Below are 72,089 nucleotides of genomic sequence, written 5' to 3' on the forward strand. Positions count from 1 at the left end.
GACAGTTTTAATATATGTCATATTTTTATAGTATGTATCTTATTTATTGATTTCTTTATATAAAATATTGCTGGAAAGTAAAGGGAATGAAAGGCTTTGTGCTGAGAGTAATCAAGTAGATGTGAAAATATTGGGGTCGTCAAGAGGAGTATAAAATGCTGCATTGATCAATTTCTGAGCATGTCAGGACAGACCAAAGTGAAGAACAGTCTACTCCCAGGATGACTGTACGACGATGCCTCGGCCAGGAGCCAGACAGGTGGAAACAATTACAGTAGGTGATATAACTAGGAAACAAAATTACAGCTTTAAAATTAACCTCAATAGAAAATTTTAAAGTTTTTTGCTTTTTAATAAAACAACACATGCAAAAGATTGAGATCTTTGAGAGGGATTCACATGTTTCCCTCACTTTTTAATTTTTTGATGCCTGATAAATTGTTTATCTCCTGTCAGATGCTGACTAAATATTTATGATATAATGGATTGATATTTCATCAGAAACGACATGAGTCCGTTATGAAATATTTTACAACCAAGGCAGAAATCAACCAAATTGACTTTAAATATTCAGCTGAAAGTTACATCTGAAATATTATTTTGGAAAATTGCATACTTAGACAAATATATGCATGGTGACTAATTCTCATTATTCTGTACTAACTGCCCTCTCTCTAAATATCAAATGTTGGATGATTTAAAATTTTAATTCACATCAAAAAAATAGAAGTTCAGCCAAAATAACATTGTCTCTTCATTTAAAATCCTGTTTTATCTTTAAGTTTCTGACATGATTTCTCTTTCTACCAATATGAATTTGAAAAGAAGGGGCAGTTAATAGAATGAAAAACTATAATACAGGACTTCATGACTGTAGTTTACGAAAAAAAGAAAGACTGTCACTGAAAGTGATCGTGCCTTTCTTTTCTGATTTTTTGGTAAATGATGCAATGCATTATCTTTTGGAGTCCTGCTTGAGAAGACTGCTTTCTACATAATGATGAAAAATTGTTGGGTGAAATGGTGAACTTTGTTTCTCAATGAAAAAAATGTTTTGTTGCAATCACTACACAATGCATTTTTTAAAGTGTTCATTTTATGTTCTTACGGGGAATTTACATTGATCAACACGAAGTAATTATTTGAAATGAGAGCACTGTTCCCTGAGACTCCGTCTCACAGAAAATAGGAAGACATTTTTTAACATAACTTCTATTATTTTTAATAGAATTGTCACAGTCAGATCACATAAATAATTATAGCATATTGTGCCTTATAGAAAACTAAGGTCTCTCCAAGTATTGGAAGAGGCTTTCTAATACATCTTAGGTTGTTTCCAACCATATCCATTTTCATAGGAAAGGTCTAGAACTCTGTGGAGAGCCACATTTGTTATCAAGTGAGTGTTTACAAGTGACTGGTCAAGGATGATAAAACCTAAAATCATGGATTCTCTGAAAGAAGATTTAAAATGAAACACAGATGCAAAACATTTCTTCATGATAATAATGAGCATGTATTGAGCATAATGCGTGAGAGAAAGTTTCACACCATCTCTTTTAAACTCCATGTGCTAGATACTTCTATCACCTACATTTTACAGATGAAAGGATCACGGCGTTGGCAAGGTAAGTAACTGCCTGTGGTCTTACAGATACTAACTGGTGGAGTTGGAATTAGATTCATGGACTTTGGTTGCAGAGTTCACATGCTTAATGATTGTACTCTATTACCTCATCCAACTCATTGTTTGAAACACAAAAAGTTTTAAATATTTTACAGTCCCCCTTCTCCCCAGGGATTGTTAAGCTTTGTTACTGTGGAAACACAGAGGACTCTTTGAGAGCAAGAAAAGGAAACTTGAATTTATAGTGAAGTCTTTAAAAATTACAAATACCAGCCTGAAGTCAAAGCACCTCTTTAAAGGTTAAAAGTAGTTAAAGGTTAAGAAAAATAGGAGCCGAAATGTATCTGCAGCATTTGAAAATAGAATATAAAGCAAAAGACACTGCAAGAACTGGGACTCTGCTAATTAAGGACGTTTCTTCTGGTCACTTTATGTACCACCATAAATTAAGGATTGCTATGATTAAAAAATGCAACTATTCACTTTCTGCTGTGGTTCCTTCTACAGCAGAGTGCATACATTAAAAATAGAAATGGTTGGAATCTGGTTTTAAACACATTTAAATTAAAGGATTACATCTCAATAGTATTGAAGGCTTGTATTTTCTGTCCTTGTTATAGTTTTCATTTTAAGCAGAGTTAAGTGAGGAGAAGGGGCTGTTTCTCATAGGCAGAAATCAACACGTACATTCTATTGTTTTGAAAAGAAGCCTATATTCTGAGTGCCAGAATTCCAATACCAGGAGGTGAACTACATGTAGAGAATTGAAAGTCAATTTCATAAAGAATTTTACACCCTGATATGCAGTGAAGTTAGAACTTATTCTAATTTTAAAAGGTAGGGCTTAATGTTTGTTGGCTTTAAACTGTAGAAGCAGAAATTTTCATTCAAAATGTTTTAACATGAATTATTACTGACTGGATGGTCAGAGGTTGGGAAAATACATAATTCTTATTTTTTGGAATGAGAGACTTGTCCTGGTTTTTGGTGAATTTCCCTGCTCTTGAGTATCATGAAATATAAACTCTCATAATAAAGTGGTATAAACCTGCCATGAAGACGAGGCCCTGAGATAGAATCAGACACTGAATTAAAAGCAGAAAGTTTCATATGAACACTCAATCAGAAATGTGCTTTCCTGTTTTGCTCTGGGGCTTTCTGCTTTATCCACTTATCACCCTCAAGTTTTACAGAGTTCTGTGTTACGTGAAAAAAGAAAAGAAAATCAACGCTTCTTTAAATTGTACACCAAAAAAAGAGATTTTTATTTGTGAGGAATTTATAGATTACTGCCACTCAAGACGAAGGTTTTGGATATTTATTAACTTGTTTGCTATTCTTACCAAATTAAGAATTCTTGGATTAAAATAATATGACTTCCATTTTTCCATCTGATATAGTAAGAAACAAAAGGAGGGAATATTTTGGGAAGTTAGTTTATCTTGAAAATTTTTAAAAATCCATGAATTAGTGGAAATTGCTTACTAGACTATGATTTAAATAGTATAGTATAGTTCCATACCCGGTTGATGATATATAATATGTAGATTTTACATTTACCTTTTTGCAAAAATAAGGAGAGAAAATAGATTTATACAGAGCTGAGGGTTGGAACTCAACCAATATTTTTTAAAAAGCAAATGTGGTTGTTTGTGGGTCCCTCCCTGCACTCCAGCACTCACCTATTCACTGACTTCGTGGAATCTAAGGCATCACAATTTTTCTGTGACTATTCCCAGGCAGAGGAACACTAAAACGGGCTATAAAAGCACTGCTATCTACAGCCAGCCCTGGTGGCCTAGCGATTCAAGTTTGGTGTACTCCGTTTTGCCGGCCCAGGGTTCGGCTCCTGGACGCATAACCACACTGCTTGTCTGGCAGTAACCATGCTGTAGGGACGGCTCACATAGAAGAACCAGAGGAACTTACAACTATACACAACTATGTACTGGGGCTTTGGGGGGAAAAAAGAAGAAAAGAAAGAGGAAGAAGATTGGCAACAGATAATAGCTTAGGGCAAATCTTCCCCTGCAAAAAACACACAAACAAACAAACATACAAAGAGCATTGCTATCTATGGGCCTGGCTGTGGATTAAATTAATAGCAAAGCAAGTGCTCTGTTAGGCATTTTAATATCAGATTTGTTCTATTAAACTTGAGTTGAGGAGTTTTTACTTAAATCTCTATAGGACAACCTCAATTTTATATTCTCCCAAATACCATATGTACCAAGAAAATATTGAAGACTACTTACTTGATCTTAAAGTAGGAAAATGCAAACTAACTCAACTTGACAAACATTTACCTTGATACACAGTGGATATATATTTTATGAGGCGACTGTCCAGTACTGAATTATTTACCAAATGCAGAGAGAATTCAAGTCTTAATTTTGGTTATTATGTAACTACAGGAAAAATTTAATACACACACACAAAAGCAGTCCCTTTTTGCACAGTTCCAAGATGCATGAATTTTAGCTACTGTGATTAAGTAATACCACTCCCCAGTAACACAGTTCAAAATTTAATTAAAATATTATTAACTGTGAGTAATTGCATAAAGTACAAACTTTACTAGTTCTTTGGCCCAAAGATCACTGCATAAATAATAGAAATGCATCATGATCAATGACCATTCATGTCATTCCTTTCAAAGTCTGTCCATGAATGGTCATTGCTCACCTGTTCCTTAGTTCACGGACTGACAGCATGTCTAAGAGTAAGTGATGCCTGTTCCACATTAAAGGAACTCTCGAAGATATTTCACAACATCGTAAACACAAAGGCTAAAACGTTGAAAGCTAATCTTAACTGAGAAAAAAGTATGACAGTTCGCTAAGGCATAAAAACAGTTCTTGCTTCATATTATAAGTTATACACTGAGAAGAACAAGGCAAGCACTGTTCAAACTACCCTTTATAAGTTTTTTACCAAGAAATAAAATACTTGAATTCTCAATGGTACTAACATTATAAGTTACTGTGTACTAAATAAATTTTAATTTTACTGTTTTTTTCATTCTCTCACACATTTATAACTGACAGGAAGAACTTTGACTGTTTTGACAAAAATGTTAAAGACCATGGCACAATCACAATTTTTCTTACTGATTATTAAGATTATTTTGTACCTTTTCAGGTTTCAAAGTCACTTATTTAGTACTGTACTACCATCCAAAGTAAGGACTACATATATAAAATGAGATTGGGGTTCAAACCTCCAGGTTGAAATGAAGACGTGTGTGTCTTCATCTGAGAGTAATCTCACTACTGGAGACCTTAACTGATCAATAATAAAGAGAAAAATATTTCTGGTCAAAGTTTATTTTTTCTTCCTTAACTAAAAAGAAAACTGTTCAGCATACTGATCCTAATTTGAATTCTGAGTAAGAAAGACATCTACAGTAACAAAAAAAAGTGATTTCTCAAAGACAGAATTGATATAGGAAAAATCTCTCATGCCATTTGATGACTTAACAAGATTAAAGTGAAACATTTCTGTGGACCTCTCTCTGGAAACACAGCAGTTAATGGTCCTTTGTAACAGCCTCAGAACCATGTATCTCCAGGTCATCTGCCAGTGAACCATTCATCAAGAGTAGAGATTCTCAAAGAATTTCAAATATAGAGATTCTCAAGCTCTAGTGTTATAGAGCAGAGATCAAATCACACAGATTCAAACTACGCAGCAAAAAGAAAGAAAAAAACTTACAATACACGACAACATAAATGAAACTCAAAATCATTATTCTTAGTGAAAGAAGTCAGACACAAAATAGTACATATTGAATGATTCCATTTGTATAAAACTCTAGAAAATGCAAACTGACCTATAGTGATAGAAAGCAGATCAGAAGTTGTCTAGAACATGAGGTGAAGGGAGGGATAAATTGCAAAGGGGCATGAGGTTGACAGAAAAGTTTTATATCTTGATTGTGGTTGTGGTTTCTCAGGCATATATATCTGTCAAAACTCAGTGAATTGTAATCTTAAACGGGTGCAGTTTGTTGGATGTGAATTATATGAAAGTTAAGTGATTTAAAAATCATAGAGATACAAGATTTCAACAAGATCAGAATAGATTATGTCAAACCAAGTTATGTTGCGTCAAACCAAGAGGAGCCAAGATTCTTTAGATTTTGCAAGTTTTCTACAGTAATTTTTCAATTCTGTGTTCTCAATCACGATGAAAGCTTAAAAAGACTAATTTAAACATTTTGTGCAGATGACAGCTTCCTTACTATGTACTGATGGGTGCTGTTCAGACATGTGTCCATTTGTGTGTATAATCCTTTGGTGCTACATAGCAGTGCTGTGGTATTTTAATCATTGTGCCATGATCAGAAGTGAAGTAGTGTAGATTTTGCACCTAAATTATGCATTCCCATTAAGTGAATATTGTCAACGAACCAAAGATTTGCAGAAGCTGAGAAAAGGGAAAAGTAAATCATTAAATCCCCACAAAGCAGGTACGCTATTAACATCTCTACTCACAAGTACTTGCCATGTTCATATGGTGAGAGAAACAAAATCACTTTTAAAGTTTTAATTTAATTTTATTTTTTGGCATTGTAATTGTTTTTATAGATGTATAAGATATTTAAGAGCTATATGTCATATACATATAGTTTATATGGATACGTGTTAAATATTATTATAATGAGAATAGCTAAAATTCATTTTTCTTTAAAAGGAATTTTTAAATTACTCATTTGAGAAACACCTATCAAAATCACTTTGAAAATGTTGGTAATTGTGTTATAACTCTATATCTGGTAATGATATATCTTTCAAAAATAGTATGTCATTAAAATTCAATTTAGAAGCATTACTCTTTTGAAGTCATATTATTCCCTCTGGTTGTTCATTGTAAATATCCAATATCTTAGTGATATTATAAACTAAGGAAGGCTTATTGGCTTGCCTTGATAACTTTGACTTCAGATGCTAAGAAAACTCATTTTTGTTTGTAAATCACAATTTATCAAATGTATCAGAACATAAGCAATTCATAGATGAGGATTTCTGACATGTATTGCATGATTTTTTGAGGAGCTGGCAGCATCAATATACTTTTTTTGAAAACTGGATTTTTAAAAGATATTGTTGATAATTTCCCTGTTGGTTATGTTAGAAACAAGTATGTTTTCCTTAGCAACTGGGGTACACAATGAGAAAACTGAAGATTGAGAAAATTCCATTGGTCTATTTGTCATAGTTAATGCTAAACAAGCATAAAGGCATTTCCTGATGACTTTTTCATGCATCTACATTTCAACAAACCTAAAAGACATAGCTCATAGCTCAATGGAAGCAAGCAAGCTGGCTGGGAACTCATCCAACCTTGAAAAACAGGAAGCAACAACAACAAAACAAGAATACTTATTAAAGAAAGTCAAATTTTTTAGTGGAGAAAAATGACACTGACTAGAAGCTCTACCCTCTCTTACTTCTCTTTCGTCTCTACCAAACAACCAACTGTACAGCAGGCCTTGAAATCTTGGAATATTCCTGTTCTATAGGCAACACAAAGATGGCATTCTTTTGTTTTTAGAAGAGGTTTTCCAAAGTAAATCATTATAATGATGGGTTTAGTGAAGAGCAGATTATTTTTATGGGAAAGCTAACCAAAGCTATGTAAGACTTAAAGTGGTGTTGGACCCCAGGGCAGGCTATCCCAAAATATCCCACAATGGCATATTGATTATTATTTTTTTCTTTTAAAAACATTTTATTTTTTATTCTGTCTTTTTTCTACTGAGGTAACATTGGTTTATAACATTATATAAATTTCAGGTGTACATCATTATATTTCAATTTCTGTGTAGACTACATCATGTTCACCACCCAAAGACTAATTACCATCCATCAACACACACATGTGCCCAGTCACCTCTTTTGCCCTCCTCCCTCCCCCTTCCCCTCTGGTAACCACCAATCTAATCTCTGTATCTATGTGTTTGTTGTTGTGGTTATTTTTATCTTCTATTTATGAGTGAGATCACACAGTATTTGACTTTCTTCCTCTGACTTATCTTGCTTAGCATAATACCCTCAAGGTCCATCCATGTTGGTGCAAATGGCAGGATTTCATCTTTTTTTTATAGCTGAGTAGTATTCCATTGCATGTATATACCACATCTTCTTTATCCATTTGTCCCTTGATGGGCACCCAGGTTGTTTCCAAGTCTTGGCTATTATGAAAAATGCTGCAATGAACATAGGGGTGCATATATCTTTATGCATTGGTGTTTTCATGTTCTTTGGATAAATACCCAGTTGTGGAATAACTGGATCATATGGCAGTTCTATTCTTAATTTTTTGAGAAATTTCCATATTGTTTTCACGGTGGCTGCACCAGTATGCACTCCCACCAGCCATGTGTGAGAGTTCCCTTTTCTCCACATTCTCTCCAACACTTGTTGGTTCCTGTCTTGTTAATTATAGCCATTCTGACACGCATGAGGTGATATCTCATTGTAGTTTTGATTTGCATTTCCTAATAATTAGTGATGTTGATCTTTTCATGTGCCTGTTGGCCATCTGTATATCATCTTTGGAAAAATGTCTGTTCAGATATTTGCCTATTTTTTAATTGGGTTGTTTGTTTTTTGTTGATCTGTATGACTTCTTTATATATTTTGGATATTAACCCCTTATCAGATATACAGTTTGCAAATATCTTCTCCCAAATGTTAGGTTGTTTTCTCGTTTTGTTGATGGTTTCCTTTGCTGTGCAGAAGCTGTTTAGTTTGATGTAGTCACATTTGTTTATTTTTTTATTTTGTTTCCATTGTCTGGTCAGACATGGAATTTGAAAATATGCTGCTGAGGCTGATGGCAAAGAGCTTATTGCCTATATTTTCTTCTAGAAGTTTCATGGTTTCAGGTCTTACTCTCAAGTATTTAATCTATTTTGAGTTAATTTTTGTGTATGGTGTAAGATAATGGTCTACTTTCATTATTTTGCATGTGGCTGTCCAGTTTTCCCAACACCATTTATTGAAGAGACTTTCATTTCTCCATTGTTTGCTCTTGGCTCCCTTGTCGAGAATTAGCTGTCCATAGATGTGTGGGTTTATTTCTTGGCTCTCAATTCTGTTCCATTGATCTGTGTGTCTTTTTTGGTGCCAGTATCATGCTGTTTTGATTACGATAGCTTTGTAGTATATTTTGATATCAGGGAGTGTGATACCTCCAGCTTTGTTCTTTTTCTCAGGATTGCTTTGGCTCTTTGCGGTCTTTTGTTGTTTCATATAAATTTTAGGATTCTTTGTTCTATTTCCGTGGAGAATGTCCTTGGGATTCTCATTGGGATTGCATTGAATCTGCAATTCAATCTGCATTGAATGTAATTGCTTTAGGTAATATAGACATTTTAACTATGTTAATTCTTCCAATCCAAGAGCACAGAATATCTTTCCATTTCTTTGTGTCTTCAATTTCTTTCAACAATGTTTTATAGTTTTCAATGTACAGGTCTTTCACCTCTTTAGTTGAATTTATTCCTAGGTATGTTATTCTTTTTGTTGCAATTGTAAATGGGATTGTTGTCTTAATTTCTCCTTCTGCTACTTCATTGTTAGTTATAGAAACACAACTGATTTTTGTATGTTAATTTTGTATCCTGCAAATTTACTGTATTCGTTTGTTATTTCTAAAAGTTTTTTGGTGGATTCTTTAAGGTTTTCTATATATAAAATCATGTCATCTGCAAATAGTGACAGTTTCACTTCTTCCTTTACAACTTGGATCCCTTTTATTTCTTTTTCTTGCCTGATTGCTCTGGCTAGGACTTCCAATACTATGTTAACTGAGAGTGGTTAAAGTGGACATCCTTGTCTGGTTCCTGTTCTTAAAGAGAAACCTTTCAATTTTTCTCCACTAAGTATATTAGCTGTGAGTTTTTCATATACAGCCTTTAATATGTTGAGGTACTTTTCTTCTGTGCTCATTTTATTCAGAATTTTTATCATAAATGGATGCTATATCTTATCAAATGCTGTCTCTCCATCTATTAAGATGATTGTGTGATTTTTATTCTTCATTCTGTTAATGTGGTGCATCACGTTGATTGATTTGCAGATGTGGACCATCCCTGCATCCCTGGAATAAATCCCACCTGATCATGGTGTAAAATCTTTTTAATGTATTGTCGTATGCGATTTGGTAGTATTTTGTTGAAGATTTTTGCATTGATGTTCATCAGTGATATTGGCCTATAATCTTCTTTATTTGTGTTGTCCTTGTCTGGTTTTGGTATCAGGGTAATGTTGGCCTCATAGAATGAGTTAGACAGCTTCCCCTCCTCTTCAGTTTTCTGGAAGAGTTTGAGAAGTATAGGTATTAAGTCTTCTTTGAGTGTTTTGTAGAATTCACTGGGGAAGCTGTCTGGTCCTGGACTTTTATTTTTTGGGAGGTTTTTGATTACTGTTTTGATCTCCTTACTGATGACTGGTCTATTCAAATTCTCTATTTCTTCTTGATTCCATTTTGGAAGGTTGTACGATTCTAAGAATATATCCATTTCTTCTAGATTATCCAATTTGTTGGCATTAGATTTTCATAGTATTCTCTTATATAATCTTTTGTGTTTCTGAAGCGTCCATTATAATTTCTCCTCTTTCATTTCTGATTTTATTTATTTGAGCCTCTCTCTTTTTTTCTTGGTGAGTCTAACTAAAGGTTTGTCAATTTTGTTTATCTTTTCAAAGCACCAGCTCTTAGTTTCATTGATTTTTTCATCTCTATTTTATTTATTCCACTCTGGTTTTTATTATTTCCTTCCTTCTACTGGTTTTGGCCTTTGTTTGTTCTTCTTTTTCCAGATCCTTTAGGTGCACTGTTAGATTGCTTATATGAGATTTTTCTTGTTTGTTGAGATAGGCCTGTATTGCTATAGACTTCTCTCTTAGAACTGCTTTTGCCGTATCCCATAAATTTTGGCATATTGTATTTTCATTTTCATTTGTCTCCAGGTATTTTTTGATTTCTCCTTTGATTTCCTCATTGACCCAATAGTTGTTCAGTAGCATTTTGTTTAATCTCCACATGTTTGTGGCTTTTCCAGTTTTCTTCCTGTTGTTGATTTCTAATGTCACACCATTGTGGTCAGAAAAGATGCTTGGTATTATTTTAGTCTTCTTAAATTTATTGAGATATGCTTTGTGGCCTATGATGTGATATTTCCTGGAGAATGCTCCATGTGCATTTGAAAAGAATGTGTATCCTGCAGTTTTTGGATGGAATGTTCTGTTTATATCTACTAAGTCCATCTGGTCTAGTGTGTCATTTAAGGCCAATGTTTCCTTATTGATCTGTTTGGATGAACTATCCATTGATATAAGCGGAGTGTTAAAGTCTCCTTCTATTAGGGTGCCATTGTCTATTTCTTCTTTTATATTGGGTAATAATTGCTTCATATATTTAGGTGCTCCTATGTTGGGTGCATAGATATTTCCAAGTGTTATAACCTCTTGTTGGATTGTTCCCTTTATCATAATATAGTGCCTTTCTTTATGTAGTGCCTAACTGTCTCTTGTTACAGTTTTTGTTTTAAAGTCTATTTGGTCTGATATGAGTATTGCTACCCCAGATTTCTTTTCATTGCCATTTGCATGGAGTATGTTTTTCCATCCCTTCACTTTCAGTCTGTGAGTGTCTTTTGGTCTGAAGTGTGCCTCTTGTATGTAGCGTATATGTGGATCTTGTTTATTTATCCAATCAGCCACCCTATGCCTTTTTATTGGAGTATTTAGTCCATTGACATATATTTTTTTTTAATAATTTTATTTATTTATTTTTTCCCCCAAAGCCCCAGTAGATAGTTGTATGTCATAGTTGCACATCCTTCTAGTTGCTGTATGTGAGACGTGGCCTCAGCATGGCCGGAGAAGCGGTGCGTCGTTGTGCGCCCGCGATCCGAACCCGGGCCGCCAGCAGCGGAGTGTGTTCACTTAACCGCTAAGCCACAGGGCTGGCCCAGTACATTGACATTTAAAGAAGCTATTGGTAAGTTTGTACTCTTTCCCATTTTGTTACTTTTTTTCCGGGTATTTTAGTAGTTCTTCTCTGTTCCTTTCTTCTTCTCTTGTTCTCTTCTCTTGTGATTCGATGGCTTTCTTTAGCATTATGTTTGGGTTCCTGTCTCTTAACTTTTTATGTATTTATTATAGGTTTCTGGTTTGTGATTACCATGAGGCTCACGTATAATGACCTACATAAATAGCAATCTATATTAAATAGATGGTCTCTTAAGCTTGACCTCTTGCTAAAAGCTCTCCTCTTTTACTCCCCTCTTCCCACATTTTATGTTTTTGAAATCATATTTAACCTTTGTTTATTTTTGTATGTATCCATTAACCTCTTATCTTGGAAATAAATAATTTTAGTACTTTTGTCTTTTGACTTTCATATTAGCTTCATAGGTAATTGATCTGCTACCATTGCTGTATATTTGCCTTTACCAGATTTTATTATTTTATTTTTTGATAATTTTTTTATTCCTATTTGTGGTCTTTGCTTTTCCAGTTAAATAAGTTCCTTTAGCATTTCTTGTAAGGCTCATTTATTGGTGATGAACTCCTTTTGTTTTGGTTGTCTGAAAAGCTCTTTATCTCTCCGTCCATTCTGAATGATAACCTTGCTAGGGATTGTATTCTTGGCTGTAGGTTTTTTTTCCTTTTAGAACTTTAAATATATCATGCCACTCCCTTCTAGCCTGTAAAGTTTCTGCTGAGAAGTCAGCTGATAGCTTTATGGCTTTCCTTTGTATGTAATTTGTTGCCTTTCTCTTGCAGCTTTTAGGATTCTCTCTTTGTCTTTAGTTCTTGACATTTTAATTAAAACGTGTCTTGGTGTGGGCCTCTTTGGGTTCATCTTGTTTGGTGCTCTCTGTGCTTCCTCTACCTGGATGTCCATTTCCTTCCTCAAGTTAGGAAAGTTTTCAGCTATTATTTCTTCAAATAGATTCTTGGCCCCTTGTCTCCCTCTTCTCCTTCTGGAATGCCTATAATATGGATGTTACTGTGCTTGATGTTGTCCCAGAGGTCTTTTAGATTGTCCTCCTTCTTTTTTCCTTTTTCTGTTCAGCTTGAGTGATTTCCTCTAGTCTTTCATCCAAATCACTGGTCCATTTTTCTGTATCATCTACTCTGCTATTGATTCCCTCTAGTGAATTTTTCATTTCCATTATTATATTCTTCTGTTCTGATTGGTTCTTTTTTATATTTTCCAATTCTTTGTTGAAGTTCTTACTGTGTTCATCTATTCTTCTCCCGAGATCAGTGAGCATCGTTATGACTATTAGCTTGTACTCTTTATCAGGTAGATTGTTTATCTGTTTCATTTAGTTCTTTTTCTGAGGATTTGTTCTGTTCTCTTATTTGAAACATATTCCTTTGTCTCCTCAGTTTGCCTATTTCTCTGTGCTTATATCTATGTTTTAGGTAGATCAGTTACATATCCCAATCTTGGAGAAGTGGCTTATGTAAGGGATGCCTGATGAGACTCAGCAATGTGTTTCCCTCTGCCACCAGTTCCAAATGTTCCAGGAGTGCCCCCTGTGTGGGCTATGTGTGTCCTTCTGTTGTGGCAGAGTTGCTCTTGCTGCAAGTACATGGAGAGGCTAGGCTGGCCCCCTGGCCAGCTGGTTGTAATGCTCAGCTGTGTGCAGCTGCTACGGTCCCTTTAGCCAGTTTATTTTGGTGGGGGGAGCCCCAGCACAGTTGGCTCCAAGGTCTAATAGCACTTTCCTGCTGCCGTTTTCCTGTTAAGTGAGTAGGCCCCCAGTGTGGCTGCTTGCTAGGCTCAGGGGCTTATGTTTGCTGTAAGCCTCTGGCCTACAAGACTGTTGTCAGCTTTCTCAGTAGTGCAGCTGTGTGGGGTCAGCCCCAAGTGTGGCAACACACAATTGTTTCAGTTGTTGGAAGGTGGGGCTGATCCCCTATGTGGCTGTTTGAGAAGCACAAGTCTGCAGCAATTGACAAACCTCACCACCCATAGGCCCACACACCCCTTCCATGCAGTCCTGTCTCATGCACATGCCACATCATGCTGAATCAGACCTGCTCGCCCTGCTGCAGAGGCCCCACATACTCCACCAGTTCAGGCCCGCCCCTCATGCATGTCCTGCTCCACAAAGGCAGCCCGCTTACCCCACTGCAGAGGTCTTACGCATCCCACCTATGCAGGCCCACAAGTTGCCCAAGGGCTTGCTGGAGGGTAGGGCTTATCCCTAGAGTGGGCTTCCTGCCCTGGCTGAGCTGGATTAAATCTGTGCTCTAGTGGGCGGGGCAAACCCCTGCACTAATTAGCCAGGGGAAGAACTCCAATGGCATCTGCTAGCCTCTGTCAGCACACCTGTACTAGGACACAGTTATGGCTGCCACCAATGTCTTAGTCCCTGGGAAGGTAGTCCCAGCCACCTCCTGCCTTCCTGAGATGCACTTAGAGCCTATCAAGTGAGTCTCTTTTCACCAAAGGACTGTGCACCTTTGTTTCTGGTGATTTTGTGTTGTTTTCCAAAATGGGTGAGTTTGTGTGTAAATCCTTTAAGAGCAGGCTTTTCTTTCCCTTATGTCTGATAGCTTTTCTGGGAGCATTCCCCCTTGCTGTTAATAGCCAGCAAAGCCAGATATTATGATACTCGTCTCAGTTGTGCTGAGTTAAAAAGCTGCTTATTGTGGCATAACTCTCCCGTTCAGATCCCCCACTCCTCCAGGGAAAGCTTCATACCTTATTGAGTGTTCCCAGCTGTGAAGCACCGTGAGTAGAATGTGGCTTTTTTCCTCTCCAGAAAGTTATCTCTGCCTCTTCTACCTCAGTCACCACTGTCCCTTGTTGTGGTGGTTCTTTTTTTCCAGTTTCCAGTTCTCTCTCAGGGGTAATTGTTCCAAGGTGAGTTGTAAATTTGCTGTGTCCATGGCAGGAGGTGAGTTCAGAGTCCTCCTACGCCACCATCTTCCCAGCAATCCCTGATTATTTTGAATTAAAGTTACTTGAGAAGTGAAAAGGGCACTCTAACCCTCCTTCATCTGTTCCTCCCAAAAGCAGGAAATAAATCTCTGATGTGAAGAGTGCTCTCCCTGCATCCTTATCACCAGAGCTAGGGAATTCCAATCTGAGAAGCCTGCATAAACAAACCTTATTAATTTACTATCTCAAACTTAAACTCTGTTTAAATTCCTCACTATTTACGTATTCCAAACATAAGTTTCTTTGTCCTGTCAGTTCCTCACAAATTTATTGTTTCTTCCTGTAAAAGATGCACATATTGCCTGCTTTGTTTATTCTCCAAGCATCATTTTCATGATTCTCCTGTGCACACGTAATTAAATTGGGTTTTTCTCCTACTACTCTTGTCTTCTGTCAATTTTATTATTAGTCCAGCCATAAGAAAGCAAGAAGAGTGGGGGGGGGATTCCCCCCTCCCTGACATTGAAAATATTCAATGATACCTTTAGTGTGGTTAGTTATTTTTACACATTGCAATCTGCCTAATGTCAATTTTTACCAATTTTGCAGAAAGAGAACAAGGAAAGGGCTCACATATTAGATATAAATAAGCTACACTTGAGCTCCATTTTATGACTTAACTGCTTAAGTAGTGTACAAGCCAACACTGTCCAAGGAAAGATAGCTTAATGATTCAGGAGATTAGACTCGCATCTTTATTTCCACTGACCCATGTGCTGACTTTTACAAGTTATTTTCCCTTTCTGAATCTGTTTTATATCTTTAAATGAAGTGGATAGACTGGATCTGACATTTTCAATCAAAGCTTCTACGTATATACACCTCAGAGGCCCCCAGGGATCCGAATGGAGAGTCATTGAGCAGATGTCTATCTACCCGTCTCTCACCTCTAACCTCACCCACATTCCTCTGCTATTACGTATTTATATACTGGATTTGGTGGATTTTTTTTAAGAACAAAATGGACCTAGAAATATGTTTTTAAGTGCCCGTAACTATTAGAATGGATTCTCTATGGTGCCTTCTCAGATATGTAATTAAACGTACTGGCAATGGAAAGTGACATTCAGAACTTGTTATTACTGTTAGTAATGATACCAGTATGTCACTAAGAGACAGACATTTTTAATATAATAAGTTCTCCACTTAAAACCAGGTTGTAAGGCACATATTTGTTCATAAGTTGGCTATTTGGGAGATGGAAAGCATTTTTCCACAGAAAAAGTTTTTAAAGTGAAGTGGTTAGGCTAGCTGAAAAAAAAAAAAAAAAGAAAGAAAACCAATTTAACTGCCAAGGTAAAAACAGTCCATTTTCAATAAAGAAGAGTGGGAGAAATATTCTCACAGAAGCTACAATTAAAATTCAGGAAGAAAAACAGTACCATCAGTGGACTTTTTAAATCTTTTTTTAATATTTAAAGACAAATGACTCTAGAGATATTTAATCTGTTTCGCTATATTTGGTTTTAAAAGTTATCCAGAGACATGATTTGAGAGATAGCTCTTTAGTAGTGTTGGCATGGTAACCATGAAATTAAAAAAAAAAAAAAAAAGCCAAAGGTTATTTTGCTTTATTCAGAATGAGAGATAAGCTCAACCTCATTTAAATCCTGATATCCCTCTCTAAGCTAAAGCAAACTTTAAAAATGTGTGTTAAAAGTGGGAAAAAAGAGCCATAACAATAGATTTCACTATCTAACCCTCCCTACCTTTGTTCAAATATACAGATTTCTGATCAGAAGATGCTGATAACTCAGGGAGTAGCTCTATTAGGACTGTTGGAATGCTTATATGTTTTTAAAATCTTCCCTGAGGTAAAAAGTTTGTTAAAAAGATTAGTAAATGGAAATCCAGAAAGAGAAAACTTAAGAGAATCTAAGTATTTAGATAATTTAGTCAATAGAAATACAAATATCTAGTTATTTTGAATGCCATTAATTCTACCTAACTAAAAATATCATATTTGAAAATATCATATTTGAAAATTTCCAATACCCTGTGGAAGAGTCCATTTCACTTATGCTGGAATATTTTCAGGCTAAATATTGTAATGGGAGAAGACAGTTCAGAATCCGTGGCTTATTAATATATTGTTCAACATTCTGAATAAATGGAACAAACTTCAAAAGTGATCATAATAATTTCTATAAAATTCTATCTTCATTAACCTCAGTTCTTGGATGTTTATATATTTTGGAAGCATCAATGTTCTTCTTGACCTTCTAACAGTAGAATAATTGGGCATCCCACAAAGATTTTAGTTTCCATGAGCCTGACTGTGGGAAATGGATATTATTGTATCCCAAAATTATACTTATCATGGAGGGAGTTACAGGATTATTCTGACCTAAAGGTTAATGTACATTGGGTACTTTTCAGGCATTCTGAAACTTTGCAATTATGACAGAAAATTGTTAGTAGTTAATCCGTAGCTACTGTAAATAATCTGTATTGTTTCATCCTTAAAATAAGAATTCTTCTATATCTACTACAGGACACCTTTCTTCAGCCAATTGCAAATACACAAAATTCCCTTTCCCCACTTTTATGATCAGAATGCCTTAGTGTGTTCTCACATGAAACAACAAATTATCTTTCCAATTTCCCTCTTCCCCTATTACAGCACGAATTTCACTGAACAAGAAATTTGAAGGTTGAGTGTATTCCCATAAGATTTTATAATTTTTTTTTTTTTATAATTTTATTTATTTATTTTTTCCCCCAAAGCCCCAGCAGATAGTTGCATGTCATAGCTGCACATCCTTCTAGTTGCCGTATGTGGGACGCGGCCTCAGTGTGGCCGGAGAAGCGGTGCCGCGGTGCGTGCCCGGGATCCGAACCCGGGCCGCCAGTAGCGGAGCGTGGGCACGTAACCGCTAAGCCGAGGGGCCAGCCCTAAGATTTTAAACATTAGAAGGAATGTGCCTCTTAGGCTATTATTTTTAGGAAGGCAGTAGGTACTTTTCCAGGCAGAGGTTTCATTTTGATGTGAGCAGGATTGATACATCACATATAGTAATTCTGTTTCATTTAGGGGAGGTAGGCATCACCAAAAACACACACATGCATCATGTTATATATGAAAATGATGGCTTGATGAGATTTTTTTTAACTCCAGGAAACACTACAGTTTTTCGGAAACAAATTTCAGAAGGTAAAAAAAATGATTCCCCTCTCTGGGAAAGCAAAACCAAGGGACCAAGTATGGCTTGACTTTACAAAATGTCTACATGGTCTTCCCACAATGTTAGCATATCGTTGGATGTTGTCTTCCTTCTCTATTTTCTTTCTCCTTCTGTGGAAGCTAAAACTACTAGATGGGAGAGAGATGTGTACTATAGATTATAGGGTTTTTCAGCAGCAACGTGGATCTCCCTTGCTGTCTTAGCTCATTACCTGCATCTCACAAGTATGAAGAATTACATACCTCACTAAAAAACTTATTTACTATAAAATAAAAATTTAACTACATTATTATAAAAATTATACTTATATAACAAATACATTTCTATTAATTTCTTTCCAAATGTTATTATATACGGTATACTATACAATGTTTCTCAATTCTAAATCATGATTTTTCCCAAGCATGAAAAAAGACAATGGCTTCTAGAAAGTAACAGTGTTTTGTATTCTATCAAAATTAATATAGTTTGTAAATAAAGAGCTTTGTAAGATTCTGTTTCTTGACTCTGTTTCAGAGGTCTTAGCCTAGAATCTTCATAAAATTTACTACAAATGCACTAATATAGAATTCTAGTTAAATGCAAATTAAGACATACCCATTTCAGAAAAGATATTTAAATTGGGTTATAAAATATTAAAAAGTGGCTTAAATTAATTAATTAAATTAATTAAAAATTAAAACTATAAAATATTAAAAAGTGAAAAATAAGATACAATAGTTGGGATATAAGAGAGGAACCAGATATAAAATTTTAAAATGTCTTAGGTGGCAAAACTGCCAAAGTAGCTAAAAAACAAAACCAAACAAAAAACTTAAAGTTATATATACCTACATGCAATATATGCAGATTTATATCTAACTGCTCTCATTTTAATAATATTTTTTTTTTTTAAGTTTCCTTAAAGTATTATTCAGTAAAGTGCAGCTCAAGGAGCTTCTACATGTATATACACACCCAGGTACTCACCAGCCAGATTAAAATGTAGGACATTTGAGAAGTTTCCCTCATGCCCCATCTCAGTGCATACCCTGCACACTCAAGGTAACCACGATTCTCTCCAATCTATCACAATAGGTTAGTTTTTCCAGGTCTTGGACTTTATACAGAAAGAATCATACAGTATACATTTTGTGTGACCATCTTCTTTTTCTCATCTTTATATCTATGATATATACTGTTGTGTGTAACAGTAGTTCATTCTTTACTTGTAACTAGTATGCCACTGAATAGTACACCACAAATTAATTATACAAGAATGCTACTGGTAACAGGCAGTCCAAGCCTCTTGTTCCCACAACACAGGTTATTCAAGCATGCCCACCATAGTTTATTTTGCTACCTCTCATCTCCAAAGGAAAAGGAATGGTGGTGAAACCAAAAGTGGAAGATCCCTGTCTTTTATGCAGGAGGATATGTTATTTTTGTTTTTTACATTTCAATTATCAAGAATAAATAAACCACTGAGCTCAGAATTCAAAACCACAGAGAGCCCCTCCCTTCCACCCTTAATAGAATGGTAGGACTCAGTGACGGATAAACATGAATCACCTCTACCGCTGCGGGCAAAAGAACAGGAAGAGGAAGGGGATTTGGTGTTAATAGAGATATTTTAGCCATTCTTCAGGTGGAAAGAACACATGTACTTGGGAACATGCAAGCAAGCGGTCGCATATTGATGGACATGATTTCAGAAGGATGTTACTAAGAGTGTTATCTGAGGAATGCATAACAATTTCAGGTTCAAAAGTTCCTTTTGCTTAATAGATATTTACATACCATTTGATCTAAAAACACGTCCTTAGCTTTTCCAAACAGTTCAAATAATTTCCCAAACTATAAATATATGAAACATATTTTATGCAATTAACTTATTATGATTTGTTTCCTGTTATCTTAGTACCTCCAGCTCTTTGTGAGAGACCTGGATGACAGCCCTTTCACTCTGATGTATGGTTTGCATCTCAGCAAATAAAATTGTATATCACGCAAGACCAAGGTCATTCTAAAGGCAGTTAATGTTTTCTTTTCTGCAGCAATTAAATGTGCTTTGATTATATACATGTTTTACAAATCTTAAAAACTTTGATAGAAAACATATTGAAAAATCATTTTATTTTATTCTTTACAGGTTTGTTTTGGTGTGCTTTTATATTTCTAAAATGGGAAGAAATTTTCTCAGTGCAACACATTGCTTTTTTAAACAAATAACAGGTATTTTCCAATTATGTGTTCCATTTTGCTTCAATTTTCTCTTATTTACTGAATTATTTATTCACTCTTTTTTCACTTGCACCACACCCTGAAATTCAAACTACTCTCTCTTATCTTTTTGGTTCTAGCAAGTTATTGACATGTATAGATAAGGCAGTTGGTCACACAGTAAATCAACACATCATAAATTATATATTATTAAAATTAATAAAGCATCTATAATTTATATATGTGATTATTCTTGAAGTTTTAGAAATATTATTTTAATCAGCTATGATATTAAAATAAATTAATATTTGATTTGGCCAATAGTCAATAAGTACTTCTTCCTGCAACAACTTTTTTTATTCTAGTCATGTATCATTAAATAAGGAAAAATGTTTATTTTTGAGAAAATATCATAAAATCACAGTGTTTAATTTTTTATAAATAATTCAATATTCTCATATTTATATAAGGATTATATGTTGCAGTGTTTCAATATAAAGAATCTTCACTCTGCCATTGAAAGAATGACAGAAAGCTCTTCTTGTACCAACGTGGATCAATTTTTCTCATTCTTCTTAAAATGCTTGTTTTTATATTGTAAAGAAAATTTATTGCTTTAAAAGCCAATTTCTTAAGATAATCCATTTTAAAAGATAGACATTCCTAAACTTTGGTCTATTTAAAAATGCTCACTTTTAAGCATGCAGTTGTTATGGATCAATGTATTGATGACCTCCTTTTAATGATTATTTCCAACTGGTGATGTTCTAGAATTGCCAACCAAAATTTAGAAAAGGGAAAGTCAGTAACCTAACTCCAACTGATTATATTATGGTAAGTAGTTTTGTCCAAAATAACGTTGTTTTTTGTGGGGACAGGATTAGCAAATTTCACATTGTTGATAGAGTAAACCCTTAATTTAATTTAGGCATTATCAAAATTTTTCATGATATGTCTTCTAAAACAGTGAAGAGATATGCATTGTATGACACAGCAGTGTATTCAACTGATAAATGCTCAAAGAGTGTGGATTAAAGAATGCATAGTGATGATATAGACTGATATAGAGATATCAACAGTTTTATCAACAACTTGGAAGATGAGAGAGAAGGCATGGTTATCAAATTTATAAATGACTAGAAACCAGAAAGGTTAATTAATGTAAGAAATAAGATGCAAGAAAATGTCTATGACTATGATGGGCCAAGTCAACATGATGAAGTTTGACAAGTGTAAATGTAGAATATAAATTCCACACTAAAAGATATATAAAAGTAGCAGTGGAAACCAGCTTGATATGAGTATGTATAGTTTTGTGTGTGTGTGTGTGTGTGTGTGTGTGTTCATGTGTATGACAGTAAAAGATCAGCTCATCTGTGCTCTCTTTGGTTGTACCATAGCATTATGTACACGTTTGGGAACCATATTTTAAGATCAACAATGACAAACTGAATAACTATTCCATCAGTGATTCTTAATCTTTGGGAGATCACAGATAATCTCCCATTGGGAATCTAAAAGAAGCTACAGATAGCTCCCCCAGAAAAATATATTTAATATATACAACAAAATTTTGTGTACAATTTCAGGTTTACAGCATTCCTTGAAACCCATCTATGAATTCCCTAGAGATTTATAGACTTCAGCTTAAGAATCTCTGATCCAAGACCAAGCAGAGGGGTGGTTAGGAATGTTGATTCCTTAACGTAGGAAAACAATTAAAGGAGTTATAGACTTTTAGTCTGGAATAAAGAACATCAAGGGGACAGGGACAAAATAGTTGCCATCAAATATTTGAAGAATTTTCATGTTCAAGAGTTATTACATTCACTTTATGGATCTCCAATGAGAAGAATAGAAATACTAGAGAGTCATATTTTCTGTAAGTAGAAATAGGATGAATAGGAGGAATTTAATTCAACTTAACATTCAATCAGTGCTTTCCACATGGTATGCTAGACTGGGAGGGGGAATGTAAATATCAAATGAATAAAACATAGTCTCTTTCCTTGGTGTGTTTAGAGAGGAAAGTTTCAGCTCAAAAAGCAAATTTCCTTTAAGGAAGAATTAAAAAATACAAATGCTAGTCCTTTTATGACTATATGGTATAGATATAAACCTAGAATAGATGTTCATTATTAGGAAAATAATGATTTGAATGGCCCCAATTAGTAATGCAAATGGATAGTGTTTTAGTAAGACTCACTGTCCTGTAAAAAAGATGTGACAGTAACTTTTGAGGCTACCCATAGCTCTTATTCTGAAATTTCCTTGGTATGCAGTGGTGATAGCTGGAGTGTGAGTGAAAAAGTGTGCATAGGGCCAAGGAGCATCTTGAGAAAAAGGAATCCAGATTTCTTCCTCTTTGAGGATCCACCTTATTAGAGTCTCTGTCACAGATTGAAATGTTTCAGAAGGATGTTTCCTTTCAGGAAAAGAGCCTCAGACTAAAGTTCATCCTGAAAGGTGACAGCAGGCCCTACATGTTCTGGGGTGAGAGCTGGCTCTAGCAGAGCACCCTGTTTAGACTGAAAGCCCTGCCTGACCTAGCCACATTGACAGATGTCTTGACATGAGTGCAGCCTTGTTTGGCCATTCCATTAACCTACAGCCACCAGCACACAAAGGAACATAAAGCTGCTTTCTGTGTGGTGGGAACTGGCCTTTTTCCCAGGAACTGGCCTTTCTCCCATGGAGATAGTTGCAATTTGTAAGAATTTCAAGGTCCTTTGGGCATCACAGCCTGGGGCAGACTGGCCATCTGTGCCAGGCTGGGACGATAACCAGGGAAAACCATGCACGTACACAACTGCTGGGTTGGGACAATAGCCAGGACGCTCAGTGCATGTATGCCACTGATAACCATTTGTGCATGGGAACACTGAATGCTTGCTCTGTAAACTCTGTAATGGCTTATATAAACTGCTGGAAACCGAGGCCTGGTGAGAGTCTCACCTGTGGAGGGGACGCCTGGCCCAGGACCTCTGATGATCGGATTCCTGCCCAGCCATGTCAATCGAAGGGACTCTCCCTGGCAGTGGGGAATGGATGTTGTGAGTAACCCATCTGAGGTGTTCTTTTTTCAGTCAACCTGGTGTTTCTCCTTCCAGTTGATGTGTGTCATTTCCCTTCAGTCAATGTGGATGTTTTCCCTTTCCAGTCGATCTGGTGTTTTTCCCTCTCATTATATGACCTATTTGAATCTGCTGCTATCTCAGCCAATGTGGATGTTTTCCCTTTCCAGTCGATCTGATGTTTTTCCCTCTTAATATTTGACCTCTTCCAATGTATTTGTGGACTATTGCCTTTACTATCCTCTATATAAAAAAAATGTACCTTCAGTCCATTTGTTTGGAGTGGAAAGTTTCTTTTACATCTCTGATCGAATCCCCTGAACCTCTCATAACAACAGAGCAGTTCCATTTTAAGTAGAATATTTGAGTATGTCAGTGTAATTCAGAACTGTAATCTTGAGAGCACAGAGCACCATGAAATCCTTCTGTAGTTTCTATGGCAAAGTCATCAGTGAGCCACTGCATGCAAATGTGTTAGACCAGGCTACATCAGTTTTTAACAGTGACAATCTTTGGATTGCAACGGAAACCCAAACATGTAGAAAGTGGTCACAGTAAGCTTTCCATCCCTTGCCCTTCCTGGTGAGTGGATGAAGGACTACTCCTTTAAAGTGAATAAATTTTGAGGAATTTTGAAAACTGTGGGCTGAGGAGTGTAGAAAATGAAAATGGAGATGCTGGTCTTCCTGGTGTGTGTTGGAATTATTAAGAAAAAAATAAAGAAAGAGGGCTGGCCCGGTGGCATAGTGGTTAAGTTCACCCCCTCCAGTTCGGCAGCCCAGGATTCGCAGGTTCGGATCTGGGCGTGGACCGAGGCATCGCTTGTCAAGCCATGCTGTGGTGGCATCCCATAGAAAGTAGAGGAAGATGGGCACAGATGTTAGCCCAGGGCCAATCTTCCTCCGCAAAAAAGAGGAGGATTGGCATCAGATGTTAGCTCCGGGCTAATCTTCCTCACAAAGAAAGAAAGAAAGAAAGAAAGAAAGAAAGAAAGAAAGAAAGAAAGAAAGAAAGAACTTTTGCTCAAAAGGTCAACGAATCCCAAAGGGAGTATACCTGAATTTGTAGGTTTGCATTTTCCTTTCTAGTTTTGTTTGTTACAAGTTAAAGTAGTGATGAGAACTGAAAAGAAGATAATGTTCTAGTTTATTTCCTCAAATTAAAGTCTAAAAATTATACTAGAAAGAAACAAGATCAATTGACTGATATAATACATTGCTGACTGCAAAGGGCCTGCTCATCTTGAATAGTATTTCTGGGTTCAGTTGGTTTAATATGAAAACTCTAATTCTGGGTTATAATAGAACAGTCATTCTTCAGTGGACGAACATTATTATCAAATTGACTACGCCCCACTTCACATTAATTAAATATAAATCTATGGGTTTGGTGCCTAGTCATCAATACATATTTTTTAATTAATAAAAATTCAGATGATTTTGGGGCTGGCCCGGTGGCATAGCAGTTAAGTGCTCACACTCCGCTGCAGCGGCCAGGGGTTCGGATCTCAAGCTCACACCAACGCACCACTTGTCAAGCCATGCTGTGGTGGCATCCCATATGAAGTAGAGGAAGATGGCCACAGATGTTAGCCCAGGGCCAATCTTCCTCAGCAAAAAGAAGAGGATTGGCAGATGTTAGCTCAGGACTGAACTTCCTCACAAAAAAAATTATAAACAAAAAATAAATAAAATAAAATAAAAATTCAAATGATTTTAATGAGTAGCCAGGGTTGAGAACCATTATCACAGAGCAGTGGTTCTTGAAATGTGGTGTAGCAACGTTAGCATCACCTGGGACCTTGTTAGAAATGCAAATTCTCTGGTCCAATCCTGACCTACTGAATCAGAAAATCTGGGGGGTGGAGCCCAGTAATCAACGTTTTAACATGCACTCCAGGTGATTCTAGTGCACACTCGAGTTTGTGAAGAATGCCATAAAGCCATATAAAGAGTTGTAATTTTTCTACTAATTAATACAAATCAGACTTATTAACCAATTAAAATTAACAGGTTATCTTGGAGGTAAAAACCATATCTTATATTTCTTCTGTATCCACCCAAAATCTACATAAATGTGTAAAATATACATTGAGTTTTCAATAAATATGTGCTGATTGACTTGCTCCTGTGTATTTGAAGGTGATTTTTATGCCTAAAATGATAGAAAACTCACCATGTTCACCTTATACAAAGTCCCTTGCCTCTTCGTGTTTTGTTTTCTGTAGTAGACGTGAATATGGATAGATAAATCCCTGCCATTCATTTATTCAACAGCTATTCATTGAGTGTGTCCTACATGTACAAGCACTATTCTAGGTTGTGAGGATACCCAGTGAGCAAAATAAACAAAGACCCTTGCCCTGGAAAAAATAACCTTCTGGTGGAGGAGTCAGAAAACGAGCAATAAACATGAAAGTATGAATTATATATTATATTTGAGAGTGATAAGTGCTGTAAAAACTAAAGAGCAGACAGGGTAAAGAGAATCAGAAATGTGGAGGATGAGAGAAGTGGGGGAGGCCATGCGCAACACTAAATAGAGTAGATAGCATAACCCCTAGAGAGACAGTGAGATTTGAGCAATGACTGGAAGGAGGTAAGGGAGTAAGCCAAGCAGGCATCTGCATGAAGAGCTGTCTGGGGAGAAGGAACAAACAGAACAAAGCCTCTAAAGTAGGAGTATGCCTGGAGTGTTTGAAGACCATCGTGGTGGCCAGCGTGGCTGAATCAGTGTGAGCAAGGGTGAGCAGTGTGAGCAGAGAGGCGATAAGGGAGATAGCAGAAGGTAAGAGCAGAGAGGACCCTGTAGGCCATGTGGAAGGATTTTGGCTTTTACTCCAAGTCAAATGGGAAGACATTGGAGTGACATGATCTGGCTTACCTTTTCAGTGAATCACTGTAGTTGCGGGGTGAGAATAGACTGGAGTGCAGCAGAGGAGTAAATCAGAAGGCTCTTGCAACAGTCTAGGAAAGAAAGGATGATTGTTCAGATTAGGATACCTGCAGAATATCTGGTGTTAAGATTCTCGATATATTTTGAAATTGGAACCAACAGAATTTATGAATCAGGTGAAAGAGGAGAAAAAGAGAATCATAGATCATTCTAAGGTTTTTGGCTTGGGCAACTGGAAGGATGTCAGATAGGAACAAACTACTGAAAATACAAAAAGGAATATTTATAATGGTAAGACTATACACATGCAGAAATTATCTCTCCCCTTAAGCCTAGAAGTGTCCATTTCTGAGGCTGAAAGAAGGAACACTAGCCCTTTACTCACCCTGTGCTTGTCTTTATGCCAATTGATGACTGAGTTTTAGGAATCATGGTATCTATGTCCTTTAAACTGCTCACAGTACTTTCTCTGAAGAATAAATACCTAATAGATTTTTATTCGTTTAGACAATGGTGATCCATCCCTAGGTGATGGGAAGGCACTGGTGATAAATTACTAACAAGATAGATAATGTGCTGCTAACCTGGAGCTCACAGTAAACAAGATAACTTGATCACATAGGACCCTTCGCTTTGACTTGACAATTCATTTCATTCCTCTACCTTTCCTGTACTGCCTGAGTGGTATCATAAAAAAGGCAATCTCCCTAATTTGGCTGCCAAATCATGACTGATTCTGGGAAAGAATGCCTGTAGAATTAATGTAAGTGTAGGCAATACCATATTTCTTAATATGAAACAACATAGAGCAAGGTAATCAACATTCTGTTAAGCCACTAAGGAGAATGGACGACATGAACCTATCTCACACGACCTAGGCAAATTACGTCATTCTTTTTGAACAAGCTCTACGCATGTGAGGAATATAAACACGCCTTACACAGCTACAGTAATATACAGAGTTTACAAAGAGCTTTGACCTACAAAAACTTAAAAAAGAAATGTCTTAGCCCTCAAAAGAAAGACCATAAGGAAAACATTTAGTAAAATAATAACATTCCCTAGATACTGATTTATCAAAAAGATCACTGGTGCTTCCAAATCAGCTCTTGCTGGGTCTACAGATATTAGCTAAATGATTTCCATGAAAAGCAAAGGCCTTTACCTATATATTTAAGTTTTGTAGATGACTGAAAATGTTACATGCTTTAAAAAACCAACACTAAAAAAGCTATCATTAAAAACTACTATTTTCCATAGCTACAAATCCATTTTTTCCCTGTACTCAAGACTTTAATTGTGATTTCCCCACCCTAAAGGGGACCATGAAATAATTTGATGAATTACATGAAATTTATGCATCATTTGATTATATTTTTCTGTTTCTTAGCTCAGAGGTCATGCAGAAAGATAAAATAAAAATATTACATTTTGAACTGTCATTTGGGGAAAAATTATATGCCTAAGGGCTCTCTCCATAGAGAAGTGATGGGTTCCCAGAATATTGTTACAAGACATATTCCTTCCTCTTCATTCCCTCTCCACTCATAGCAATAACAAAAACAAAAAATAAATAAATAAATACTGCAGAAAAACCACTTGCAGAGGCATGATTTAGCCAGTTCAAGTGCAGTATGTATCATCCTACGGCCTTACAGGCGTCCTTAGAAAAATGATTTTATAGTATCAGTTTCATAGTCGTGCTTCTGCTGTATGCAGCACTGCCGGGAAGCACAGCTAGCTTGGAGTGCCAGCCTGTCAGTCAAAAACCTTGATGACATGCTAAACATGTGCAGAGCACCATGGTTTTCACTATGGAACGTCAAGGGAAATATGTGTTTTTGTGAAGATGTTCCTAGAGAATACAGAAAATTCTAATGGGTAGGATAGAGAAGATATGTGGAAGAAGAGAAAGATTTTCTAGGACAGATTATTATATGAAAGCTGACACAGGATAATCTTTGGAATGGAAGAATGCAAAACTGGTTCTAATTATCCTAGGAGATATCTATGTGGTTCACAATAACTTGTACATTATCAGCAACGCATGTAGGTTTCAATTGGTTTTTTTGAAGGGATCCAGGCCACTGTTTTATAACATGATGCATTTGTGTATGTATGTTTGTATCTATGTATGTACACAGACCATGCAAACCAGTACAGACATTCAAGAGTCAACTGATAAGAGAATCCTGAAGCTTCTCAGATGGACAGACAAAATTAAGTCTATTCCGGAAAGGAAAGCACAAGTCTATTTTGCATGGTTTATGTCCTTATAAAGCTGAAAATCCTCTCCAGTTCCCTAAACTCAATTTCAGAGGACTATCTCTGCTTTGTTCTGGCACATTATGCTCATCACAGAATTGTGTTTTCTTCAAAGTTATTACTTGAGAGAAGAACAGATGCCAAATATAAAAAAATTAACTTCCGAATATCTCATTTTTCTCCACAGATCAAGTAAATTAACAAAAAAATTTGAATTGAAGTTTTGGATGGCATTCAATGTTCTCTTCAAATTTTAAGAATCCTGGATATCTTGCCAAGCATATAAACCAAATTGCGTTGGAACTGTAACACTTTAATAAGAAGTCTCAGATATTGCCTCCCCCACCCCCACGTGGCAGGACAGTCGTTTATTGGAGCCATCTTTCACCAAGCTGCCAACTTCCTCTTTTGCTAAATGCTCAAGAAACTCCATCTTCTCACTGACTCTCTTCTTGAGTTCACATTTTGTTCCTCAAGGATCTAGTCTCGGAATCCGGTGATTTTTTTTCTTTTTGCCACCCACACATCCTACACCCTCTACCTAAAATCACTTGTGAATCATCTCTACCTCTTGGAGACATTGCCATTTCTATCACTAGACAAGGGCTCTAGCTGTAAAGGCCCTTTCCTTAATTCAAATAGCAAAAACAGTGTTATTAAATTGGAGTTAGCCCAACCACAGTGAACTTCTCTTCAGACCAAACACCTATTTTATCGTGTCTGCCCTTTCTCTCTGAAAAAAATGTTAGTGTCTTTAAAAAGTGGTGACAGGTCTGGAGAAGATGAATTTCATAATATTGTGGAAAAGAACAATAATAAAAGAAATATTTCAGTTCAAGTTTTTACTGACTCTCCAGAGAATACATGAAATTAAATGAGTTATTTAAATAAAGCACACCAGGTCAATGGTTCCAGCTCATTAGCTCAAAAAACCTTTGTAAAGGAAAAAAAATATTATTTTTTTTCTTTTTAAGGCAGAAATATTGTCTCTTCAAAAGACCTCTTAAGTAGAGGACTAATGTAAAGTGTCTCAGCTTTTCTAGTTAAAAAATATACAGGGGAAGCTGGGGGCCTCCCCTTCTGCTTACAAGTCCCTCAGTCTCCCTCAAAGGCAGCTGTGAAGGGTTTTACTGAAATCACTGAGGATTCTCAGAGCACAATTCGAAAACAACAATACTAAGAGATATCAAACTTGGAAAGGCAATATTTATGATTTGGGAACATCTCCTCATGATATATTCTTGTCCGATAATAGCTTAACATTATTACTTGAATATCTTCACTTCAAAAGAAGAAACATTTAAGAAAAAATGGCATTATAAACAGGTTTGCCTATCAGATTGTATATTAATATTTCTAAGTGAGGTTTAAAAACTGACTAAAATAACTATATGTCATTCCCACATTTAACTATATTCCATTTCAAAAGCAATAGTAAAATGTGATCAGTTGCCAAAAGTATCACTTCAACTGTGATTCTTAAAGAACAAATGCACAAGGAGATGAATAGCAACCAATAGACCCTCCTATGGAAAGAAGTTTTGCAACTGGTTTTATACTGGCACTACACAGCAGTTATGGTAATTTTCATCACTCTTACTAATGCCATCTTCTTGGAGATCACTGGGAAGCATGAAAGATGGTACTACATCTATGATTCAAATAGCATTACTTAATTTTCGTTTCTTTCTTCGGGAAAGATTTGCTTTTAAGTAAAAATTTTATTCGTTGTAGGTAGCTTCTTTTTCTTTGATAAGAAAATGTGATTTTCTTACTATGGCTCTTTAAAAAAATTTCTTTCCTACCATTTGCTTTGCTGTTTGTTTTGTTCTTGCCTAAAGACCTAGTCTTCTGTGTGAAACTTACAATGGTTCCATGTTGATTTCAGTATAAAATCAAAGGTCTCCAACTTTATTTCGTGCAACTTTTGGACAAAAATGTCTCTATTATAGTTAGATTCTCTTTCATTTTTGTAGTACTGGATACTTCTCCTTCTATGGTTTTATTGGTGTACACGTGAGCCCGTTATAACAGATTACACTTGATGCTCCTTATGGAAGTTCTAAATCAAATGCCTATCCGTATTTTAGAAGTCATTTCAAAATCATGTCCTTATTAAACTTTCTCAGTCCGTAGTACTCACCATGTTTTAAAACCCTATAATATTTAATCATATGATACATATGATGGGGGCAAGAGATTCATGCCCTTGTTTAAATATGTTAAAGACGATGTTCATCAAGAAGACTTAATGAAACAACTTTTGTTTGTAGAAAACAAATTCAATGTCTAGGTAGAAAATCCTGACAGAATGTCAGTGGAAATGACTAAAAAAAAAAAAAAACTTCTTCATTTTAGTTTTGAGTAAGACTCAATAAATTATGAGTTTATCAACCTTTGGAAAGGGGAGCAGAAATTCCAAAGTATATGTCTATCCTTTGTAATAACATTAAACATCTGTGAGAATGAAGTTAGTAGGCAGTGCTCATTTCTCAACATTTTTTTATGAGAGTTTTGTTTATTCAGTATTAATTTTAATAGCTGATAGTTATGAGTTAGAGGCAAAGGCATCTTAAATGCTAAAGAGATATTGAATTAACCATCACTTGCCTTTCTTTGGTCTCTAAGGACAAGATATCAAGGAAATGAAGACCAAATGGACAGGAAATTTCAACACAACTTCAATGTAAGTTCAATATTAAATTAAATGAAATGTAAGTTCAATAGGAGTTTAAATATAAGACAAGAAGATGTAATTATAAGGTAAAAATCGCAATAGTTACCTAAAGATCTTAAAACACATATGGCAGAAATGAATGAAATAGAGAATAGAAAAACAATATAAAAGATCAATGAAACTAAGAGTTGTGTTTTAAAAAAAGATAAAGAAAATTGGCAAGGCTTTAGCTAGACTAATTAAGGGGAAAAAAAAGAGACAAGACTCAAATAAATAAAATCAGAAATGAAAGAGGAGACATTACAACTGATACCACAGAAACACGAAGGATCATAAGAGACTACTATAGACAATTATGTGCAAACAAATTGAATAACCTAAACGAAATGAATAGATTCCTAGGAACATGCAACCTGTCAAGATTGAATCATGAAGAAACAGAAAATCTGGAAGACCTATAATGGGTACAGAGACTGAATCAGTCCAGAAAAGGACACTACAAGAAAAGATAATTACAGGCCAATATCTCTGATAAACATAGATGCAAATTCTCAAAAAATACTAGCAAACCAAATTCAGGAGCTCAGTAGAAGGATCATACATCATGAACATGTGGTATTTATTCATGGGATACAAAGTTTATTCAACATATACAAATCAATAAATGTGGTACACCATATTAAAAGAAGGAAGGATAAAAATCATATGATCAACTCAATAGATGCAGGAAAAGCATCTGACAAAATTCAACACCCTTTCATGATAAAAATTCTCAATAAATTAAGTATGGAATGAATGGACCTCAACATAATAAAGGCCACATATGATAAGCCTACAACTAAACATCATATTCAATGATGACAAGCTGAAGCTTTTCCTCTAAGACCAAGAATAAGGCAAAGATGCCCACTCTCACCCCTTCTATTCAACATCCTACTGGAAGTCCTAGAGAGAGCAATCAGGCAAGAAAAATAAATAAAATGTAACCAAATCAGAAAGAGAGAAGTAAAATTGTCTCTGCAAATGTCATGATCTTCTACATAGAAAATCCTAAATACTCCACCAAAAAACTATTAGAACTAATAAATGCATTAAATAAAGTTGCAGGATACAACATCAACATACAAAAATCATTTGTGTTCTATACACTAACAACAAACTACCCAAAAAGAAAATTAAGAAAACAATCTCATTTACAATAGCATCAAAAAACATAAAATATTTAGAAATAAATTCAGCCAAAACTACTGATGAAATATCTATACACTGAAAACTATAAAATAATGATGAAAGAAAATGAAGATGACACAAATAAATAGAAAGATAGCCTGTGTTCATGGGTTGAAGAATTAATATTGTTAAAATGTTCATACTACCCAAAGCAATCTACAGATTCAATGCAATCCCTATTAAAATGGCAAGGGCATTTTTCACAGAAATAGAAAAAACAATCCTAAAACTTGTATGGAACCCCAAAAGACCCCAAATAGCTAACGCAATCTTGAGAGAGAAGAAGAAAGCTGGAGGATCAGACTCACTGATTTCAAATTATATTACAAAGCAATAGTACTCAAAATAGTATGGTACTGGCATAAAAATAGACATATAGACCAATGGAGCAGAATAGATAGCCCAGAAATAAACCCACACATATACAATAAACTAATCTTTGACAAAAGTGCCAGGAATACACAATGCAGAAAGGATAGTCTCTTCAATAAATGGTGCTAGAAAAACTGAATATCCACAGGCAAAAGATTGAAATTGGACCCTTATCTCACACCATACACAAAAATCAACTCAAAATGGATTAAAGATACAAATGTAAGACCTGAAACTGTAAAACTCCTAGAAAAAACCGTATGAAAAAGATTTTAGACATTGGTCTTGGCAATGATTTTTTGGATATGATACCAAAAGCACAGGCAACAAAAGCAAAAATAATCAAGTTGGACCACATCAAACTAAAAAGCTTCTACACAGCAAAGAAAATAATCAACAAAACAAAAAGACAAACTATGAATGGGAGAAAATATTTGCAAAAAATGTGAGGTTAATATCCAAAATATATAAGAAACTCATACCAACTCAATAGCAATAAAACAATCCAATTAACAAATGGGCAAAAGATGTGAACAGATATTTTTCTAAACAAGACATATAAATGGCCAAAAGGTATATGAAAAAAATACTCAACATCACTAATCAGCAGGGAAAAGCAAATTAAAACCACAATGAGATATTACCTCACACCTATTAGGCAGGCTATCATCAAAATTTAAAAGATAATAAGTGTTGGTAAGGATGTTGAGAAAAGGGAACCCTTTTACGTTGTTGGTGGGAAACTAAATTGGTAAAGCCTTTATAGCAAAAAAGTATGAAGGTTCTTCAAAAATTTAAAAATAGAACTACCATACAATCCAGCAATCTCACTTCTAGTATTTATCCAAAGGAAAATAAATCACTACCTTGAAGAGATATCCGCCCTTTCATGTTCATTGCAGCATTATTCACAATAGCCAAGATAAGGAAACAACCTAAGTGTCCAGATGAATGGATAAAGAAAATGTGTGTGGGGGGGTGTTTATTTATCTGTCTATCTATCTATAGATAAATATGGATATAGATATAAAGTATTATTCAGCCTTAAAAAAGAAGGAAATCCTACCATTTGCAACTATATGTATGGGCCTTGAGGACGTTATGCTAAATGAAATAAGTCAGACAGAGAAAAATACTGTATGATCTCTCTTACATGTGTAACAATATGAGGTGATAAATATGTTAGTTTGATTGTGGTAATCATTTCACAATGTATATATAGATCAAATCATTACCTTGTACACTTTAAATATATACAAATTTTGTCAATCATACCTCAATAAAGCTGAAAAAAAGCATATGTTTATTATTCATATTTAGTATATTTTTATTCCAAAATAAATTATTTCTCAAGGAAAAGTCTCTTGAAATGGTAATGTGCATACTGTAAATTGATAATACAACTATGAGTTTGAATATCCATTCAAAATGACTGCAGAGTGGCTTTCTGTTAAGTCTCAAGAACCACATCTCTAAGTGAATCTCATATCTTGGTGTTACAAAAATGGGGCAAGATTTTATTTCTTTATCACTCACTTTATTGCTAATCCATGATTCTTTGACCTAAAAAAGAGCTCATAAGACATGTGTGTAATATTTAAACCTAAATAAAGTTTCTAAAAAGTCACCATTGTTATTTTAGTCATGCTTCTGTCTAACCGTGTTTGTAGTCTTCCCTCCTAAGGCAGGAATCACACCTCACACTTCAAGTTTCTTCCTCTTCCCTTCAGGGTAATGTGCTTTAAAGACTAACATCTTGGCAAATATGTGAAATAATGAGAGCCCAATTGAATGTATGATCTGAGCTAATAATGGAAATCAAGTACCAGAAATCTGCATCTATCTTCCCAATCTCATAACTCAACACTCTCCACTCAACCTACTAAAGGAGGATGAAGTGCTTGCAGCCCCTATTTCAAATACCTGTGCATATACTCATTTAGCCCGAGAAAAACCTTCCCACCTTTTTCTTTCTTGCTAAATATTATGTTAAGAGTCAGGTACAGCATAATCTCCAGAACCTTGCCATAACCCTCCAGTTTGGGGCAAGAAACTCAGAACTCCAGTAGCGCCTCTGCATAGCTAATGTATCAAACTTTATTAAAATCTCACATGATTTTAAACTACTGTGGATTTCAACTGTTTGTGAAGTGCCTAGTTTTGTTTTTCTTCATATTTATTCTTCTTGGGGCTTGCTGAAATTACAAAACCTCTGAATTTATATCTTTTACCTAATTGTGAAATTTTTTAGTCATTATTTCTTCAAATGCTTTTTCTGCCACATCCACATCTTCTCTTCTTCAGGGTCTCCATTGAACATATATTTGGCATTTTGATATTCCAATGGTCCTTACATTTCTATGCAGTTTTTAAAAATTTCTTTAACTCTATTCTCAAGATTGGAACATTTTATTGATCAAATTTATTGACTGCCATCTCTATTCTGCTGGTAAGCCCATTCAGTGAATTTTTAATTTCAGATATTATATTTTGTAGTTCTTGATTTTGTACTTAATTCCTTTTTATTAGATTCTACTTCGCTGCTGAGATTTCTTATCGTATTATTTACCGTGAGCACATTATCCTTGACCACAGTCAGAGTGTCTATAGTAGCTATTTAAAGTCTAAAGTCTTCTTCTGTTAGTTCCAGCATCTGGGTCATCTCAGAGTTGGCCTCTGTTGACTGCATTTTGTCTTGAAAATGTGTTGCCTTCTCCTGTTTTATTTATGTCAAGTTTATTTTTATTTTTGCATCCTGTACTCTGTGAATGTAGTATCATGGGAACCCAGGATTAGTTTCTATTATTACGGAGTGCTGACATTTTTGTTTTAGTATGCAATTAACTTTATTGAATTTCAATGACTTTAATATTGTATTTCAATTAACTTTATTAAATTTCGATCTTTATCTCTTGGATAGCAATTCAAATCTCATTTTTCTCCCCTTTAGCAAGGCCATTTGCTACCTGCCCCACACATGCATGGTCAGGGCTCAGTCAGAGACAGGTAGAATGTATACGCTGAATTTGGGGCTCCCCTCGCCCTTGACTTCTGGTGCATCAGGCCAGAAAGCGTGGGTTACCAGTGTTTTAGATGCTGCCTGTGGCACCCTGACTGCAGCCTGACTCTGACTAAAAGCTAAAAATATAGAAAACTCACACCATACCGGTCTCTTCTTCCAAATTGTGACTCTCATCCAGAATCTCTGCTTTTGTTTACTCTTCAGAAAATTCAGGAAGTTTGGGGTCTGTGTGTGTATTTCCCAGAGCTTATAGTTGTTGTCTACAGGAGAGTAAATCTGTTAGTAGTTTATTCAACCATAATGGAAACAAAACTGCCATTAGCATAATACAAATATAGCAACTTTTTGTATTGGCAAAGGAAGTTCAATATTTTGTATGCATGTGGTTGCAAAAATGCTACATTTATGTATTTATTCTGGTAGATAAATAAATCTATATCATTTATAAGTAGGGTTTTTTTTCAGGAATTCAAGGAAAATTTATAATTTAGAAGTGTATTAATATAATTATTCAATTAACTTATAAATGAGAAAATCTAATAATTTTCTAATCAAATTTCTTAATCAAAATCACAATCCTTCATGAGAGATCATAAGAATGCTTAATATTATTTCAGTGGTAAAACATTAGAAGTATTATTATTAAATTCGAGAATGTGAAGATTATATGCACTATCCTTTCTTACTAAACCAATTCAATTAGACAAGACAAAATTTATATCTACCTATTGAAAAAAGAGGAGGCACAATTTTCAAATTTTGACTGAATATTTGTTTAAAAACCCCTAAAAATGAATTAACTAAGAAGGTATTAAGAAAAAGTATAATTTGGTAATTTAGCCAATTACTGAATGAATTTATAGAGTATGATGATTTTTAATATTGGAAATAATAGCCAGCGAGAAAAGATAATAAAATAATTAATCTCTCTTAAAATAGTAACATAAGAAATAGAAATTTATATCTTCCCAAGAAGTGTATAGCACTTATAAAAACTCTACAAAACTTTACTGGGGGTCATTTAAACTAATTTAAGGAAGGCGAAAATTGTAAACACAGTATCCACAAAGAAATCTACAAATTTGGTGATAGCTCAATTAAATATTTCAGGAAATGTTATATATTTATTTTGTTAACTTGCAAAATAATTTTAAAGTTTACATGTAAATATACATAGGTTAGAATAGCAGGGAAAATTCTGGATAGAGAAATAATGAGGGAGAACCTGTTTTAGCAAGTTGAAATGGAGTATAAATTCCTGGAATTAAAACAATTTGCTCTTAAAGAAGGAATACACTAAATGATAGCTGGAAGAAATTAGTAATTCTCAAAAGAGACCTATTACATATTATCATTCAATGCTTAGTAAAATTGGCTTTTTAACTCACTGGTGAAATTGATTTACTTTCTAAAAGTTCATGAAACAAATGACTTGCTTTTTTGGGCAGGGGGAAAAAGAAAAAAATAGACTCATAATTCACTAACTATTCTGAAAAAAAATCCAGATAGATCAGATATTTAAATATAACTGCAGTGTGTGTGTTCGGAGTGATTGACTTTTAGCTATGTTACATATATAGATTTGTAGGAACGCTGGAAGGATATCACTGACGTGAAGAGAATGTGATGTGGGCCTGCAAATGCTGCCCATAAATTATCCTGCAAATTAGGGAGCCCCATGAGCATACCTACACATTTTAAATTATATTCCAGGCGTTGGGGGATTTGTTGATCAACACTGGAGCAATAATCTGGTCATCTATTACTGGAGAGGTACTAGCATCAAAAAGTGTTACCAAAGATTACAGGAAGTCTCAAATTCTGGGGGAAGGATTTGGAGGAGGAAGAGACAGCAGGGACATAGTACTTAAGATTCAAACTAAAGAATCCATTCTCAGATGGCCTAATTTATGCTTTGGGACCACGGGATTTAGGTTTCTTTTAATTCATTGAAATTTACTGGGTCAAAAGACGATTTTTTTCTCACAATGTTTTTACGTATTTGAATAAGGCAGAAGATTGCATTTCCCATGTGAAAAAAAATATCCATTCACTCTTCTTATTTTTAATTCATCTTGCAGCCCCCAAAGTTGAGTTGACCTCCTCCCTTTTTTATGCCATTGCACATAAGCACATATTTCCCATTGTTTTTGTCCCCTACCGCAATACATTTCTCTCTCTGTTCTTTGCCTTTATCCCTTTCTTTTAGTCTTAGAAGAGTGAGTTCATAGTAAGTGATCTCTGCCAGCTGTTGCCATTTTCTCTCCACTGGCTTTGACCTTGAGTCTGTACAATCTGGCTTTCCTACCCAGCAATTTTCTACTCAAAAGACCTAATTATTAAAGCCAAAAATATGTTGAAAAACAATGCCTCAACCCTTCTACTATGCCTTATGGTCATACTCTTCACAGCTATTTACAGTACATGAATCATCTTTTTCATCCTTTTTAAGCAACCCAACACTCTCTACATACAACTCTCCCATCAGTGATAATAACCCCCAACCAATTAAACTGTTCTGCAAATTGTCAGTATTCATGTCTGAAATATTCTGCCAAATTTCATATTTAAAAGAGGGAAGTCAGATTTTTCAAAGAAAAAGATGGCCAAGAAGGAAACAAATGTGAGTAGGAAAGAAGGCAAATAAAAAAAAACTTGCTAGTTGCATCCTGACCGCTGTGTGTCGGCTTCTACTGCCCTGCATTGGCACATTAATTATGCCAGTGTTTTTAAGCCTATGGTCTTCCAGTCAAGATGACTTTTGCAGAGATTGCATTCTTGTAGCCTGCGTTAAGAATTATTTTTTTCGTTTTCAAAATATCAAAGTAAGTAGTAATAAGTATTGATAAAAATTTTCAAATTATACATGTCCAGCACCACAATCTTCTGGAGATTCTAATAGTTCCCCATTTCCATGGCAAAGTGAGCATATTCCCTTTCCCCGGAAAGGGAAAGGCCAACTTACAAGTAACATACCAAAGTTGAAATCCACAAAGTTTATAGAAATGTGGACTGGGCCAAAGCTCAATGAAGGCATGAGACGGAAAGCTCAACATTGACTGTTTTCAAATTGCATAATGAACGAGCTTTTCCAGTAAATTTCAGAATACCTAATCAACTCTTGTTAATATATTTGTAATTGGGAGAACTACCCTGAAAAACCCAAATCATTATCACCAGTATATGCATAAACCTCATGGACTTCCTTCCAAAAACGACATCGCCAATGTGTAGGACTTGAATCAATTGGAGAGACAAAGTATTCAAGTAGACCATAGCTCTGGGCAGAGACAGACAAAATCTAGGCAGGAACCCAGCACTACCACAATGGAGCAGAGAAGAGACATCAGACGCAGCAAATGCTCTTGTGTGCCATCAAGCTCCCTTCTTTCATATGAAGGCCCTCATTCTTCCCAGCCACCAGACATGATTCCTGTTGATGGTTTACAGCTGAGCTCCTCCTCATACATTGCCTCAGGATGAAGGGATATGCCTTGCCAAGTTTATGCCTTTTCCCTGGTAGCCTACTACCAGTGACTCTTGATGTGGAAGTACAAAGACCCAGCTTCCTGCCTCAAGTTGGGATAACTCTAAAAGACAAGTCAAGCTCCAGAGTTCCCTGTGGAATGGGCTGAGGCCTTTGTTGCCACTGTATCATAGTTGAGGTTCTCCATGAACTTTATCCTGCTTTTCTTACTTCCTCCCTATCAGGTGTTGTCACCAAGCTCACTGTTAAGAACTGAATGTGTGTGTCCCCACCCAAATTCATATGTAGAAATCCTAACTGTCAATGTGATGGTATTAGGAGGTGGGGCCTTTGGGAGGTGATTAGGTCATGAGGGTGGACCCTTCATGAATGGGATTAGTGCTCTTAGAAAAGAAACTCCAGAGAGCTCTTTGAGGATTCTGCCATGTGAGGACACAAGGAAAAGATGGCCATCTATGAACCAAGAAGTGGGCACTCACCAGACACCAAATCTAGTGGTGCCTTGATCTTGAACTTCCCAGCCTCCAGAACTGTGAGAAATAAATTTATGCTGCTCATAAGCCACCCAGTCTATGATATCCTATTATAGCAGCCTGAACGGATTGAGACAAACACGCTCCAATAAACTTCCTTCACACTAATCTGTCTCAGAGTCTGTTTCCTAGGGAATCCAAGCTAAGATACATGGGTTAGATTCCAGTTCTATGGTGGGTCAGAAGAATGTTAGAGATCATCTAATCAATTTCCTTTTGCAGAATCCAGGCACAAGTCCAATTCAGGACCAGTGGTTTCTGCCTAATAATCTGGGACTCATCCCCAGAGCACCCATCTCAGAAGGGCTGGAAAGAGATTGTATAAGGAGAATCAATAGGGAAAAGGAAAGTCAGTTGATCTTGTCCATTCTTTGGAGGTATATGTGTCACACAGTTCCAAAAGAAATTGAGTCCTGAACATGACATTGCCTCTTGCTAACTATGTGATTAAAAGTGACTTCTGTGATTGCTGGTTTTCTTGTCTGCAGTGTGGGGATACAAAAGATGATTTTGAGTACCATATGAGGTAATATCTGTGAAGTGCTTAGCACAGTGCCTCATACAGAAAACAAAAAAGAAACACTTCCTTTTATGTTTACAACTGTTACCTCATTTAATTCTCCACATAATTATGTATGGTGGCATCTTTTGTCTCCAATGATAAGTATGTAAGTAGCATTAGAATGATGGAAAGAAAGAAAGCAAAAGATAAGCAATAGTCAGTAGATCATAGTTTGGGAGGATGGAGAGATCAAATGGCCCAGAAGGATAAGTAGCTTTAATGGGACAGAGCAGGAGTTAGAACAGAGGTCTGCTAGGACTCTTGTCCTACTCCATGCTCTAGTATTCAATAAATACTTGATTCACTTACAAATTCACCATATGAGGCAAAAAAAAGAAAAACTTCCCTCATGGGCAAAAGTTTAAATGGAAATGGTTTAGCAGAAATGAAATAAAAACCTCTAAAGAAAATTATTTGCATAATTGGGGAGTAGGAGCTTCTAAAACTGTTTTCTTATGAATTTTCAGCCTCCATAATTCTATACTTAAAAGAAAACTATTAGTCACCATATCCATACTTTGAAAAATATGATACTGTGTGGAAGTGTTGGTTTTTTCTAATAAAATATTCTCTTGCTTGAGTGGTCGTTAACTGAAAAAGACATGGAAGCTCTTATCAATTTTTATCTGTATAGTAACTGAGAAGGAGGGAATTCAACTTTATTTTTTTTTTAAGAAATTCTTTTTTTTTTTTTAATTTCATTTATTTATTTATTTTCCCCCAAAGCCCCAGTAGGTAGTTGTATGTCATAGCTGCACAGCCTTCTAGTTGCTGTATGTGGGACGCGGCCTCAGCATGGCTGGAGAAGCGGTGCGTCGGTGCGCGCCCGGGATCCAAACCCGGGCCACCAGCAGCAGAGCGCACACACTTAACCGCTAAGCCACTGGGCCGGCCCGGGAATTCAACTTTTTCAGTTTTTTATGAAGGGTGCCCTACTTGTAGTTTATTATCAGTGTATTTCGTGATGGTTCTGTATTAATGGAGATAATCTGTTCTCTTTTTAGAATTATACCTTGATGGCTAGTTATTCTAGGGAACAAATAACTTTTTCACGTTTTCATCCTGATAGCATTAAAAAAACTGGGACATACTGGGAGTTAACTCAGTCACCTCATTCTTCCCATCCTGTGTTCCTCTAGTGAATTACCTTTGTTTTCATCATTGTAGTAGGAAGAGCATAATAATACAAGGTGACATCAGTAATGTCACTGGCTGGTCATCCAGACAATGCCTTCTGGCAACCCCTTGGTGATATGATATCAATTCTGCACCTAGCCTTCAGTTTCATGAGTTTGTAGCATTTGTCAGTATCACTAAGATGATCAAAGTCAGGGAGATGGACTTACATTAACCAAAATCTCAACAGAACAAAATGTACATGTACTGTTTACTATTAAAAAATAGAATCATCAAGTAGAATGGAATGCTCAAATGAGCCTTATCTTTTTATTCACTCTCAGAAAGTTGCATCTAATAATAATAAGAAAGTTGTTTTTAATTAAAATAGGGCGATGGAGTGAGATACTTTCAGTGGATTTGACGTCAGGCTTTAATGGTCTGTTGCATTCATCTGCACGGTGAATACTTACACTAAAGAGACCATAAGCTAATGACCATTGTCCAGAGGACCCCCACCATGCGACATTGAGAAATGAACTGCCAGCTGCTCTTTCTGTCTCTGGCATTTCAGTTTCCAATCAACCATCTACCTTCAGTGGATATCCTTTTCCTTTTAATTTATTAAAAGCATTGTCTTAGTCAAAGTTTAAACAGGAAATGTAGTCACATTTTGATAGAAACTACACCCTCATCTCTTGATTAGGACCACCTATTTCCAAGAAATAATTACTTAGGTGGGTGTTTTTCCATATGGCTGACTTCATCCATTCACATATTGATTTTCTGCAATCTATTCTCAAAAGTTTAACAAATTTCTAAGTTCTGAAGAAAATTTGTGCCATTATATTACTCTTTAGAATGTAATTGAAGAGTCGATTCCTTTGTCTATACCTCTTGTGGTTTATTGTGTATACTACCTTGTAGTAACTTTAAATTCTGTTTATATATGCTGTTTTAAATATATCAATATATCGTCTATAACATGGTTCAAAAATCTAAAAAAAAAAAGTCAAAATATGGAGAGAAATATCACCTGCTCACCTTTGTCCTTCACTTTTCCTTTTCCCACTACTTCCATCCTACAAACACCAGTTAATTTCTTCTTCTCCTTCCATTGTTATACATAGATAGATAGATAGATAGATAGATAGATAGATAGATAGATAGATAGATAGATAGATGGATACATAGATAGACAGATAGATAGATAGATACATAGATACATAGATAGATAGATAGATAGAGAGATAGATGATAGATAGATACATAGATGGATGGATGGATGGATAGATAGATAGATAGATAGATAGATAGATAGATGGATGGATGGATGGATGGATGGATGGATGGGTAGATGGATGGATAGATAGATAGATAGATAGATAGATAGATAGATAGATAGATAGATAGATAGATAGATAGATAGATAGACAGATATATAGATAGATAGATAGATAGATAGATAGATAGATAGATAGATAGATGATAGATATAGATGGAAACAAATGTGAATATGTATTGGCTTAGTTTCCTTATTACACAAATGCTACATTACTGTACACACTATTCTGTACCTTCTTTAAAATTTAATAAGATACTTTGGAAAGCTTTCCAAATCAGTGCATAGAGAACTACCTACTATTTTTTCCAGCTATATAGTAATCCAATGTATTGATGTACCATAATTTTTTCAACTAGTTCTTTATTAATTTGTAGTTTTTTCCACTCTTTTACTTTAACAACAACATGAGAACAAATAGCTTGAACATGTGTCATTTTGTCCTCGTGCAAATACTAATTGACTTGCTATGCCAAAGGACATATGTCAATGTATGTTAGCACATGTTACCAAATTTTCCTCCATATAGGTTGTACCATTTTATACTCCCATCAGTAATTTATCAAAAAGTATATTTTGCCAGAGGATGTCACCAACTTCTCATTTTTGCCAATTTATGTGAAAATGACATCTTGTTGAAATTTTAATTTACTTTTCTCTGTAAGATTAGGAGAAGAATTAAATTTATTCATTGAACAAATTATTGAGTCCTTACTCTGTGCCATCCTTATTCTAGGTGATGGAAATATAAAAGTGAACTGAATAGAAAAAAATTCGTATATGTATATGATTATATATATAATCACATATGTATAGTAAATTATATGTTATATTAGGTGGTGATAATTGTTAGGAAGAAATAAAAATAGAATAAGGTGAAGGAGGAATGAGAGTTAAGATAAGCTTCACTAATAGAGTTACATTGGAGCAAAGACTTGAAGATGAGGAGTAGCCTAAGCAGCTATCTGGGGGAAGCGAGGTCCAGGTAGGAGGAAGAACCAGGGCAAAACTCTCTCTATGGAAGAATATCTGGCACTGTGGAGGAATACCAGGAGTTCAGTGCGACCGGAACAGAATTGGAGATGGGACGAGTGGTAGAAATTGTCAGAGTGATGAGAAGCCAGAATGCATAGGACTTTGGCCTTCATTCTGGATGAAATGGAAATCCACTGAGGAATTCCTGCAAAAGAGGGATATGATCTGACACAGTTTTAAGAGGATTCCTCTAGTTGCTATTAAGATTAAACCATACAGAGAAAGGGTGGAAGCAGAAAGACCGGCTAGAAGGCTAAGACAACAATCCTATCAAGAGATGATGGCAGCTTGGTCCAGGGAGGTAGTGGTAGAACTGGGTTGTCAGATTCTGGATATATTTTGAAAATATAGCAAACAAGACTTCCTGAATGATTGGATATGTGATGTAAGGAAAATAAAAAAGTAAAAATTATTACTCCAAGTTTTCTGGCCTGCACAACTAGAAGGGTGGAATTGTCATTACCTGGATTATTTTTAAGACCTCTTTGAATTTTCTTTTTTTGCTGAATTCTCTATTTGTATTTTTTGCTTATTTTTCTGTTGTGATTCCGATCTTTTGCTTGAAGTTTTCTGGATTATCTACCTATTTATCTATCTATGGAAAATTATTCCTTCATGGATAGTATGAGTTCAAAGTATATTACACCAATTTATATTTTTCTTTGCTCCTGTCATTTTTGATATATTTTAGTTTTCTTTAGTTTGTTTATCTTAAGGCATGCAGATGTCCTTTTTAAAATTACTTGAACGTATCTATTTTAATGGTTCCTGAATTTAATGGCTCCATTTTAATGGCTCCTGAAATATTATTCTTGCTCCAAGGTTAGGAATGCATTCTTTTATGGTCTCATTTTATGGTTTTATTTTTTTACATTTGCATCTTTACTCCACTAGAAATTTATCCTGGTGAAAGATGGAAGGTATAAATCTGACTATGCCGAGATGACTATCAGGTGTCCTATAACCACTTACTGAACGATCTTTCTTTTCTTAACTGATTGCATATGCTGCCTTTCATAACTTAGATTCCTAAATGCACTTGGGTCTAATGCTGGCATTTCTATTCTATTCCTTTGGTTTTCATGTCTGTTCATGAGACATGGCCATAACGTTCTATTCATTTAGACTTTATAATTATTTTAATAAATGGTAGAACTAAGCCCATTTCCCTGATCTTCATTTTCATAGTTTCCAGACTATTTCTGTTACTTTCTCACTTGATCTTTAGAGGCATCTTCATTGTTGGCCAAAAAAAAAAAAAAAAGAAGAAGAAGAAAAGTGTTGATATCTTATTTAGATCATGTTAAAACTATAAATTGACTCAGAGAAAACTTGCATATCTTTTAAGCCTTCCTATCAGAACATAATCTGTATTCACATTTGTCTCAGCTTTTTTTGGGGGGGGGTGTATAATAAACATTTCTCCACATGGATCTTGTGCTTTTCTTATTAAGCATATTAATTATTTTTATCATTCTGTTGCAATTGTAAATAAGGGCAATTTTCTTTTATTGTATACCATCTAAGTGGTTTCTGTTTTATGTGTATGAATGGAATTGATTTCTATATATTGATTTTGTACTCTATTACATTATTGCATTTTTGTATTGGTTGTATAGTTTTTCAATGGATTCTATGGTGGGTTTCAGTTTTAGAATAATTTGAAGTGCAAAGAGTGACAGTTTAATCTCCTCCTTTCCTAGTTTACGTCTAATTTATTATCTAATATTTTCAGTAAAATTAAAAGAAAAAACAATAGTTGTGAGAGTGAGCAGCCCTGTAAACTCACCCTCCTGTTGCCATGTTATAGAAGATTATAAGTTAAATGGGGCATTATGTACTTATATAGCATTGAGGAATACTCTTTCAGAAAATTCATCATAATAATAATTATTTGTTCACTGTCTATTTTTCCTTCTATATTGTGAGGTTTGTAAAAGCTGTATTTTGTCTACGTTCAATTATTATATCCCCAGGTACATAGTATTCCTGATAAATATACATTAAATGAATGATTAGACAATTTAACAAAGATTATACATCTCTGCTTAAAGAACTTGTATAGCAATATTTAAACACCTTTTTGTCTCTACATGTACCTGCTTCTCAGTTTGAGACAGTGTGCTGTAGTAGACAGAACAAAGGGTTCAGAGCCCCACAAACCTCATTCTTCACCCTCTACTGATGTGATCTGGGGGCACCTCTCAATCTTTCTAATACTCAATTTGTGAAATGCAAATAACATATCATCAAAGAGTTCCTCTGAAGAACAAATGAATTGCATGTGGAACGATGGTCACCAAATTCTAATTCCTCCCCTTCTCTTTGAACACATGTTCTTCAGGGGAATATTGATTATATGTGATGGTACTTTTATTCTTTTTCCCTGCAGGTATTAATTGCTGGCCTTTTGTCAATGTTGAAGTAAACTCTCCTCCTGTATCTCACCCTTTCTCATGGGAATAGCTTTTCCTTCCTCCTCTTCTGAGTATGCAATTTAGAGTTCTCCTGCATTGCATCGGTTTGTACCTGTCCGACTCAGATTTCTATGTATTCTCCACTCCTTCTATTTATTGAGGACATTATTAATAATAAATCTCTTCTCAAAAAAAAGGAGTATTTCACTGTGATTCATTTACCTGAACACTGCCATTTGGGATTCAAAAAGGAATCTCAAGACCAAGAAGCCCCTTTCTACCCATTTTTTGAGGAAAAGATGGATAGTTAATATGAAGAAGACAGTGACTTGACTTGTAGGCAGTACTATCAGTGACCAGATATTTCAATTTCGTGAGGCATTTCTTTTTCATTTCAATAAGGACTAAAACAGAAGTAAGGAAAAACCATGCTCATGAAATCATATTTCAACAGGCCAACTTTGGGGAGATGACACTTTCTCACCCAGCTTCTCATCCAGCTCTGATCCACAGGTTAACAGCCACGATAATTAATTCTTCATAGGAGGCATTTCTACCTATTGCTACTGATTGCTCTCCGAGAATTGGAAATAGCAGCCTCACTACCATCCTTCAAAGACAGAACACAAAGCTGAATTGATTTAAAAGAAGCCTGACTACATGAAAGTCTGAGAAATATAACACAGTCATCATTCTTCTCAGCAAATTGCTGATTGCTCAGTAAAACTTGCAGGGGGTGGGAGGTGATGTTTCCAGGCTACAGTAATTAAGGTAGAATGGTTTGGAGAAACTACTGGAAAGCTATGATGAAAGGCCAGGAGCATTGTGGCTTTATTAGGAAAATGCCAACCAGTGCTAACAGCATCTGGAAAATAAGATTACCATTTTTATGCTGGGCTCCAGGGGAAGAAAATAGCCAATTAAAACATTCAGTACTAGGAGTACCATGCTGGGCATTTAGTTAAAAGATATGCTCAGAGATTATTCTATCATTCAGCACATTGCCCTTGAACCAGCCTAATGTCCTAATCATCATAGTGTGGGGAGGAAGGGGGGTGCACAACATTTTCTTCTGGAAAAGGGACACACCCATAGTTTGAATCAGAGTCTAGGATTTATATTTTAGTATTTTTATATTTTTTATTTTACGTGTATTTTATATTAAAGTAAATCAGTAGGGAGGAAATTGTGAAAATAAATAAAAGAAGGTGTATAGAATGGAAGAGAGAAAAGGGGGGAGAAATGGAGGGAGAGAGGAAGGAATATTTCAAGTAGATGCCATTCAGGAAATACCTGTGGTGAAGTTCCATCACTTTTTCTTCTAACCAAGGCTAAGGGGCTTTTTCTTTGAGTGTCTCCCATATAATCATATGCAAAAATGTCAAAACTCTCCCTGTCATTATTTGACCTTTATGGATGCTTCATGAAGAACTTAACACAGTTTTCTTTCTGCATATTTCTTTCTGCTTTTCTGTGTTCTACATTAGGCAGGCTGAATTACATGAGAAGAGATAATAAAGAAAATTAAGAGAGCAGTTTCTGTCCCTGACAAGTGAATGACCTTCCTGTTTTTCTGTTTCTTCGTAAGAAAATTTCATTGATAAAATTAGCCATGTGGACTTGTCACAGTAACTCTGTTGCCCCCCTCCACCCCCCGGCCCTCGTGCGGGTGCACCCACCATGCCCAAGCTCCATGGGAGGTTGTGATTTTATTCTTCTTTGCCTCACTTCCTATCATTCCAGTTCCCTAATTCTGCTCCTACCTTCTCATGTTAGAAATGCAAATAATTGTTGCGCTCCATAGTAAACCCCACATAAACTTTATTAATTCCTGAAGTAATGATATATCCTTCAAATTCATATACAGGGTCATGAAGTAAATTAGTATGAGGTGTGTTATTTCAGGTGAATTAACATACTTTCTCAGAGTCCACCATCAGATTGAAATTCCAGCTTCTATATTTGTCCAGACCTCTCCTGCTTGCATGTAAGTTGGAAAGACAATTGATATGATGTAGCCTAAAGCATGTTTTGCTTAATAATGCTTTGTTTAAAGTATTTACACTTGTGTTGAGAGAAATTTAAGAACACTTATGAGCAAGAATCGAAGTGACTAAAACAACACATAGAAATGAGTGACTTAGATGTCTTGGAATGTGCTGGGAAGCCAACATACAGGTCAACAGAGGTTATGAGAGTTGAGTACCCAGAATATTTTAGGCTCCAGAAATGTCAACCTTCCTTCCCCTCCATCTCATTGCCATTAGCCTCCTGGATTTTGCAACTTCGACTTTGCTTTCCCTCACTTGTCTATGCTAGGAAGTATGTTTACGGCAACCAACAGAAATGACAAAACACTACCCTTACTGTTTCGCAATCCTTCACTTACTCTTTTCATTACATTTGTAATGAAATTTTCATTTTCATTAGAAAATTCCTCAGTTCATATTCCCATCACTTAATTTTCATTGGGCTGTGAAAGTTCAGAGTGAAATGGCACAAAATTAAATAATAGTATATAAGAAATAAAAGATATGTTAGTCGAACCTCCAGCTGACTGTCTAATCCCTGTCCCTTTTGTACAATCTGAAAGAGAGTCACTCAGCCTCTGTTGGATCACTCTCACTCAGTGACCAGAAGCTCCCTTCCTCACATGACCACCTACTCAATTCTTAGTCAGTTTTAGCAATAAATAACTTTCTATTTTGTTAAACTAAATGTTGCTTCTCTCTAGCTCTTATTCAGTGGTCTGTTTCTTTACATATAATATTTTTTTCAAATATTTGAAGATAGCTACCACGAGTCCTCTAAGATTTCTTCAGGCTGAAGGCCCCAGATCTTCCCTTGTTCGTATGCAAAATGTCATTAAGTCTGTTCTTCTCCAGTGTACAATGTTAATCCTAAAAATATGGCCACTAGAAATCAACACCAACTCCCAGGGCTGTGTCACTGCTAAGTGTAGTTGAATTCTTATTTCTCATGATCTGAGCACTAAAGCCCTGTAAATTCCACCTAAGACTGGGTAATAAAATTAGCAGACATAATTACATGTGATATAGGTTTATATGAAACTTGTATTCAATTAAAATTCAGCATATTATACACATTTTATAAAATCCACAATTATAAAAAATATTTTAAGATAAATGATGAATGTTTTCCTTTAGATATGATATTTATCTGATGAAGCAGACGTCCATTGAAAAAAGACTTTCTTGGATTGGAAGAATGTTCTCCCCATAAAAATTTTATTTAATTTTACCTACCACTTGAAGGAAAAAAAAAATTTCCCTTCTTCTCACAAATTCACAAACATAAATTGCTAATATATTTAGATAAATACCTAAATGTAAAAAAAGTCTATTGAATATGAGCAGAAAGTATAGGAAAATGTGTTTATGATTTAGGGTAGGAAAGAGAGGGATTCTTAGTGACAAAATAAAAGGTCATTAAGGAAGGAATGAATAAATATAGCTACAACAGATTTTTAAAGCTATGTAACCCAAAAGATGATTAAGCTTTAAAAGTTAAAAAGTATGAATTTATTTATATATGTAGATATATATAACAGGCTATATTCAATATGTAAATGAAACAATATATAAAGATCTCCCATAAGTCAATAAGAAAAAAAGACACAATAAAAAATGGGCAAATGAACAGGAATTCACAAGAAAATAAATATAGCCAATAAATATAGGATAAACCAATTAACATCTCTAGTAATTAAGATAATGCAAATTAATGCAAGTATTGGGTACTGAGTTATATTCCACAGTACAGTGAAAAAGAAAAGTTTGATAGCAAGTAAGAGCCAGAGTAAGGGGACACAATAACTTTTTTTGTAGTTTGCATACTGTGAATTGGAATAGTCATTTTTGATGGCAAATTAGCAATAGGTATTAAAATTAAAAATTGCCATAGCTCAATTTAAAATTGTCTTAGCATTTATCATAGAAAAACTCACTTGTGTACTAGGAGATTGTACATTGTAATACTTTTGTGACAGCACAATAAAAGAGAGAGAAAGAAAGAGAGGTTGAAATGGGAGATAGGCAAAGACAATCCACCATAAGTATAATTGTTTAGCCTGAAGAAAAAAAAACAAAGCAATGGAACAGAAAAATATTTAAACCTATAATCAATTAAAATTTTGCAGAAATAAAAGAAGACCTAAATCTACATATTGAAACAGTCAGGTGAATAGCTCAGAAAATTAACCCCAAACCGAGGCATATCCTAGCATGATTAGAATACTCAATTCAGCATTAGTGATGCAGAAAGGTCATGCCAGAATCAAGTTAGTATGGCTATTACTCTCATATATACCCACATCTCTGACAAAGTACAAGTTGATTCTGAGGAAGAAAGTGTGGAGAAAATTGGTCAAGTATAAAAACAGAATTAAAATGCACACATCACTACTGACTCATCAAAGAAAATTTTCACATGCTAAAAAGAGAAGAAGATGATTCAAGATGATCAGAGCTTCTTAGTGCTCCTAATTCTGTTTCCCTTTGGAGATATTCTGTCTCTAGCTGAAGAAATCAAAAATATATATAAGTGATCTGTTCTTTATTTTTCTTTGATGTGAAAAGCAGATGGCTTAACCCCAAAGATAGTTTAACTTGCCTCAAAATTTTGTTTTAAAAAATGCTTGAGTGCGTCAAAAATGCACACAGATGATTAAAATTTGATGGAAGATGTGTTCTTCTTATATAGTGTATCCACACACAGACAGATGTAATAGTGTGACTCATCAGTATTCTACGGCTAGAATGTGTGTTTCTTTATAAGTGCATGTGTCTGTACGACTAAATCATTCTGCATAACATGTGTATTGCCTCTGTCCTTCTTGCAGAAACGTTTCATAGTTCTTAGTTAACACAGCTCTTGATATACTTTAAGATAATTAAGACTTAAGATGTTTGTCCTTTTCTGAAGGATTTGTATTGTAATAGGGACCTTTGATAAAGGTCAAAAACTTTTTTTTGTGTGTGTGAGGAAGATCAGCCTTGAGCCAACATCCATGCCAATCCACCTCATTTTTTCCCCCAAAGCCCCAGTAGATAGTTGTATGTCATAGTTGCACATCCTTCTAGTTGCTCTATGTGGGACGCCACCTCAGCATGGCTGGACAAGCGGTGCATCAGTGTGCGCCTGGGATCCAAACCCAGGTCGCCAGCAGCGGAGTGTGTGCACTTTACCGCTAAGCCACGGGGCCGACCCCCAAGGCCAACAACTTTTAAGATCCAAACAGTTATCCCAGTGAAATACTGGACACAGAAATGAATGGGTGGAAAGAGAAGCATATTTTTAGCCAGAAGTTGCTTCCCTTTTACTCCTTCACTCAGAAGGCATTATTAACTGCTTGCTAAGATGTCTGGTCCCATTTAGAAGAGTCAAGATTTGACTCTTGTTAGTTTTAGTAAAAAGCCAACATCAGGTAATAGCAGTTTGTGTTGAGCTGAGCTCTTAATAGTATAAGTACTGTCTCATAAACTTACTAAAATTAATGGCACTGTCCTATTTAAGAATGCTTTCAACACTGGTACTAAATTATTTTTTAACTATAATCCTTTAGGCAGTGTCCATGTACGTAGCTATTGTTTCTAGAGCCTAAAGTAAATAAAATTGAAAATTTAAGTGAAATATAAAAGGGTTATGAGAATGTATCATGTCCACCATTGGGGCTAATTGTTCTCTTAAATATTATCTCGTTTCCTTTGCATAAAATCTTAAAAGTATGCATTATTATCCCCAGTTTCAGAGATGTAAATTGAGGTTTTAGTCATTTCAATAGAAAATTAATATATACCAACCTTCACTTTTAGTTTCAACCTTGGAAGGTCACCTGGAAATTCTGGAAAAGAAATGCTGAATGTCATATATACATAAATACATAAAAAGTACTTGCTCACAAATCTGTTAGAATTAGCAATGAAAGGAACAGAAAGGAGTGCCATTCATTGGATACATAGGCTCAATGGAAATCTACAAAGTAGAAGTTTTCTTAAGGCATATTTATTTTTTAAGTAAAGATTGTATATATTTAAAGTGTACAACATGATGTTTTGATATATATATATATATATAGTGGAATGATTGCTACAGTCTGGTTAATTAACATATCCATCCCCCCACATAGGTACCATATTTTTTCTGTGTGTCATGAGAGCACCTGAGATCTACTCTATAGCAAATTTCCAGCATGCAGTACAGTCATGTGCTGCATAACGACGTTTTGGTCAATGACAGACTGCGTACACGACAGTGGTCCCATAAGACTGGTACCATATAGCCTAGGTGTGTAGTAGACTATACCATCTGGGTTTGTGTAAGTACACTCTGTGATGTTCACAACAACAACAAAATCGCCTAAGGACGCATTTCTCAGAATATATTCCTGTCGTCAAGCAATGCATGACTGCATAGTATTATTAACTATACTCACCATGCTGTACATTAAGTCTCTAGAACTTATCCATCCTACATAATTGCAACTTTGTACCCTTTGACCAACATCTCCCCATTTCCCCCACCTCCACTCCCCTGGTAACCACCATTCTACTCTATGAATTCTTCTATGAACTTGACCTTTTTAGATTCCATACATGAGATCATGCAGTATTTTTCTTTCTGTTTCTGGCTTATTTCACTTAACATACAATGTCCTTCAGGTTCATCTGAGGTTGATCTTTTATTTAAGGCCTGTTCATTTCTGACACTATTTTTTAAATCTGCTTACACAGATGCTCCAAAACATATTTTTGAAATTGAGGGAACATCTTTTATAGAAAGGAAGTGGACAGTGAGTCTTATCCTTATTTTGTTTACCTGACACCTCAGAGAGACAAGATAAAAAATGAAACAAATTCAGAGGCCGGCCTGGTGGTGTAGTGGTTAAGTTCACGTGGTCCGCTTTGGCGGCCTGGGGTTGGCAGGTTCAGATCCTGGGCGAGGATCTATGCACTGCTTATCAAGCCATGCTGTAACAGGCGTCCCACATATAAAGCGGAGGAAGATGGGCACGGATGTTAGCGCAGGGCCAATCTTCCTCAGCAAAAATAGGAGGATTGGCAACAGACGTTAGCTCAGGGCTAATCTTCCTCCCTGCAAAAAAAGAAACAAATTCAGCACACATACTGTCACAATTGAGAAATTAAAACAGTTTCAAAATCATGTCCTATACTTTTTCATTCTTCTACACAAATTTCAATATCACTATAATTTAAAACATTGTTTTAATTTGTTCTAAAATGATTTATAAAATGATATTTTGAAGAAAATTATTCACAAGTGTGTTCACAAAAATTTTGAACTCTGAACAAGAAATGAGAAGTTTAAAATATACACATATTCTCCATTGTTTATTAATAATTACAAAAGAATAAGAAGAGAATTCTATTAATGGAATTGAGTGAGTGTGTAAGTCATGCAGAAGTGAAGAAAAAGAACAATGTTTATTTTATTTTTATGCTTAAGATAATTACATATATAAAAAAATTTACAAATTTTAAAATTCGGTTTAGCATTCAAAAGACTGACATTAATAATTAAGACTAAAATTGCTTTGTTCCACCAAGGACATTAGTTTTAAATAGCTTAAGAAAAAACATATGAAGGCTATATGTCCTGCAAAAAATCTTGATATAAACCAGGTAGAAATGCTCAATAAAACACATATGCTTCTCAGTATAGCTGAGATTTGAAAAACACAAAAGAAATTCGCCAGAGATAGTCAGTGAAGAACAACCTAAAAATCAGACAGGGAATTTGAAGGTCTAGCTGTCCGGAGGGGATTGGTCATCCCACCAACTAGGAGGAGTGTGTTTTAAGGGCATTTTGACCACAGAGGGGGCTTTAACCTACTCAAGGTGGGAATTTAGAATTGAGACCCTTGAATAAAACTGGGACCCTTAAAATGATGTACGTGTAGTGAAAGTATAAAATAGAAAAAAATACTACCCATTGGGAAAAGAAGGTTACAGAATAAGCACATCTGCCTTGGCTTGAGCTTGGGTGGAAAATAAATTCTCCCATAAGTATTAGAACCTCAGGCTTGTCTTATACGGGTTTGAGGTTCAAATTTATAGCACCTGCATGATACAGGAAACCTCAAATCAAGGCAAGAACTTAAAGTGTTCCCATAATGGTGGTTCCTGTGAGCCCCTGGGCCAATTCAAATCCTTCTCAGAGGGGCTTCCCTTAACCAAGACTCCGTAGGTTTCCCACAAAACATAAGGTCAGTCCAAACTTTAAATACATTAGGAAACAAGGCATGATGGGAGAGAGTAAATAAACAAACAAACAAAACTCACCAATAACAGAATTAGACTTAAAAATTTCCATAGTGAAATAATCAGATACAGGTTATAAAATGAGTATGTTTAAATGCATAAATAAATGAGAGATGGAAATGAATAAATGAGAAAGTAAAATATATTTTATATACTTTTATTTTAGGCCAAGACACGTTTGAGGAAAGAATCTGTATTAGTCAGGGTTCTCCAGAGAAATAGAACTAATAGAATGCGTGTATATATGTGTGTGTATAATGTGTATATATATGTGTGTGTGTGCGTATATATATATGTATATATATAACGTGTATATGTGTGCAATTGTGGGGCTTGGCAAGTTTTAAATTTTCAAAACAGTCTGGCAGGCTGGAGACCTATGGAAGAGTTGATGTTGTAGCCAAAGGCAGTCTGGAGGCAGAATTTCTTCTTCCTTGAGACACCTCAGTTTTTCTCTTAAAGCCTTCAACTGATTGGATAAGGCTCACCTACATTATAGAGAGTAATCTGCTTTATTCAAAGTCTACTAATTGAAATGTTAATCACATCAAAAATTTCCTACACAACAACATTTAGACTGATATTTGACCAAAAACCTGGTACTATGGTCTAGCCAAGTTGACACATAAAATTGACCATCACAGAACCTAATAATCCTTTAGAAATGAGTCATAGATATAACAAAATACAAAATAAATAAAGACCACGTTGAAAAGAAGAGGTTGGAAATAGATATACTAGACAAAACCAATCTAAAAGAAAGCTGATATCAAAATGTCATAGAAAGCATATTTTTAAGGCACTGGCAGTATGAAGGTGGCTCATTACATACTGATAAAATGTATATGCAACAATTAGATTTAAAAGTCTTGAATGCCTACAATAAAGTGGCTTCATAATATGTGTAGCACATATTAACATAATTAAACAGAGGAATGTAAAATCCACAGTAAGAGAGAAAAAAATTTACTATGTAATTCTCAAGTATCTATTCAACAAGCAGACAAAAGATTGTAAAGAAACAGACGCTTTGGACAAAATGTTAATAAGAATGATCTAATAAAGAGGATAGCAACTTGTCCTCATTAACTAAGAAAATGAATATATAATTCTTAAGTAAGTATGAAACTTTAAAGAAGACTATTCATGTACTAGTTCACATATTTTAAACAACTGGTTTTATTTAAATATGTTCTCTGGTCGTTTAAGTTATAAATATATAATGTTGATAACTAAAAACTCCATATATAGAGAAACAAAATAAGACTTCTAGTCAACTCACACTTCAATTAAAAATAATAATGAAAAAAGAAAACATGGTGTAGTTTAAAGGGTTAACAATCTAGATTCAGGGGTTAGACCACCTGGGCTGAATCTCACCTCCAGGATTTATTAGCTGTGTGACTTTGACCTAGTTACTTTATTTCTCTTTGTTTCCTGTGAAGAAGGAAGAAAGTAACGCTATTGACTTAAAGGTTTTGGTGTGAAGATTAAATGAGCTAAAATATGTAAAATTTTACCATAGATATTTAAAAGTAGTAAGTGTTTGGAAACTATTAGCTATAATGAAAATATTACTTAAAAGATTGCAGGATATAACTGAACTTAAATATTAATATTGGAGAAAAAATTTCAAAATGCAAAGTATTTAATCACTTAAAAATTTACAAAAAAGAACACAAGCATATCATCAAAGAAGCTAGGAAAAAAACTAATAATAAATATAAAAGCAGAAATTAATGAAATAGGATATAAAAAGGTAAACTAGGACCAAAAGAGCCTAAAATTGGTCCTTTGAAAAGGCTAAAAAATAGAAAGATTTTCAAGAGAAAATGAAAGAAGACACAAATAAATAATATTGGAAGTAAAGTGGCCATGATATAGATCATACAGTCTCAGTGGGGGCCATCTCTACAGGAGCAAAAATTGGTTCTTGGGGATCAAAAAAATCTTGCTTGTCTTTATGTATAAAACACCAATATACATACAGTACATAAACAGATACACAGTATATCAGTGGTATTAAAAATTCATTTTTTAACATCTAAAATTTTTCACAATGTATATTTAGATAAAAATTTTAAACCCTGCCCCATTTCTAAGTATTTGGAAACAGATAATTGGTGAGAAGGTTAGATAAGATTGGCTGGATAATTTTGGTTTGACATTCAGTGATGGTGCCTACTAACTACATTCTGATCCTCCATTCCTTAAATCCATGTCAACAAAAACTATGGTGTCTAAAAAGTATCACTGAGCTAAAAATAATTATTTTTAAAATTCAGACAAATTGAAGATCCCTAAGGCAAAGGAAGCTACAGGGAAATAGTCAACTCCAGAGCAATTTCAACAGTGATTCGTAAGGTCATAACTTTCAAATAGAACATGATTCAGAATCTGATTTCATTACTTACTCCCTGAGTTAACTTGGGAAAGTAACTTAGTCTCTCATTACACCTGTCTGGAAAATGGGTAGTGTAAAACCTTACAAGATTATTAATTTTAAGTATTGCGATAAAAATTTTATGCTCAAGTGCCTATTACATGAGAGGTATTCAGTGAGTTTTTGTTTTATTTCTTTTCTAATCAGTGAAGTGGCAATAGATTCCTACATTTATTGCTCAAATTCTTCATCTATTTTTTGAAACTAAAACTGACTTTGCCAGCATTTTTAAATTTCTTCTAAGGGATTCCTGTTTCTAAATGCTGATTTTGGTTGGACTACTTGACTGCACATAAAAACACAGAAAAGTTGGAAACCTTTTTTGTTTATTCTTCAGGTCCAGATTTTAACCTGTTCTTTCTTTTTGGTTATATAAACAGATTATTGATTACCTTCTAAATTTTGTCAGAATCTCATATTATCCTGGCTCAGGCAAACAAAAAAATATGAGCTGAACAAAAATCTCAACTTAAAAATTATTATTTAAGACTTAAAATCATTTTGTTATCAAATTTAACACTTTTCATAATCATTTCCAGATTCTCTTATAATAAATATTTTAATAAATGATCCATTTGAACTGTAATTCCAAAATGCATGAAACAACAACACTTGAAATACTATTTCTTTAATAGTCTTTAAGATCATTTACCCCAAAGCTAAAAGCTGAAGTCAATAGTTTAAGGAGTGTTCTTGGCAGTATTTCTAGCAAATCATAGCCTATAGGACTTTGTTTTCCATGCAGTAAGTTAGGAAGCAGAAAAAAAAATCTGAGCTGTTTTTTCTATTGTTTCCTACTTTGGGAATACGAATTGGCTGATTTGTTCTGAGTACTATAAATTACAGAGCTAAATCTCTGGTTGAACCAGGGAAAACTCTAGTCCTCTGAGTAATTACTTGAATATCTTCTATTCTAAAAGATAAAAAGAATTTATAACCTAAAAGAATTTATAACCTCTCAAAAGGTAATGCATGATCCACAGAATAAAAATATTGAGCAGTACTCGAAGCACTGTAACTAGCTTAGAGACTGGCTTTCATCATTGCTACCGGGCAAATATTTTGAATTCTCTTACTATGACCTTCTCTCTTTCTGCTAAGAACAAGAGCATAGACGATCATGGAAGAAGCCTTGGGAGCAGAAGCTGCAGGGCATGGCAGAGGATAACAGAGTGGACAGGTTTCCCATTTCCTGACAATAACAAACAACCCAGGCCATATTTCCCCTTCCGTGCTGGGAATCCTAAGCCTTCTCCAGTCTCCTTATACTCCCACCCTCATCCCAATCTTCATCAACTTGTGATTCTGATTTGAGAAACTTGTTTCACCATGATGTTTCAATCTTCTAAGCAAGAAATAAAATATCAAGAAATTCATTTCACCAAAAAATAATCTGATAAACACATTGATCATTGTTTAATACCTTGCATGAGGTTGAGAACTAGAAGCAAGCATCTGGATTTAAGGCATAAGAAGATGTCGACCCTGCTTTTGGCAAAAATTCTCATATTTTGTTTTCTACAAAATGACAAGTCAACTTTTTGGCTTCTTGGTGACTTAAGAAAGGTCAATGGAATTGGAAATCAGAATGAAGAACAATCTATAGAAAACACACCTTTTTAAGATTGTATAGAAAAATCAACATGTTGAGAAAAAACAGGTTATTTAGCAATAAGGTTAAGAAACGTAGACATGGAAGCAACCCAAGTGTCCCTCGACTGATGATTGGATGAAGAAAATGTGGTATATATATATAATGGAATACTACTCAGCCATAAAAAAAGACAAAAGCGTCCCATTTGCAGCAACATGGCTGCACTTGGAGGGTATTATGTTAAGCGAAATAAGCCAGAAAGAGAAAGACAAACACTGCATGATTTCACTCATTTGTGGAAGATAAACCAACACGAGGACAGATAGAACTATTTGGTGGTTACCAGGGGCAAAGGGGGTGGGCGGTAGGTACAAGGGGTGAAGGGATGCATTTATATGCTGACTGACAAACAATAATGGACAACAAAAATTTCACAACAAAAAAACTATTGGGAAAAAAAAGAAATACAGGAAATCCTACTGAGTTTTAAAGCAAAATTTCAGATTTTAACCTTCATATAGATGAATATAGAAGTATACACACATATACACATATATACACGTATAGATGTATACACATATACATGGCCTGATTAGATACAACACTTAAACACAAGCAATAAAGAAAAAATAGGTAAATTGGACTTAATCATAATTAAAACATTTTGTGCTTCAAAAGATGTCAAGAAAATGGTGCCGGCCCCATGGCATAGTGGTTAAATGCGCGCACTACGCTGCTGGCGGCCAGGGTTTGGATCTCGGGCACGCACCGAGGCACCGCTTGTCAGGCCATGCTGTGGCGGCATCCCACATAAAGTGGAGGAAAATCAGCTGGATGTTATCTCAGGGCCAGTCTTCCTCAGCAAAAGGAGGATCGGCATGGATGTTAGCCCAGGCCTGATCTCCCTCACAAAAAAAAAAAAAGTGATATCAAGAAAGTAAAAAACCAACCGCTGAATAGGAAGAAATATTTGCAAATCATAAAAATGATAAGAGACTGTATCCACTGCCATTGTTTCTGTTGAGAAGTCATCTGTTTGTTGCCTGTTTTTTTGTTTGTTTTAAAGATGGTCTTTCTGAATATTTTTAAAGTTTTTCTCTTTGTGCTTACTTTTCAGCACTTTTACTGTGATTGACTTAGGTGTGGATTTAATTGTATTTATTCTGCTTAGGTTCTTAGCGTTTGTCAAATCTACAGATAGGTGTATTTCAATAGCATTATAAAATCGTAATTCATTATTTCTTCAAATATAACTTCTGCCCCATTCTGTGGTATATCGATTAAATTTGTTAGATCATATCACTGTCTCATCATCATTGTTTCTTAACTTCTTTTCTGATTTTTATTCTTTTGCCTCTCTATGCTAAATTCTGATATTTTCTTCTGACCAATCTGACTAATTCTCTCCTCATCATTAAAAATCCAGTTGCTTCTGAACCCATCAATTGTATTATTGAATTTCATTGTTATATTTGTCAGTTCTAGAGTTTCGATTAAGTTATCTTTACATTATTCAGTTATCTGCTAAATTTCTTAGTCATGTACTTTATCTTCTGGAACATAGTAAACATAGCTATTTTATAGTCTATTTCAAGTAACCAGACAGATGCTCTGTGGCTCTATTCCTATAGCTTACAGTTTATGCTGGTTGGTGTCCATGTAGTATTGTCCCTGTGTGTTTGGTTGTTTATGATGGTGTTCTTATCATTATATGTGCAACATTTTTTGTAAAAATAATGTGAGATCTAAAATGATATCTTTGTCCATAGAAGATTATGATCGCTTTGGGAAGGCAATGTTAGACACAATCTCTTTCAGATAAGACAAATAAATTTTTAGGGTTTGAGTTAACATCAGATGAGTTGCAGTCCCTGCAAAGACCTACATCCAGTTCATCAAAATTCCTGATGTATAGCCTTCCACAGTCCAAACTCAAAGCGAGGGATTTACTTGTGCTCCCACTTTCCGGCACAGTCTGGATAATATTGCTTTTCTTCTTAACCTCAAGCATTGACAAAAGATTACTCAGCCTCTAGACCTCTTAGCCTCTACCTCTGAGTTTGGCCTCCTCCACGATGAAAAAAAAAAGTCGCAAATGCCAGACTTAACACCTTGGATAGAGCTCTATCCTCTTCAAGGTCTTCCTAAGGTTACCAATCTATCTTGTTATCACTTCAGTGTCTTCAAGCATTTTAAAAAATAATTGGCAGAGTTTTTCTTATTGTCTTAGTGGGATATTATTGTCTTAGTCCTTTTAGGCTGCTGTAACAGAATACCATAGACAAGGTGCTTATAAACCACATAAACTTATTTCTCACAATTCTGGAGGCTGAGAATTCCAACATCAAGGTGCCAGCAGATTAGGAGTCTGGTGAGAGCCCACTTCCTGGTTCCCAGTTGGCAGTCTTCTCACTGTGTCCCCACATGGGGGAAGGGACAAGGGAGCTCTCTGTGGTCTCTTTTATAAGAGCACTAATCCCATTTATAAAGGCTCCACTCTCATGACCTAATCACCTCTCAAAGGTCTCACCTTCTAATACCATCACACTGGGGGTTAGGGTTTCAACGTATAAAATGTTTGGGGCATACAAACATTCAGTCTATAGGAATTATCAAAAGAGAACATCATCAGATTTACATTTTAGATGGATTAATAAAAATGTAAAGTATCATTTTAAATGAGTTATACTGTAAACATGGAGAATTATTTAGGGGATGATTTGGAGTCTAGAGCATTCAAAGTTGTGATGGTTAATTTTCTGTGTGAACTTACCTAGACCACGGTGCTCAGATACTTGCTCAAACATTATTCTGGATATTTCCGTGAAGTTGTTTTTTGGATGAGTTTAACATTTAAACAGGTAGACTTCAAGTAAAGCAGATTACCTTCTCTAATGTGGCTGGGCCTCATCTAATCAGCTGAAGGCCTTAATAGAACAGAGGGTGACCTCCCTCAAGTAAGAAGGAATTGTGCCAGCAGACTGCAACTCTTCCCTGAGTCTCCAGCCTGTTGACCTACCCCATCAGATTTTGGATTTGCCAAGCCTCCACAATTGCCTGAGCCAATACCTTAAAATAATTCTATTTCTCTGTCTCATATATATACATATCTATTCACACGCATATCCTGTTGGTTCTATATCTCTGGAGAACCCTGACTATTATGATAATATAACAAGATCTTGAAAAGGCAAATGCAGATGGAAGACAGATTTTAGACAATTTTATGAAGAAAAAAAAGTCTTGCTATTTAATTGTATCAGGAAGTAGATGGAGGTTAAAAAAAGTCTAGAACTACTCTTTCTTGTGGGCCAAATATCCATGATTATATAGGTAGCACTTATCTCTTTAAGCTGCTATTTAAGGGGATTCAATAAATGAAGTTTTACATTAAGTTTTACACTATTTGCAACTCCCTCAAATACTCAATGGCTTAATTCTACTCCCTAGAAAACTAGTTTTAAAAAAATAAGATAATAGAAATGCAATGACTTTATTTAGGATCTCACATTATTTTTTGACCTTAAGCAAATTTCAGTCTTTGTAGATCTCAATTGTCAATATACAAAATGAGAGACACTACTTCTCTTTTTGCAAAAGTTTAAGTATCCTTAAAAAGTTTTAAAAACAGCCACATAATTGACAATGTCAATTTGAAAGTTGTTGCTCTTTTAAAAGAATAATCTAAATAAAAGAAAACACTTTGATTGACTATTTCAAGACATTTAGAAACTGAATTATAGTGTATATTATGACAGAAAGAGTAATGGATTGATGCTAGATGATTAACTAACCATGGATGTTACTAGCACTGTGACTTTCACTTTTCTCTTTGTTAAATGATATTAACAATTCTTCACTGTTTCACAAGGGTGTTATGAGGATAAAATGAAGCACAAATATAAAATAGCTTTGAAAAACTAAAGTTCATACAAGATGTTCTTATTAAATGATGGTAGTGAATGCTCAAAAAATGGAAAGATATTTTTCTTTGAATATCCATTGTAAAGAGTTACGAGCAATTCAATAATTTTTCCTAGGGTAGTTGCAGCCCTATAGTGAATAGATAAGAATTCGTTAGCTTTGTTTTCGAAGCACTTACATTTTGTGCCCTTGGCATTCTTCCAAGATGAATGAAAAATATGCATTACATTTTGCAAAAGAAAATCATGAGCACGGAGAAGTGATGAAGTTTGTGATGAAGAAACAGTGATGAAGATGGGCCGGCCCTGTGGCTTAGCGGTTAGGTGCGCGTGCTCCACTGCTGGCGGCCCAGGTTCGGATCCCGGGCGTGCACCGATGCACTGCTTGTCCAGCCGTGCTGAGGCCGCGTCCCACATACAGCAACTACAAGGATGTGCAGCTATAACATACAACTATCTACTGGGGCCTTGGGGGAAAAAAATAAAATTAAAAAAAAAAAGCCATCAGGGCATCTTAAGAAACAGTGATGAAAAAACAAAGGGAGCTGAGAATTTCTGTATTTACACCAGATGGGAGTACATGGTAAAGAATGTTGTTTTTGCTTTGCTTTCTTGTAAATAAGAATGCCATTATAATATTTTGCTTGATCTTTTCAGCACATACATTTATAGAAATACATCATACATTTAAAATAATAAATACTTTATATGTATATATGTGTAAGTGCAAGATAAAGAATAATTTACAAACATCTTTGTATCCGACATCCAGCTTACAAAAACTAGCATAATTAGTACCTTTAAAGACCTCGGTATGTGCCACATCTTTACTGGTCTTTATACTTTTGCCTTACATTTATGAATCTCTCAAGCATATAATATCCATTTTTGCTTGTTTTTGACTTAATATAAATGGAAAATAAACCTATGTATTCTTTTGTGAATGTACATTTTACTTTACATTGTATTATTGATGCTCATCCAGATCAATAAATGAAACTAGAACTCATTCATTTTAACTGTTTATAGTCTTACATTACTTGAATATGTCGTGATTCTTTTATACATTTTACTATTCAAAACCTTTGGGTCAATTCAATTTTTTCCTGTTCAAAACCACAGTGTTTCGAACATTTGTGTATTTGTCACTGTGCGCATATCTAAGAGTCTCTCCAGGATATGTACCTAAGAGTGAAATTTCTGAGCCATTAGGGATATTACCTTCAGCTTTACAAAACAATTCTAAATTGTTTTCTAACATGATTTCCCAAGTAGAGTATAATTATATACTCCCATTAATAGTGTATAAGTAGTCCTAAAGATTTCAACATCCTAATCAACGCTTGAGTCAGCTATTTTAATTTTCACCAAGCAGGTGGGTATAATTTTTTTTCTCCTTATATTTATAATTTCTATGTCCCTAATTATTGATGAGATTCATATGTTGATTCGCATAATAGTTTTTCTCCTCTGTGGAGTTTTTGTTCCTGAATTTTTTTTCCCATTAGGTTGTTTTTCTTTTCTCATTAGTTGCTATGAGTTTTGTGTATTCTAGATAGTCTTTCTTTGCCAGTTATTTGTGGTGCAAACATCTTCCCCTAACTAATACTTGTACATTCTAATTTAGGCTTTGTCAAACTTTTAAATCTTTCCCTTGTCAAAATATTTTCTTTATTTAGCATCTTTAGAAATCTATACCTGCTCAGAGATCATAAAGATCTTTTCTTATATTGTCCTTTGATAGTTTTGTATTTCTACCTTTTATTTCTAACTTTAATCTCTCTGGAATTAATTTTTTGCATGGTGAAAAGAATGGGACCTAGGACTTCACATATATATATGTGTGTGTGTGTGTATATATATACACACACACACACACATATATACACACATATATATATAAACATTTTTCCTAACACATTTTATCAAATAACTCATTGATTACCTTTGATATACAGAACCATCTCCATAACATGCTAGCTTTTCTAGAATGTATGTGTGTCTGGTTCTATGTTCCCTATTTTTTTTCCCTTTTTTCTATTAGTCTATTCATGAACCAACATTGCCTTGGTTATTCTAGTTTCATAAGAGTTGCTATTGTTTGGACAAATCTCTCTACCTTGTTCTCCTTCTTCAGGATAGTCTTGTTTATTCTTAGCCTTTTCCTTTCTCTTTTAATTTTAGAATCAGCCTGTCAATTTCTATTAAAAAAAACTGTTGGTGTTATGGCTGAAATGCATTGGATCTACAGATCACTCTGGGGAGAACTGACATCTTCATAATATTGGCTTCCTATTCATGAACATATTAAGTTTATCCAATTTTTTTAAGGATTCTTCAATATTTTTCATAAAACTTCACACTTTTCTACATAATGTTCTTACACATTTATGTGTTTTAATCCTAGATATTTTGTATTTCTGTTGCTAACATAAACATATTCTTTTAGAATTGAATTTTATAACGGTAAGTTTAATATGGGAATATAATTAAATTATTGTATTTATGTCTAGGAATATTTCTAGACTCTCTTATTAGTTCTAATAATTTACCTATAGAATCCATTGATATTTCCATATAAATAATTGTATCAATTCTGAAAAGCTAGAGTCTTTTCCTTTTCTTACTAATTTTTTAACTTTTTTCTCTTTTTCTTTCCTTTCTCCACTGGCTGGAATATTTCTACTAAACTGAAGTCTTCCGACGAGCAGCATTGGCATCACTGTGAGGCTTGTTAGAAATGCAGAATCTCAGGCCCACCTAGGTGGGCTGAATCAAAATGTGCATTTAACAAGATCCCTAGATGATTCATATTCTTATTAAAGTATGGGAACCATAGGACTATCCAGAATAATTTTAAATAGAAGTGGTAATTGTAGGCACATGGATGTTATAGGGAATATTTTAATGTTTCACCATAGAATATAATATTGTTGTATATTTTTCCTCCAGATAGTTTTATTAGGTTAAGGAAATTCCCTTCAATTTCTGGTTTGCATTTATTATGATAACAACATAGTCAGTCATTTATTTATTTATTTTTGTTAATGTGGTAAATTATATTCATGAATTTTCTGATCCTTGTATTCTTGGAATAAACTCAATTGGTTATAATGTATTTTTTATACATTTTTGAATTAATTTGGTAATATTTTAGTGTAGCTATTTGAAACAATGTTCATATGTGAGATTACTAATAATACTCTTTTATCATACTTCTCAGGTTTTGCAATCAATGCTATGCTAACCTCACCAAATGATTTGGGAATTTTCTCACTTTAGTCTGTGAAAGATCTTGGATAAGATTGGCTTTAACTCTTCCTTGACGATTTGGTAAAACTCAAGTATAAAAACTATTGTTTTCAGTAGGGCATTTTTAAACCACTGAGTTTGTTTTAAGATTAAGAATAATTCAGAACTTCTAATTCTTCTTTAGCAACTTGGATTATTTTTAATTTTTAGTTATTTGTTTATTTCTCTTAAGTTTAAACATTTCTGGAGTAAATGTTTCTTAGCTTTTATATTTTTAATAACTGCTTTATTGGTAGAGATTTCCTGTTTTCAATTTTGATAATAGTTATTTGTGTCATCGCTCTAGCTCTTTTTTTCCTTGATTCATCTTGCCAAAGGTTTTCAGTTTTGTTGGATTTGATGGTGATCTCTTACCTTATTTTTCCATTTCCTTTATTAACATTTTAGTATTTCTTTTTGTTTAATTTTTATTTATTATATTTTTTTCTATTTATTCAAATAGATGGCTTGGCTTATTAATATTTGTGTTCTCTCCTTTTCTAATATAAGTTCTAATAAGAGCATTTAAGTGTATACATTTCTCTGTAACTACATGAGTTTTTGGGGTATGTAATATTTTCCTTATCAGTTAGTACTAACTCTCTCTAGTTCCTATTTTGATCAATACTCATAAGAAATACTTTTTCCTGAAGTACATCTGTAAAAGTCCCTTTACAAAATATGTATTGTGTATAAATTCTCTCAAATTTTGTTTTTTTGAAAATATCTTTGGTTTCCTTGGGTATTTGATCCTAGGTTTATTGTTATTTTCTTAACGCACTTTAAAGATATCATATCAAAGTTTTCTGGTGACCATAATTGTCTTTGAGAAGTCACCTGTTAGTCTAATTATCATACTTCTATGTGGATTAAATAATTTTTCTCTAGTGCTTTTTTATACTTTCTCTTTTTCTTTGCCCATCTGCAATTTCAATTGCAAGATGTAAATATCCTTTAATTTTATCTTCATAGTTTTAATCTTTCTTTGCTATCTTCCCCTTTTTTCATTCTGTTCTGCATTTTGGTAATTTATGTACTTCTACCTTCCAATTCACCAATTCTGCCATTAATTCATCCACTGAGTTTATAATTCTTATCGTTATATTTTTAATTTCTAGAATTCTGACATATTCTTTTTTATTTTCCTTTATATTAAAAAATACTTTCTTCTTGTTTAATAAAAATTTCAATAAATTCTAGATTAAAAATTTAAAGAATACTTTTTTTGTATCAACATCCGATACTCAATATCTACAAGCTTTGTCAGTCTGATTGGCTGTTTGTTTTTTCTGCTCAGTTTTACTCAAGGTGGTTTGTTTGCTCATAAATTTTGTATTTTTAAATTGGACTCATGTTTTCTGAAACTTTTATCCTGAGAATATTTGAGGTCTTAGCTGATGTCTAGGTGTGTTTCTATAAAGTGCATATGCCTTTTCTTCTACCAGGTACTACTCCAGAAGCATTTTACATGGAAAGTTTACTAAAGGTTTTCAAGGCTGGTAAGCTAGTAGAATTCTAGTCTCAACCCTCCATGTGAAAGTGCACTTGAAGTTAGGTAGATTCTGGAATATATTCTTTGTTTTCCTCCTCCCAGAGTCATTGTTGACAATGAAACATAGTATATGTTAGACAAAGTTTTATTTGTTTTTTTGTTTTACTAGTTAATTCACTATGGATGTTACTTTTCTGGAATCCTTTCCTCCTCCCCTGACTTTACATGGGGTCTTCTTATGTAAGCCCACAACTTTTTCAGTCTCCAATTTCTCTCTCTTTCCCCTTCACGAGTTTAGAAAGTTAAAACTCAATTCAAGGCCAGCAGCGATTGGCAGGTGCTTCCAGGGCATCCTTCAAACTCAAATTGCTTTTCTTTTAGGATTTGGGTTTTCTTTTTACTTCTGGTCTATAGAGATTCTCCTTTCTGTCTGCAGACTCAGTCATAGATTAAAATATAAACACAGGAGGGGCGGAGTCAAGATGGCGGCGTAGGCAGACTCTGAACTCACCTCCTCCCGTGGACACAGCCAATTTACAACTACTCGTGGAAAAATTACCCCTGAGACAGAACTGAAAACTGGATAAGAGGAACTCCTGCAACAACGGACAATCCTAACTGGGGTAGAAGAGGCAGAGACTCCCTTCTGGAGAGGAAAAACGCCGCCTTCACAAGCCGCCAGCTTCACGGCCGCCGGGAGCAGCTCACAGGTACGCAGCCTCCCTGGAGGCGCAGGGCCCTGAGCCGGGGAGCGCCCCCCGCTGGGGGCATTGTGTGGACCCAGCACAATTGAGACCAGCAGCATAATATCTGACTTTGCCTGCTGCTAAAGCCTTGGGTAGCACCCCCAGAAAACCCGGTTCACAAAGAAACTAAAACTGGCTCTTAAAGGGCCCGCGCACAAACTCACCCGTTCCAGAAAGCATCCTAAAATCACCAGAAAGAAAGGTGCACAGTGCTTCGGTGACAAGAGACTCACCTAATAGGCCCTGAGTGCATCTCGGTGAGGGGTGAGACCTCTCCAGGGACTGGGACATTGGCGGCGGCCATTGTTGTGGCCTGTTGTGAGCGTGCTGACACAGACGCCATTGGAGTTCTCCCTGAGACCTGCTAGCCCAGGGTCTGCTCCACCCGCTAGAGCACCGATTTAATCCAGCTCAGCCAGGGCAGGCAGCCCACCCTAGAGACTGGCCCCACCCAACAACAAGCCCTCAGGCAACGTGTGGGCCTGCATAGATTGGTGACTGGATTCTCTGCAGCCTGGCAACTGAGCTGACTTGAGCGGGGCAGGGTGTGCACAAGGAGCGGGTGGAGAGTGTGGGGCTCCCGCCGTGGAGAGACTGGATCCACTTGGGGAGGTCGGGGCGCTCACACGGGGCAGGACTGTGTTGACTGTGTGTGTGGACCTGTGGGCGGCAGGGCTTCTCAGCCACAGAAGACTTGTACTTCTCAAAGACCCACATAGGAGGTTTGCTCCACCTTCCAAAACCTGAAACAATTGGGTGCTCCTGTGCCTGAGGCCAGCCCCACCCAGCTGCAATCCTCAGAGAGCTGACAAGAGACCTAATAGGCTAGAGGCTTACAGCAATTGTAAGGCCCTGAGCCTAACAACCTGCCACGGTGGGGGCCTACTCACTTAAAAGAAATACTGCAACACAAATGTGGTATTAGAACTTGCAGCCAACTGTGCTGGGGCTCCCCACACCTGATAAAGAGACAGAAGGGCCCACAACAACTACAAGCAGCTGAGCATTACAACAGCTGGCCAGGAGCATAACTCAGCCTCCCCGGACGCCTACAGGGAGAGCAAACAGGCCACAGCAGAAGGATACACGTAGCGCACATAGGGGTCACCCCTGGAACATTGAGAACTGAGGGAAGCACACTGGAAGCCTCCTAAGCCATCACTTACATAAGGTCACCTATCCAAGAGCAGGAGACGTAGCTGACCTACCTAATACGTAGACACAAGCACAGGGAAAGAGGCAAAATGAAGAGGCAAAAGAATACATTCCAAGTAAGGGAACAGGACAAAACCCAAGAAAAGGAACTTAGTGAAACAGAAATGAGCAACCTACCCGACAGAGAGTTCAAACTAAGAGTGTTAAGGATGCTCACTGATCTGGGGAGAAGAATAGATGGACTCAGTGAGAATGTCAACAAAGAAATGGAAGATATAAAAAAGAACCAATCAGAAATGAAGAATACAATACTGGAAATGAAAAACTCATTAGAGGGACTCAAAAGCAGAGTAGAGGATACAGAAGAACGGATCTGTGAGCTGGAAGAAAGACTAGAAGAAATTACCCAAGGTGAACAGGTAAAAGAGAAAAGAATTAAAAAGAGTGAGGACAGTCTAAGGGACTTCTGGGACAACATCAAGCACACTAACATCCGTGTTATAGGTGTCCCGGAAGGAGAAGAGCGAGACAAGGGGGCAGAGAATCTATTTCAAGAAATAATAGATGAAAACTTCCCTAACCTAAGGAAGGAAACAGACATCCAGGTACAGGAGGCACAGAGAGCCCCAAACAAGATAAACCCAAAGAGGCCCACACCAAGACACATCATAATCAAAATGTCCAGAATTAAAGATAAAGAGAGAATCCTAAAAGCCGCAAGAGAATGTCAAGTTACATACAAAGGAAACCCCATAAGGCTATCAGCTGACTTCTCAGCAGAAACCTTACAGGCTAGAAGAGAATGGCATGATATATTTAAAGTGCTAAAAGGAAAAAACTTACAGCCAAGAATACTCTACCCAGCAAGGTTATCGTTCAAAATGGAAGGAGAAATCAAAATTTTCCCAGATAAGCAAAAATTAAAGGAGTTTGTCACCAAGAAACCAGTGTTACAAGAAATGTTAAAGGGACTGATTTAAGGGGAAAAGAGAAGACCACAAATAGGAAAAATTATCTATTTCCACGATTAGAACGTAATGGATACAAATGCACAAAAAAGAGGTTGGATATGATATCAAAAACATAAAAGGAGGGAGGAGGGTAGTTAAAGAGTACAGCTTTCAGACAGAGGTCAAACTAAAGTGACCATCAATTCTGTATAGAAGAAGTAAGGAACAGAGAAGGACTACTAAAACACTGAGGAAAAAAAAAAAAAGAAAAGTTAAAAAATGGCAGTAAGTACATACTTATCAATAGCTACTTTAAATGTCAATGGACTAAATGCTCCAATTAAAAGGCATAGGGTGGCTGACTGGATAAAAACAAGACCCATATATATGCTGCATACAAGAGACACACTTCAGACCTAAAGACACTCACAAACTGAAAGTGAAGGGATGGAAAAAGATACTCCACGCAAATGGCAATGAAAAGAAAGCTGGGGTAGCAGTACTCATATCAGACAAAATAGACTTTAAAACAAAAACTGTAAAACGAGACAAAGAAGGGCATTACATAATGATCAAGAGAACAATCCAACAAGAGGATATAACACTTGTAAATATCTACGCACTCAATGTAGGTGCACCTAAATATATAAAGCAATTATTAACAGACATAAAAACAGAAATAGACAGTAACACAATAATAGTAGGGGACTTTAACACTCCACTTACACCAACGGATAGATCATCCAAACAGAAGATCAATAAGGAAACATTGGCCTTAAACGACACACTAGAACAGATGGACCTAGTAGATATATACAGAGCATTCCATCCAAAAACCGAAGAATACACGTTCTTTTCAAATGCACATGGAACGTTCTCCAGGATTGATCACATATTAGGCCACAAAACAAGTCTCCATAAATTTAAGAAGATTGAAATAATACCAAGCATCTTTTTCTGACCACAAAGGTATGAAACTAGAAATCAACTATAGGAAGAAAATCAGAAAAGCCACAAATACGTGGAGATTAAACAAAATGCTACTGAACAACGACTGGGTTAATGAAGAAATCAAAGAAGAAATCAAAAATACCTGGAGACAAATGAAAATGAAAATACGACATGCCAGAATTTATGGGATACAGCAAAAGCGGTTCTAAGAGGGAAGTTTATAGCAATACAGGCCTATCTCAACAAACAAGAAAAATCTCAAATAAACAATCTAACAATGCACCTAAAGGAACTGGAAAAAGAAGAACAAACAAAGCCCAAAATCAGTAGAAGAAGGGAAATAATAAAAATCAGAGCAGAAATAAATGAAATAGAGACCAAAATACAATAGAAAAAATTAATAAAACCAAGAGCTGGTTCTTTGAAAAGATCAACAAAATAGACAAACCTTTAGCTAGACTCACCAAGAAAAAAAGAGAGAAGGCACAAATAAGTAAAATCAGAAATGAAAGAGGAGAGGTTACAACAGACACCTCAGAAATACAAAAGATTATAAGAGAATACTATGAAAAACTATATGCCAACCAATTCGACAATCTGGAAGAAATGGATAAATTCTTAGAATCATACAACCTTCCAAAACTGGATCAAGAAGAAGTAGAGAATTTGAATAGACCAATCACCAGTAAGGAGATCGAAACAGTAATCAAAAACCTCCCCAAAAATAAAAGTCCAGGACCAGACGGCTTCCTGGTGAATTCTACCAAACATTCAAAGAAGACTTAATACCTATCCTTCTCAAACTCTTCCAAAAATTGAGGAGGGGGAAGCTCCTAACTCATTCTAATGAAGCTGACATTACCCTGATACCAAAACCAGACAAGGACAACACAAAAAGAAAATTACAGGCCAATATCACTGATGAACATCGATGCGAAAATCCTCAACAAAATACTAGCAAATCGCATACAACAATACGTTAAAAGATTATACACCATGATCAAGTGGGATTTATTCCAGGTATGCAGGGATGGTTTAACATTCGCAAATCAATCAACGTAATACACCACATTAATAAAATGAAGAACAAAAATCACATGATCATCTCAATAGATGCAGAGAAAGCATTTGACAAGATCCAGCATCCATTTATGATAAAAACTCTGAATAAAATGGGTATAGAAGGAAAGTACCTCAACATAATAAAGACCATATATGAGAAACC

The 72,089-nt window shown here is 35.3% G+C and overlaps 1 long non-coding RNA gene across 1 annotated transcript; it reads right to left on the reverse strand.

The window, feature by feature from the left end:
- Positions 1–25,954: 25,954 nt before the first annotated feature.
- LOC147915985 (uncharacterized) lies at positions 25,955–51,885 on the reverse strand. The gene is made up of 3 exons (XR_015553574.1): positions 51,842–51,885; positions 35,672–35,787; positions 25,955–26,032 (listed from the first exon to the last, which is right to left on the reverse strand). It is a non-coding gene; the product is annotated as an uncharacterized LOC147915985 (long non-coding RNA).
- Between the last annotated feature and the right edge of the window lie 20,204 nt (positions 51,886–72,089).

This window comes from Ceratotherium simum, chromosome 11 (genome assembly GCF_057802395.1).
Source record: "Ceratotherium simum simum isolate JZ-2026a chromosome 11, ASM5780239v1, whole genome shotgun sequence".
NCBI classification, from domain to species: domain Eukaryota; kingdom Metazoa; phylum Chordata; class Mammalia; order Perissodactyla; family Rhinocerotidae; genus Ceratotherium; species Ceratotherium simum.